Raw genomic sequence first — 59717 nt, 5'->3', positions numbered from 1 at the left:
CAGGGCAGACCCTAGTGTTCTGAGGAGCATGCACTGGCCCCAGCAAGGCAGAGACACCCCTTATTTGGGACTCTGTGGGTACTGCTGGGCTGCTCATTACCAACCGCTTGCAGATTTCAGAACACTCACCAATGAAACCATGGCTGGGCACCACTGCACCTGGTGGTTAAGAAGGTGGGTCTTGTCCCAGACGTGGGTCTAAGTATGAACACGGCCACTTTATGGTGCCTGTGGATCACTATTCTTCACCCTCGGCTTCCTCATCTGTAGGATGGAGACAGTGCCACGTAACCACTGTGATTCCTGAGGCTTAGATGAGACGATGGATTTAAAGCTCTTAGCCCAGGCTTTGGCATTTAGAAAGTACTTACTAAGGGGCAACGGGAACAACCATTTTGGGCGGCTGCTCTGAGATAAGCACTGTGCATGCCACTGGGTTCTGTATGGATTCAAGGATGACAGGTGCATTGGGGGCTCTCCTGTATCCATCTCCCACGTCCCCCAAGCTCCAGCTTCATATGCACAGCTTGTACTGGATTTGGGTGTCTAGTAGCAGCTCAAACTCAGGAATAAATGGAGTTCATGGCCCCTTGGCCCTCCCAAACCTGTGTACCCCTGACTATATTATTCTCCTGGTTAATGACCTTAAAATAATATCCACTTTCATTACCAGGCCTATGACCTTGGTCTCAAAGTGAGATCCACAGACTAGCAGCCTGGGCGTCTCTCCTGGAGCTTGTTAGAAATGCAGACACTCTTGACCCCCTAGAATCAGAAGCTGCATTTTAACAAGATCCCTGACAATTCCCTTGCACAAGGAATTTGATGCACTGAGCCCACCTTCCGCTCTGACTCCTTGGGGGTCACTCTGCTCTGGGCACATGAGGCCGAGCATTATGAAAGCCTAGACCAGCTGCCCCTCATTCTGGGTTCCCTCCTGTGGGTGAAGGGTGGTCTCCGAGTTTGCTAAATGTCTGGCTGCTCTGATGGTTGATTTAGGACCCAAGAGGTGGTCCTGAGCTCAGATCTGGGTGGACACGCCTCCTATTCCAGTTAACTCTTTCCAGGTGATCCTTCAGACTCATGGATGGGACCCCTCTTGTAGACGATCCCTGAGGGCTCCCGAGCCTCTCTGTTTCAGCTCACTTCTGGGCCTCGGTCCACCCTGAACCACGTGTCTGACATGAGTATGGACAGACAGACGCAGATCTGGGCTGTGTTTTGGTGTTCGATGGTGGCTGGAATGGGATTTCTAGGTCACTAGGGGGTCAGCAATGTCACTCCCAGAGGCCACTGGAAAGCAGCTTGAGTACATGAAGAGCTGCCTGGAGGCCCGGGGTCAGTGGGGAGTCAGCATCATTGGTGAGTTTTTTCCCCCTGGAGTAGGGAGTGACCTCCCTTCTGTCCCGGCCCAGGGACTCACTGCCACTGAAAGGGACAGGAGTTACTCACCTCCACAGAGAACAGTGATGAACATTTCTGAGAAGGTTGTACCGGCCAGAGAAACAAAAACCAGCAGGGGGCAGCAGAGCCCTTCTTCTCACCCCTTGCCCACTAGCGAGGACTCGAGTTGGGACTTTGGCCCCTGTGGCAGCTTGTCCCTCCCTCTGTGGCCAGGAGCTCTGAACTGTAGGATCTTACAGGTAGAAGAGACCTTGGAGACTCACGCCCCTTATGGCAGTGGAAGCTTCTGGCAGGGGGAGAGTCTCCCCAGAGAGTTTCCTCCTGAAGCATATGAGGCACGACAGGGAGTGGCCATGCTGACAGACCCAATGAACGGCAGGCTGAGGCTTCCTCCTCCAGGCCCTGTGCCTGCAGGACAGCTCCACAGAGGGGACTGAATGCATTTGATCAAGTTGACAAGCTATCAGAATCCAGGCGTGGCTCGATCTGGTCGCTGTGATGGCTGAGTGCCTTGCCTTGACCCTGGCCATCAGAAGAGGCTGGACATGGTCCTGTGGGCTGGCCTGGCAGCCTCAGCGCTGGCCTGGCTGTAGGCCTAGGAGCACTAGACTTTGCATGCTCTTCTCTCTCATCTCTCTCTCTTTCCAGCCACCTAAGCAGCCTGAAATGCTCTCCCTTCTCCCTACCTCTTCCCAATCATCCATGTTTCCCACTCTGGAAGGCTTGGTCAAGTCCTAGCCCCTCCTTGAAGTGGTCCCAAGCTCCAGCCCTAGAGCCATCTCCCTCACCTCCGAGTGCCTTCCTCCGCTCCAGTGTGCCCACCAGGTTGGCGCTCAGTTCTATGCTCTTTTCTTCTGCAGTTTCCCGTGTGCTGTTGTGGCCCCGACGTGATGCTGTGATTTCAGGGTTAGTGTCTGTATCCACGTGGCCAGTTAAATTCATGAATCATTTCTGGGTCATGATACCCCCTGTATGTGGGAAGCAACGTGCTGAATGGGGTGTGTGTGTGTGTCATACTTTCTGCCTTTAAGAAACTTATATTCTAGAAGGGAAGATAAAATATGGCACAAACCACTGTAGTAGGAATAAGGCAAATGGTAGAAACAAGATGGCATGAGGATTGACAGAAGGAGAGATGGGGAGGGGTCAGGAAGAGCTTCGTGGAGCGAGTAGCCTCTGGGGTAGGTCCTAGAGGGTGAAGAGAGTTTCAGCTGGCGTGACAGGAGAAAGGGAGGAGGGCCTTCGGAGGAGAGAACCGCTTGAGCACAGGCCCTGAGGGCAGAGGGCTCTCCCCTGGAGGCAGAGAGGCTCCTCTGGTGCTGGAGGCCCTCAGAGCAGTGCAGGAGGCTGGCCCAGGGTACCGCCTGCCTCTCTGTCCTCCAAGAGATCACCAGAGCCAGCAAGGGGACATGGCCCAGTGATGGAAGATGGGGCTGGAAGCTGCAGCTGCACCTAGGTTCTCATGGTCCCTACCCCAAGCACATCTCACCCCTGAAGCCAGGTGCCCCAAGTGAGGTTTTGGGGGACCACAGCATCCAATGGCCAGGGCCCTGATGAGAGGATTGAGGGATGGACTTAGCGATGGGAACACACGTTGATATTCTCAACCTGTGTGACTTTATTTTCCCTCACCCCAAAGGATCACAGATAGCAATCAGCACAAGCCGAGGTCCAGGCTCTGAAAGAAACCTGGGCGTTACCAGATAGGAGCATGCCATAACCGAGCTCACACTCCCAGCCAGGGCGGGCCCTCAGACGCCTACGTCTTCCTGCCTGGAGTGCGCAGAGTAACCTGGCCATGTTCTTTGTGGAGAAGGCACTGCCACAGATGGCCACCGCAGCACCCTGTGTGACTCAGCGTCTCCCCAGGCTGGGCTGGCTCCCTCCTGCACACGTGCTGCCCTCTGCCACCTGGAGGAGCAGGGACAGCTCCCAGTCCAGGCCTTGGATCCTCTGAACCAGGCAGGCTCTCCTCACCGCCAGGATCAGGGCCTGCTCGCTCTTCAGGGCCCAGGTTCCCACACTCTTTCTGTCTGGGCCGCCTGCCTCTGCTGGGTTAGGTCTGTCTTCCTGCTCTGCATGAGGGAAGATGCTGGGAACCACCTGAAAAGGACACAAATGGAAAGCGGAGATGTGAGCCCTGAGAGTTCTGAGCTCTCTCTGCCCTGAACCCACCGTGTGACCTGGGCATGACCTTGTCACCCTGGCAGTCTCTAGGCAATGACACTCATCCCAACGCTTGGGAAGATTAGCTCCAGGGATTGACCCCGTGGCTGATTAATGAAGACATTGTGTCCCCTGAGTTCATGTTACCACATTAATGCACAACAACAACTAATTACGTCATTACACAATCGTTGTGTTTAATAGTTTGGAACATTTATTGAATAATTAAATCTTGTGGCATTCTATAGCCCCTCAGCTCATCCTGTTTTTTTCCTTCCTTCATACCAGGGATATTTATATAATGTCTCTTTAAGCAGGAAGTTTTCCTGTTACTTTATCCTCACCAAAATCACTATCTTCTGAGCCCCTCAATACGTCAGATGATACGCCCTGCACCTGGTCACCCTGATGAGGATTTTTAGGCTGCTTAATTTTAAAATGGTTTATGATGAGGATTTTTAGGCTGGTTGCTTTTAAAACTGCAGATGAGAAGCAGGCTCCGAGGACTGGAATTTTGCTTGCCCTTTTGAGACATTTGCATTTGTGAAGGAAGGGGGGATGACCTTGTAGGGACCTGAAATTGGCCACCCCAGGATATGTCTCTTTGGCATCAGGATTGTTTTGGTCTGATTGCTTTCGATAAACTGGCACAGGGAAGGAGGCTCTGGGGAATGGAACTTGCCCTTGTTGGGATACATTTACATTTGTAAGGTAAATCTCTATCTGTAAAAGGTGCCTCCCTCTCTGTACCAGGAAGAAGAGGAGAGATGACCTTGTCCCTAGAAGCTCTTAATGGGGAAGGCAAGAACTTAAGTTGGTTGCTGTCTGGCAATCTCATATAACTGGTTTAGGGTGGTGGCGTCTAACCTTTCTAACCTTTACTTAATCCGATTTGATTCTTGTCTAAAAGTCATGGGATCACCCAATGACCAGACCCCACCTGCACTGATACCATTTTAACTTTTTTTTCATGTTCTTTCCTTTGTCTTGTAAAGAGATGAATCATATACCTATGCCTTAAATTTAGCCCTAACCCTCAACTCAGGGCAGCAGCAGGAGCTCTGACTGCCCATGGGTCCTGTCCCCATGCCAGCGGGGGCGGCAGAAGCAGCAGCAGAAGCTCTGACTGCCCATGGGCCCTGTCCCCATGCTATTCCCCACTATTCTCTAAATAAAAGAGCACTACTGCCAGATCTTGAGAGTCCAAGAAATCTTTCTTTCGACTCCTCGGCTCACCGACCTCGCATCAACCCCACAGTGGCCCTGGCGTCACAGCTGCTTGTCTGGGGGCGGGGAGCTGCTTCCAGAGGAACTGACCCCACAGCTTAGTGTGCCCTCTGTGGAAGGAGTCTGGATGAAGCTCAGCGAATGTATGATGAACACGTTGAGAAGAGAACACAATGGGAGGCTGGCCTCTGCCTTTGGGTTTCACAGGGAGGACCGACCTTGGGGGTTCAAGGATCATGGGGTTCAGGGACCCTTTATGCCTTAGGAAACACTGTTTCTGCAGTCCCCCAGGTAGGGAATTTGTGCATTTCATGGCTGTTACATGGCCCCGCCATACCCGGTTTGCATACAAGATAATTTTTCCTGCAGTCCTTTGAGAGTGACAAATAAAAATGGCAAGTAATAGGATATATTGGAGAATATGAGGAAGCCATTTTGTGTAAACCTAATGTGGCCTGACCTTGTCTTTCCAAAAGGGCCTGACCGAGGCCATTGAGCATGCATTGTATGTCTGCTTTAGATATTCCCTATGGCAAGAGCAAAGGCCCTTGAGATAAAAGTGCAACTTCCCTCCCCCTCCCAACGTTGGCATTTCTTTAAGGATTAAGCATCTTTCCTTAGGCTAGAAACTGATTGCTGGGCTCACCTGTGACCACCCAGCTCAAGACAATAGACTTGCCTCCTGTTATGCCCTCCGAGAGAGCAGACCCACTACCTGCTGTGTCCATTAAGCGCTGTGCTGACAGGGCAATCTTGTGACTATTGTGGGAGGGACATTTCAATCATATGTGAAACAGCCTGTTTGGGGGTATATAACCACTCTGTATACCTCACTTCTTTGGTGCCCTTTCTTCTTTCGGGAAGAAAGGCCCTGGGCCATGGTCTCAGATTTCAGCTCAGAATAAACTCACCCAAATTTTCATTTATAGATTGGTTATGGATTATTTTCATCGACAAGAGCATGGGTGCCTTTATTGTCATTTAGTCTTAAAAGAAAGGTCAGTTGACTAAGAAGAACTGATTTTTCCAGACCTCCCAACATCAAGGCCCAGGCACACAAGATGTTCTCATGGAATTCTCTGAACTCAGGGAGCATCGCAGCTCTCCCCATCACCAGCCCCTTGGGCCCCCTCCCAGGGTCACTGCGGCAGGTGGCTCAGGTCGCTGTGGCAGCTCTCCCTGGTCATGAAGAGGGGATCCTTGGTAACACAGGTGTCCCGGCACAGATGTCTGCTCCAGGAAGCTGGTGAGAGGAGGTGCCCACCCCGCCCTCCACCATCCAGAGTGTTGTCCATTCTGAGCAGCTCAGGAAGGCAGGGATGAGGCTGGGACAAGGGAGGCCCTGGGCTTGGGCAAAAGTCAAGGGGGTGCCAAGAACTCAGGTCAAAAGAAATGGTGTTTTAATGCAGTATTTAAAAAATCAAACCGGCAAAACTAAGGTCTGCAAGTTGGCCGCCTGCTTTAGTAAATAACATTTTACTGAGCTCATGAAGACACAACTGAATGATCACTTCTATCCCTTGCTTATTCCTCTCCAACCTTCCCTATGTCGACACCTTCAGAAGCCTGAGTTAGGACGGGGGACAATCTAGATGAATGATGCATCTCCTGGAAAACTCCTTGTTCCAGAACCATGTGCTACTATTTACGCTGCATCTGAATAGCTATTTTTATTGCTCCCTTTTCATGCCCTTCCTCAATCTTTCCCGGCCATTCTTCTACTAATTGAGTGTGCTTCCCTGTCTCTGGATCCATTTGCCAAACCAAACAAGCAAAGCCGGACTTTGGCTGGTGGGCTTTCTGGTCAGAGCTGGTTGTTCTATGGAAGGGGCTGAGACTCCGTGAGCCCCACACCATGAGCCCCAGCTCTCTGTGGACTCCGCGGGAGCTGAGATGGTGACCTGCTGGGCTTACCGCAAATGTACTGTGTTTCCTTGGGGGCAGGTGGTCTGGCTGGTGCTCTTCTTTCTGGAGCTCTAGGGCTTGAGCAGTGAGCTGGAAGAACTCTTTATTCAGTTCGTCCATGATGTCTTCCACCTGCCATATCTTTCTCTAGAAACAAGGGACGTAGAGTCTTCATTACTTTTACTTTTATTCCAATTTCATTAAAAATCCATTGAGCTCCTCTCCCAGACAGTGGGATCAGCACTGGGTAAGAGTTGAAGTCGGGTCTGCTCTGAAGGAGCTCAGAGCCTAAAGACAAGTAAACCCAGACCTACATTCCAGCATAGTAAAGGCTTTGTAGAGGAATGCACAGGGGCTACAGGAACGAAAAGCAGGACACCTAACCCAGGGAGGTGTGGTAAGGGAGAGCTTTCTGGAAGAGAGGACATCTCAACTGATTTTAGTGATCAATAGGAATTAGCTGGGCGGACGATGGGAGAAAGGCATGCTAGGTAAAGGGAACAGCATGTATGAAAACACAAAGATATGAAAGAGTATAAGAAACATTTCTCCACCTGTCAGTCAGCCCATCCATCTATCCATCCATCCTCCCATCCATCCATCCATCCATCCACTCATATGAGACAGCACAGGGAACATTTGTCCATCTGTTGGTCCATCCATCCATCTATCCATCCATCCATCCATTTACTCATATGAGAGAGCACAGGGAACATTCCTCCATCTGTCAGTCCATCCATCCATTCACTCATATGAGAGCGCACAGGGAAAATTCATCCATCTGTCAGTCTGTCCATCCACTCATCCATCCATCCACTGATAAGTAAGGAAAGATTTATTGAGCACCCAGTATGTGTCAAGCCAATGGTCAGTTCTGGAACTCCATTAGTGAACTTCCATGGGGTTTACAGTCTGTCAAGAATGGTAGACATAAGATAAGGACTTACGAATGATGAGTGTTACTGGAGGGGATGTTCAGCTTGTTGTGGGAAGTAGACAAAGTTCAGTTTGGTGGCAGCATGGAATTTGTTTGGAAAAGTGGAAGGAGATGATGCTGTAGAAATGGAGGTAGGAGCTGGGGATGGCAGGCCATGAGGGGCCTGGCATGCTAGTCTCAGCTATAGTGGCAGAGACTTTTGTTTGCAATTTGTAATTTTTGGGGGGATGTTTTTAATTTTTAAAATTTTAAAATTTGAATTCATAATAGTTTACATCACTGTGAAATTTCAGTTGTACATTATTTCTTGTCCGTCACCACTTAAGTGCTCCCCTTCACCTGCTGTGCCCATCCCCAACCCCCTTCCCCTAGTAAACACTGAACTGTTTTCTTTGTCCATGAGTTTATCTTCCACATACGGGTGAAATCATGTGGTGTTCGTCTTTCTCAGTCTGGCTTATTTCACTTAGCATAATTCCCTCCAGGTCCATCCATGTTGTTGCAAATGGGATGATTTTTGTCTTTTTTTATGGCTGAGTAGTGTTCCATTGTATATATAAACCACATCTTCTTCATCCAGTTATCAGTTGATGGGCGCTTGGATTGCTTCCATGTCTTGGCTATTGTGAATAGTGCTGCAATGAACATGGGGGTGCATATGTTACTTTGGATTGTTGATTTTGAGTTTTTTGGGTAGATACCCAGTAGTGGGATAGCTGGGTCATATGGTATTTCTATTTTTAGTTTTTTGAGGAATCTCCATATTGTTTTCCCTGGTGGCTGCACCAGTTTGCATTCCCACCAGTAGTGTACAAGGGTTTCCTTTTCTCTACAACCTCTCCAACATTCGTTATTTTTAGTCTTAGTGATTACAGCCATTTTACTGTTAGGTGGTATCTTAGTGTAGTTTTGATTTGCATTTCCCTGATGATTAGTGATGTTGAACATCTTTTCATGTGTTTATTAGCCATCTGTGTATCTTCTTTGGAAAAATGTCTATTCATCTCCTCTGCCCATTTTTTTTTATCAGGCTGTTTCAGTTTTTGTTGTTCAGATGTGTGAGTTCCTTATATATTATGGAGATTAACCCCTTATCAGATATATGATTTGCAAATGTTTTCTCCCAGTTGGTGGGTTGTCTCTTTGTTTTGATCCTAGTTTCTTTTGCTTTGCAGAAGCTCTTTAGTCTGATGAACTCCCACTTGTTTATTTTTTCTTTTGTTTCTCTTGTCTGAGAAGACATGGTATTCAAAAAGATGCTTTTAAGTTCGATGTCAAAGAGTGTTCTACCTATATTATCTTCCAGGAGTTTTATGGTTTCAGGACTTATCTTCAAGTCTTTGATCCATTTTGAGTTTATTTTTGTGTATCGTGTGAGATAATGGTCTACCTTCATTCATTGGCATGTGGCTGTCCAGTTTTCCTGACACCATTCACTGAAGAGACTGTCTTTTCTCCATTGGATGTTCTTGGCACCTTTGTCGAAGATTAGCTGTCCATAGATGTGCAGGTTTATTTCTGGGCTTTCAGTTCTGTTCCATTGATTTGTGTGTCTGTTTTCGTACCAGTACCATGCTGTTTTGATCACTATGGCTTTGTAGTACATTTTGAAGTCAGGGATTGTGATGCCTCCAACTTCGTTCTTGTTTTTTTCTTAGCAATTCAGGGTCTTTGGTTGCCCTATATGAATTTTAGGATTCTTTGTTCTATTTCCGTGAAGAATGTCATTGGGATTCTGATTGGGATTGCACTGAATCTGTAGATTACTTTGGGTAGGATGGACATTTTAACTATGTTTATTCTTCCAATCCATGTGCATGGAATCTCTTTCCATCTCTTTATGTCATTATCTATTTCTTTCAATAATGTCTTATAGTTTTCATTGTATAAATCCTTCACCTCCTTGGTTATATTTATTCCTAGGTGCTTTATTCTTTTTGTTGCAATTGTAAAGGGAGTTGTATTCTTGAGTTCTCTTTCCATAAGTTCGTTGTTAGAGTGCAGAAATGCAACTGATGTTTGTAAGTTGATTTTGTACCCCACAAATTTACTGTAGTTGTTAATTATTTCTAATAGTTTCTGATGGATTCATTAGGGTTTTCTATATATAAGATCATGTCATCTGCAAACAGCGAGAGTTTCATTTCTTCATTCCCTATTTGGATTCCTTTTATTCCTTTCTCTTGCCTAATTGCTCTGGCCAAAACCTCCAGTACTCTGTTGAATGAGTGGTGATAGTGGGCATCCTTGTCTTGTCCCTGTTCTCAGAGGGATTGCGTTCAGCTTTTTCCCGTTGAGTATGATGTTGGCTGTGGGTTTGTCATGCCTTTATTATGTTGAGGTAATTTCCTTCTATCATCATTTTGTTAAGAATTTTTTTTTATCATAAATGGCTGTTGTAGCTTGTCAAATGCTTTCTCTCCATCTGTTGAGATGATCATGTGGTTTTTATTCATCATTTTGTGGATGTGATATATCACATTGATCGATTTGCAGATGTTGAACCATCCCTGTGTCCGTAGAATAAATCCCACTTGATCATGATGTATGATCTTTTTGATGTATTGCTGTATTCGGGCTGCCAATATTTTGTTAAGGATTTTTGCTTCTATGTTCATCAGTGATATTGGCCTGTAATTTTCCTTTTTTGTGTTGTCCTTGTCAGGCTTTGGTATCAGAGTGATGTTGGCCTCGTAGAATGTGTTAGGAAGTGTTCCATCTTCCCTGATTTTTTGGAATAACTTGAGAAGGATAGGTATTAAATCCTCTCTGAAAGTTTGGTAGAATTCCCCAGGGAAGCCATCTGGTCCTGGGCTTTTATTCTTTGGGATGCTTTTGATTACTGTTTCAGTCTCTTTACTGTGATTGGTCTATTCAGATTATCTATTTCTTCTTGATTCAGCTTTGGGAAGTTGTACGAGTCTATGAATTTATCCATTTCCTCTAGATTCTCCATTTTGTTAACATATAGTTTTTTGTAGTATTTTCTTATAATCCATTATATTTCTGTGGTATCTGTTGTTATTTCTCCTCTTTCACTTCTAATTTTATTTATCTGAGCTTTCTCTCATTTTTTCTTTGTAAGTGTGGCTAAGGGTTTGTCAATTTTATTTACCCTCTCAAAGAAACAGCTCTTTATTTCATCGATCCTTTCTACTGACTTTTTTGTTTCGATAGCATTTATTTCTGCTCTGATTTTTACTATTTCTCTTCTTCTCTTGAATTTGGGCTTTGTTTGTTCTTCTTTTTCTAATTCACTTAGGTGTAGTTTGAGATTGCTCATTTGGGATTTTTCTTGTTTGTTAAAGTGAGCCTATAGTGTGATGAATTTTCCTCTTAATATGGCTTTTGCTGCATCCCATATGAGTTGGCATGGTATATTTTCATTTGTCTTCAGACATTTTTTGATTTCTCCTTTAATTTCTTCAATTATCCATTGCTTATTCAATAGCATGTTGTTTAGTCTCCACATCTTTGTCCTTATGTCAGCATTTTCCTTGTAATTGATTTCTATCTTTATAGCATTGTGATCAGAAAAGATGCTTGTTATTATTTCAATCTTCTTAAATTTATTGAGGCTTTCCTTATTTCTCAACATATAGTCTATCCTTGAGAATGTTCTGTGCACACTTGAGAAGAATGTGTATTCTGCTGTTTTTGGGTGGAGTGTCCTATATATGTCTATTAAGTCCAACTGGTCTAGCTCTTCATTTAATTCCACCGTTTGCTTGTTGATTTTCTGTCTGGATGATCTATCCATTGATGTCAGTGTAGTGTTGAGATCCCCTACTATTATTGTGTTATTATTAATATCTTCTTTTAGGTTTGTTAATAGTTGCTTTATGTACTTTGGTGCTCCTGTGTTGGGTACATAGATATTTATGTATTATTTCTTCTTGATGGAGTGTCCCTTTGATCATTATATACTGCCCCTCTTTGTCTCTCTTTATCTGTGTTATCTTGAAGTCTGCTTTGTCTGATAGAAGGATGGCAACACCTGCTTTCTTTTGTTTGTCATTAGCTTAAAGTATCATCTTCCATCCCTTCACTCTGAGCCTGTGTTTGTCATCGGAGCTGAGATGTGTTTCCTGGAGGCAGCATATTGTTGGGTCTTGTTCTTTAATCCATCTCGCCACTCTGTGTCTTTTTATTGGAGAATTCAATGCATTTACATTTAAGGAGATTATCAATATACGAGGGCTTAATGCTGTCATATTATCACTTGTTTTCTGGTTCTCCTGCATTTCCTTTGTTTCTCATCCTGCATTTTGGTCTACCACTTGAGTTATATAGTTTTTTATGATGTGTTTCTTTGTTTTCTCCTGATTTATTATTGGTATCTCTGTTCTGCTTTTTTCTTTAGTGGTTACCATGAGATTTGTATGCAAAATCTCGTGGATAAGATTTTCTTTTCTGAGGGCCTCTTGTTTCCTTAGACTAAATTAATTTGGTCTCTCCCCTCATCCCCTCCTAAGTTGTTTTTCTCACATCTTATTCCATCTTGTGTTATGACTTTGTGGTTAAAACAACAAGCTTATCTTTGTTTTTGGTGTTTTCCTTCCCTTTGTCTTTAATGCTATACTTGAGTATTTGCTATCCTGCTCTGATCCTGTCTACCTATTTATCTCCTTACTTTGTGCTTTTTAATCCCTTTCTCCCCCCGCCTTCTTTTTTTCAGGTATGAGGACCTTCTTGAGGATTTCTTGTAGGGGGCGTCTTGTGACTATGAACTCCCTTAGCTTATGTTTCTCTGGGAAAGTTTTTATTTCTCCATCATATCTGAAGGATATTTTTGCTGGATAGAGTATTCATGGCTGAAAGCTTTTGTCCTTCAAAGATTTGAATATGTCACTCCAGTCTCTCCTAGCCTGTATGGTTTCTGCAGAGAAATCTGCTGAAAGCCTGATAGGGGTTCCTTTATAGGTTATTTTCTTCTGCCTTGCTGCCCTTAATATTCTTTGTTGTTCGCTTTTGCCAGTTTCACTACTATATGCCTTGCCATAGGTCTTTTCACATTGACATATTTAGGAGATCAGATAGCTTCTTCCAAATGGATTTCCGTCTCCTTCCCTGGGTTTGGGAAGTTCTCTGCTATCATTTCTTTGAACAAGCTTTCTGCTTATTCTTCTTCTCGAATACCTATAATTCTTATGTTGCATTTCTTATTGAGTCAGATATTTCTCAGAGACTTTCTTCACTTCTTTTCAGTCTTAGTTCTTTCTCCTCCTCTATCTGGAGTATTTCAACATGTCTATCTTCGATTATGCTGATATGCTCCTCTATGGTGTCTGCTAAAGTGTTCAGAGAATCCATATTTTGTTTTATTTCTTTCATTGTGTCTTTCATCTCTAATATTTCTGATTGATTCTTCTTTATAGTTGCAATCTCTTTTGTGAAGTAGCTGCTGAACTTGTTGATTTGTTGCTCTACATTCTCTTTTAACTCATTGAGTTTTTTGATGACAGCTATTTTAAATTCTTTGTCATTTATGTTGTACATTTCTGTGTCCTTGGGACTGATTTCTGGGTACTTATCGTTTTCTCTCTGGTCTGGAGATCTAATGTAATGTTTGATATTGCTAGAGGGTGTAGCTCTGTTTTTTGACATCCTGGTTTTTTGGTAGCAGTTACCACCTATCGCCACTGGGTTGGGGTCAAGATCCACGTATTCTGAGCCCTCTACCTTCAGCCAAGATCCCAGGCTCTGGAGCTGGTGCTGTGTGGGTTGGTGAGGGGTGCCTTCTCCTGCGTGCTCTTGGGATTTTCTTGCTCTGCCCTCACCATCTGCTCTCCTGGGGTGCTGGCTTGATGAGCCTCATGATAGCTTTCACCCCCATAGGGGGCTTCCCTCTAGGCTGCAACAGCCGACCACTGACCTTTGATGTTCCTGTGAACAAACATCCCCTCCCCCATTCCTTCCCTCTTGTAGACCTCCTGCGGTCCTGGATTGCAGTCTTTAGGGAAGGGAGTGAAGTTTTCTCTTACCCCATTCCACCTCCTCTGAGGGGCCCAGCCTCTCCACCCTCTGTTGCATGACTGCGTGGGTCTCTCAGACGTTTTTTGTGTTGTGTCTGCATGTCCTCTCTCAGAGTATGGATGTCCTTTTCATTGTATGTTGGAGGAGAGGTTACTGGGGCAGCTCACTCCACCATGATGCTGACATCACTCCTGGCAGAGACTTCGTTATTAATAGAACTCAATTTGTTGGGAGTGTCTTGTGCCCAACTGAACAACTGCTTATCTCAGAGTCTCTTGTATATAGAGATTACCATATGACTAAGTTTTGGCCAATGAGATGTAAAAGAAAGTTGTTGCAGGGATGGATTCTGGAAATCCTCTTTAGAAAGAGAGCTCATTTAGTTGGCCTGTGTGCCCTTTTACGTTTTGGCCCTTCCAGCAGCCATCTTGTGACCATAAGTGACCATCAAGATGAAAGTCATGTGCTAAGGGTCATGAAGCAGAAAGATAGAAGCAAGGATCCTAGAGTTCATAGGACATTGTGGATGCTGATGGGTTTGCTTTTGAACATATTAAATTGAGCTATCTGTGGGGCATCCCATGAGTTAACACAACGTCTGATAGCAGGGTGAACTCAGCTGTCACAGAAAGCCTACCTTTTGCTCCATACATGAAATGCCAGACAAAATACAAATACAAATTCACAGGGTCTGGCCTAGTGGCACAGTGGTTAAGTTTGCATGCTGCTTTGGCAACTTGGGGTTTGCCTGTTCAGATCCTGGGCACAGACCTACACACTACTTATCAAGCCATGCTGTGGCAGGCATCCCACATATAAAGTAGAGGAGGATGGGCACAGATGTTAGCTCAGGGCCAGTCTTCCGGAAATAAAATAAATAAATAAATGAATAAATAAATAAATAAGTAAATAAAAATACAAATGCAGGACCACATTTGAATGGGAGTGAGGAGATGAAGAGACAAGTCAGAGGTAGGAGGGAGTTGAAGGCATGTGGCATGTGGGTATTCCTCCTTAGAGGCTGAGGCATTAACTCCCCACTTTGGCAGGCCTTGAGGCCACAAGCCCATTTATGGTGGGAACTGGTCCAGCGCTGCCTGCTTCAAGTCTGGACCCAAGAAGTGGCTGTCCCTTCTCTTAACTGGAATAAAAAGCCTGCATCTGGCTGTGCACATAGCCCCGTGGCTGAGCAGGCTTCTTGTTCAGGGCTGAGGTTGGAACAGAACTGATGTGAGAAATTGGAACCATGGGGCTGTGCAGCACCCTGCAGGAGGCCGGAACTCTCTACCCAGGTGGGAGATGTGGAAACTAATCTACAAACAGGACGGAAAGCAAGGAACCCTATAGCATGCGAGTAGAGACAACCACAATTGCTCCACAGGGAGGCCCGCACAGAGGACAGTCCCACTGAAGGTGAAAACACAAACAATGGTGAGAGAGCCAGTAGACACAATGAAAATATACCCAAGAAACTAGAGATAACAGTGAGATCTAAGCATGATTGTCATATAAAGATATAAGCATGACTGTCATATAAACATGTTTAAAGCGTGAAGAAAGACAAAAGAAGGAATAGTGTCCATAAGGCAAGAACAAGAACATTATGGAAATAAAGAGAAATCTAGAAATGAAACAATGTCAAGAGCATAGCAATGTGATTGATGGATCACACATAGGCCTAGCCACAGTGAGTCTGTAGAAACTTGTGAGGGAGTCACCAGGAAAGCAGTGCCGAGAGGCAAACAGATGGGAAACATCAAGGAGAAGTGAAGAAATAGGGAGGTAGAAGTTTCAAGTACTGTCTAGTAGTGTCCATTTACAGGTGGTGCTTTGCAGCATGTGCATGGTTCTCAATGTCTGGAATGAGAGTGGACTCTGAGGCTGCCTGCTGACTGACTGCCAGTCCCCTCAGCGGGGGTGGGGGGGGTGGGGGAGTGGGGTTTGTCACGGCTGTGAGTCCGCTTCTCCCTCACACTCAGCCCCTCACCTGGAAACGCCATGGAAGAGCACGGGGAGCTAAGGGCAAGATGTCCTTCCTCTGCCCCATTTGTGATGCTGAATGAGGTCAGGCAGCATGAAACGGAAGAAACAGCACACGGTTTTGATGTGGATAGGATGGGATTTGAAACTCTCCTGGGCAAAGTTCCTTCCCGTTTCTGAGCTCAACCTTCATGTCTGACCACCGAGTGGGAGAGGAAGGCATGTCTCAAAGGCCACTGAGGATCAGATGGGCTTCTTGGTGACAGCGGTGTGAGCCCGGGGCCTGGCTCAGAGGAGGCTCTCAGGAAAGAACGCCTTTTCTTTCGGCTCTACTTGGGCACTGATGTGGCTCCCTGCGTATTTGGCAGAAAGAAAACTAATCATGGCTTCGTTCGTGGGAATGAGGGATAAAATAGTTAGCGTGCATTTTGGACAGCAGTGGCTCCCCACGTCATGCCGCTCAAGTGTCACGAGCTGTCCCGGGATCTGCTATTTCACCTTCATGAAGTGGGAAAAGGAACAAGTGCTCTTCTCATAGAAAGAGTTCCTCAGTCCGTGCTCACCCGGCTGCACGCGCACGCGGGAGCCACGCCAGCCAGAGCTGGAGGACGTGCTGCACCTTTAGAAGCAGGGTCACTTGTAAGCGAGTGAGCCAAACAGGGATTTCTGAGGCTGCTCTGTTGACAAAAAACTATGTTTCATAGGTTTACTTCCCATTTCTCTTCCCTTTCACACAGATCTGCCCTAGTATCTTTTGATTAAAAAGACAATGAAAAACAAAAATATGCCAGAACAAAAAGTCTCCCAAATTTCATTTTTCTAATTTGAAAGCGAACTCTTATTCAGAGTGGAATATTAGTAAATATAATATGTAAGCATCTGAATGAGTGCATTAATGCATCCTAATCCACTGAGGTAGGCTGTGCTGAGGGCCCTGATCTTTGCCCCTCTCTGTGCCCTCCCACTGGGGGCGCATTTTTCTCACCCCTTGATGCTGGGTTCCACCTTCTGACTTGCTCTGGCCATTAGGATAGGCAGAAGTCACTGTGCCAGGCCTGAGCCTGGGCCTCAAAGCCTTCTGGGATTCTGCCACGGCCATGAGAAGGATGTGTCCAGACTAGCCCACTACAGCGCCCCAGGCAAGCCCAGCTTAGAGCTGGGGCCCTGCCAAACGCACACACCCTGCTGGGATCTGGAACTGTAGCTGCCGGGCGAGCTGGACCGATCAGCTGAGGCTGACACTTACTCTTGTGGACTGCTGAGGTTTTGCGTGGTTGGTCCTGCCGCACAGGCTAACCCATCTGCCAGTCCTCGCTCTCACACTGCAGTCTTTCTCCCTCCCTTGTCTGGGCTCGCTCCGCCTCCAAGGCCCTCTCTTTCTCTGCTGTTCTTTTCTCTCCTTTTAAGATACGCAGATACATATGAAACTCTGCCATATATGCAATTCTCTGTCCTCATCTTTTACTTTAAAGACATTAAAACTTCTCTATACCATCATTTTTAGTAGAAGCATTAATATTTCGTGATAGGGCTCTACCATAATTCAGATAACTCTTATATTATTGGAAGTTTAGGTCAGCTCCATTTATTTTTATATTACAAAAAATTGCAATTAATATGTTTCTTCATGTTTGCTTGCATTTAAAAATTATTTCCATGGGGCCGGCCCCGTGGCCGAGTGGTTAAGTTTGCGTGCTCCGCTTCAGCAACCCAGGGTTTCACGAGTTCAGATCCTGGGTGCAGACATGGCACTGCTCATGAGGCCATGCTGCGGCGGCATCCCAAATAGCACAGCCAGAAGGACCTACAACTAGAATATACAACTATGTCCTGAGGGGGCTTTGGGAAGAAGAAGAAAAAAAAGAAAAAATTGGCAACAGATGTTAGCTCAGATGACAATCTTTGAGAAAAAAAAATTATTTCCCTGAGAGAGCTTCTTAGAACTGGAGATACTGAGTCAAACGGAAGGAATATTTTAGAGGCTTTTGATACAAATTGCCAGATTGCTTTCCAGAAAGGTTTTAACTTTTTGCCCTTCCACCAGCTGCATGGGGGGATGTCCATCTCTTTAATCCTCACAAGCACTGAGGACTCTGTGAAACATTTTAGGTAGATTAAAAAAGGCATCTAGTGTAGTGAACGTTTTTCAGATTCTGTCAACATTTTTCTTATAATTTTACTTCTTTGTATTTCCTTTTCGTGGGACCATTTACATATTTTTCTAATAGAGTAAAAGTATCTATTAATGGTCAATTTTTGACCTAGAGAATCCCGTTTTACATTATTATGTGATCATATCTATTGTTGCTGTCCTTTGGGATTTTTCCCATTGTTGTGAAAATTCTTTTAAACCTGCACAGGCTCCACGCCAGCCCTTGTGAGTATTCTAACAGTCAATGAACACTTGTTGACGGAACGAGTGATTTCTTGACCAGTGGTCTCCAATCCTAATTTCTTTCTCCACAAAATCTCTTCCCAGTCACTTTTCTCAATGTTATACTTGCTTTCTGTCTCCCAGAGTGGCCTACGGTGCGTAGGTAACAAGCAGGTAGGAGATGGGACAGCTGGACTGAGCCAAACCCATGTGGGGTGAGGGGCTGGAGGACGCGGTGGGCCAGGCGCCCCCTGATGTGGAGAGGACTTGGGTCACAGAGCTGGGCTCCTACCTGCAGCTCAGGAAAGGCTCCGTGCCTGTGTCCGGAACCTGGGCTCTCAGTGTCCCCTCCTGTGGCATCACCCTGACGGAGCCGTCCAGGTCTTGGGGCCTGCTGGGGGCTGGAATAAGAGGAGGAGAGGCACCCTTACACATTGCTGTACTCTCCGGAGACACTTTGGGCAACTCAGTTCTACATCTTAATCTTAGTGTCCACACCTTGAAATGAGAGGGAGCTTTTGGGCCTCTGGAATGGCCTCAGTCCATGAGCCAGACCTGGGCTGTGTCACCTCCACGTCCTCATCATCACCGCCCCTCCAGGAACATCCTTCCCCCACACCACTGGCCCCAACCTTGCTGTACAGCCTGTCTTAAACTGTACGACTGTCACAAAGCTTTTCTTGATCCTTGCAGACTTCTTTAAACCTCCAGAACCTTTTACTAGAATTATTTGTTCTTCCTGACGCCTCCAGCCCTGCATCAGAGACAGCGATAAACATCTGCTGAGTGACAGTATCCTCACGCTGTAGCTTGTGGAGCTGGTGGGAAAGGGTTTGCTCAAGATCCACGGCGTTCAGGGCAGAACCAGTCTGGAGTCCAGGTCTCAGGATCCTGAACTTGCCTTTCCTTGCCTGACCCTTCTTTCTGGAGTCCCTGATCCTCCAGGGCCCTCAAGCCCTGGGACTTCAGCAGGAGAGTCTAGATTTCTCTCCCCTGGCCTGCAGGAGACTTTAATTGTTTGTATAAGCTCCCTAGGTGCCTTCAAAAAGAAAATCAATAGAGATGTTTCTGGGAGAAAGGGTTGTCCGAGGCTTTGGTTGAGGGATTAGAGGGGAGGTCAGCGCAAAGAAGCAGTGAGGGTGGGATCTGAGAGCCAGACCTCCTGGGCTGGAACCCCCGCTCCGTCCTTAACTTCACCCCTGAGCCCGTTTCCTCATCTTTTCAATGCAGTTAGCAATGGCGGTGTCTACTTCATGGGGCGGTTGTGAGAGTTAAAATAGAAAGCAGATAAAGTGCTCATCTCAGCAGCAGTAAATACAGCCGGCAGCCGTTGTTGGCAGCCACTGTTACCTCATTGTTGTTAAAAGAGGATGCAGGGGAGAGCAGACTGTGCATCTAAACACATGGATAGAGATGCAGCCAACACAAGCCCCCACTAGCCTCGGGGTCAGCTCGGAGGAAGAACAGAGCCCACACAGCTTCCCCAGAAGAGATGTGCACCAGAGGAGGGAGTGGTACAAGGAGGGGTGGGTCAGCCAGAGTGAATGCAGTCTCACTCCCATGATGGGAACAACCCGAATAAATGACCTGAGTTCTGACAAGTCACTCACGTCAGCGAACCCCTCGGCAGACAAAGTGGTGGTTACCGTGGGCAGGGAGCCCCGGACACTTGTCACTGGAGTTGAGCGGGTTAAGGCTTTAAATCAGTTTCTGGTTATGAATGAAACTAAGATTCTCAGTGCCAGGGAGCTAAGGGCCACCCCTAAGAACACGGCTGCGGGGACCTTGGTGCCACTGTCAGCCCCCACCTTGCACTTTGATGCTCCTCATCCGACGGCTGAGGCCGGGATTTCAGGAGGGTGTCACTCACCAGTTGAGGGTCTTGTTGACAGGAGGGCAGAGGCTGTTCACCCCCCTGAGCGGAGGCCTAGGAAGAATGGACAGTCCTGTAAGTTTTCTTCGGCTCTGGGCCCAGAAGAGCACAGTGATGAATGAGGGCAGCGCTGCTCATCAACACAGCCACGTGCGCTGATCTGAGCTTGCGATTGCATGTCTCAGTGTGGCCCGGCCACAGACGGCCTGACACTCCTGGGGGTCCCAAGTGCCCGCTAAGGGCTTGTGGTTTCCCTTTTTACTGCCTCTAGGCCCTCGAGGACACGTGCCACCACAGATGCTGCCCTATTGTGCTGTGAGTGCACTGTGTGGGTACTCCTTGACAGAGGCCCTCTGCACCCTCCTTCCCTGTGACACTCTGTGCTTCCCTCCCAGGCTCTGTGTGAGCGGCCAGATCAGCTAGCAGGCTGGGAAGATTGTCTCAGACAACCGTCTCGGAGGAGATCCGGAGCTGAAGCCAGGGGTGAACCTATGAGCACAGGTCGCGCTCCTGGGTTTCAGGCCAGAGTGCAGGGCCACCTGCAGGGTGTGAGGCCCGAGTGAATGTGAGTGTGTGGTGTAATGTGTGTATGTGTATGTCATGTGTGAGTGTGTGATGTATGTGCACATGTGAATGTGTGTAGTCTGTAAGAGTGGGAATGTGTGCATGTGTGTGGTCATGTACCTGTGTGTGAGTGCATGTGTTTGCACATGTGGAGTGTGAATATATGGCCTGAGTATGTGGTGCATTGCAAGTGTGAATGTAATTGTGCATGTGTGTGGTTGTGTATAGTGTGTACATGCATGTGAGTGTGTGTGTGTGTGCACGCTTGTGTATGTCTACTGAATCTCCATGGGGTCAGGCTGACAGGGTAGTTGTTCTGTACACACAGGCCCTTGGGGAATCTGTCACCTTTCTGCTGGCCCTGGCTGGTTGCCCACATGCGTGAGAAAGTGCAGATGCCAGGGCCGCAATCATTCTGTCGAGCTTCGACTGAAAGCCCAGTGGAGACATGCTGGGGGTGCCGCCTGGGGAAGGACAAGGAGAAGGACCTCAGACACATCATCCTGTCTGACCACAGATGCCCCGCCTAACACTGACTTCACTCGTCCCTGTTTACGGAGGCTCTTGTGTGGTTGTGTGTGCCTCTCGCCTCTTTATTTTTCTCTCTCATCCCAGACCCCACTTCCATCACTCTCTTTCCTTCAGGCAGTCGCTCCAGTGTGCTACGTGTATGTGGAATGAACCATGACGAACCCTTCATGGTGTTCTGTGTATGAGTGGTTCCATTTTTATACAGGGTCTCTTCCCTTCCTACACATCTCACTCTGTTTCTTAGTTTTTTTAAGCACAGACATGTTTACAGATCTACCCATCTTTTAGTTATGCTTCTCATCTGCTACCTGTGACTGCTCTATGCTTCTAAGTGCTGTGTTCTGCTTGCATGTCTCCTAGGCCACCCACGACACCCCGGCCTGGGCAGCGCCGTGGCTCGGCACGGTCTCCCCTGGCTGCGCAGTGACACTTCCTGGAACACCCACCCAGAGAGAGTTTTCTGGGTTGTAGGATAATTTTGCCAAAGTGTTGATTAACTGCTTTTTTCTTTTTAATTTGCCAAAACTTCATCACATAACTTTTTTGGAAAAAAGTGCCCCCCACAAAGAAAAAGTTGAAATCGTTGGCTTTAGTTAGCAGTAGCTGGGAATGGAGTAGGCTTCACTCAGCCCTCCACACCCAGCTCCCTCTGCGCCCATGGAGAGGGTCTTCAGGACACAGAGGTTTACAGCTTAGTCTCAGGTGAATTTCAGAGGAAAGCAGCTTTCTTTGTCCTTCTCTTACTCATGATCACTTGGCCACATGTCCCAGCCTAGAAGTGTATGGCCGAGAAATTTAGGAAGGGGGAATGGTTTGGAGAGAAGATCAAGGAAGGTTCTTGGCATCATGGCTTGGTCTCCAGGGTTCCACAGGCCACACACAAACATGCACACCACACACACAAACATACCACATACATGCACACATAGGCACGTGCACACACCACACTCACACACATGCACACATGCACATTCATCACATACACACAAACCAGGGAGGGCCTCTGGCATCTGTCTGACCTGTTCCCAGACTCTTCTTCCCTGGGGCTGGGATCTGGAAGGCTGAGGAGGACAGATGGCCCCCTTATTCCAGGACTGCACTCATGCAAAAAGTGACACACGTGCCTGGACCTCAGCCCCAAACACCCCTGTGTGGAGAGTGATCTACACTGAGGAACAAGGGATGAGACCCCAGCCCGGGCTGGCCAGCCTGCCTCCCCAAAAGGGCCAGGGAGCTGTGTGGGAAGGACTGTTCCCGGGCTCCGGGAACTGGAGCCTGGTGGTGAGTGACGGGCCCTTGGGCTAGTGAGCTGAGTTCCTTTATGCCCTTTAGCTAGGGGCATATGGGCGCGTCAGGGATGGAGCAGAGATCAGGACTGGCTCCGTCACTCTCTGTGTGACTTTGGGTGGGAACTTTAGCCTCATTAGGTCGTAGTGCCCTCCTTTATAAAATGGAGATGATGACAATATCACACAGAGGTTTCCCGTGACAACTGAGTGGGTTAAATGAGGTAACGGTTGCCCAGAGTTTACAACAGCGCGGGGCTGCAGAGGACAGCGCCCTCCGAATCTGGGGTCTCAGAGCCCCCAAGAGCCCCAGGGCGCTGTGCACAGAACCGAGGGGCAGGCTCTCCTACCATTAGCCTTCCTCCCAGACAGTGGCTTCCAAACTTCTGAACCAAACCCACTAAGACTTCATCGCTCCTACCTTCCTGTGTGTGTGTGTAAACAGCAAGGAGAGCTGCGGGAAGCAAGACTAGCTTTATACATGTGTTACTTCCAACAGTTTCAATTTTATTCCTTTCTAGTTTATTTTTTTAATGCTAGTTGCAACCCACTGGTTTCTAAGAAGCCAACAATCTGCTGTCTGACAAGCTGCTCCAGGAGACGGAAGATCAGCTGTTTTTATGCTGAGGTGTGGATTCAAACATGGATGACCTGCGGCAACGACCTTGGATTTTCCTGCCTTGAGGTTAGGCCTTCACGGATCACGCTATGGGGCTGGGGAGTCCTTGCTGAGCGCACGGCTGTTTGTTCCTAGAAGGGAACAGTCTCCTCCAGCGCCCACAGATCCTGGCCAGGGAGGCACGAACGCTCCCCCTGTCTCAGAGCACAGGAGGGGCTTGCAGAGTCTCCGGCAGTGTGCAGCCGCTGCCAGTGGGAGCTGAGGGTGGGACTGGCTGGTCAGAGTTGCTGGGTGAGGGGACCACAGAGCCCTAAGTCCTGGACTTCCCTGCCTGCGGGGACTATGACACGGCCTTGCACACAGCAGCTGCGGACGCCCTTCCCTCCCCAGGCTGGCCCCTGCTGGGCACTCACAGGGTGGGAGAGGGGCCAGAAGCAAAGGGGGGTGACGGACTCAGACCACTTACAACATGAAGGCAGGGTCACCCTCCATGGCAGTCGGAGCTGTGCTTTGTTCAGTGGCCCAAACATGTGGACGTGAGGGCCATTTAGGGGTAGCTGGGGGACTGCACACCCACAGCTGTCGTCCGCCAGAACTGCCCAGGGTGATGCCTGGTTTTGGGCTCTGTAATCTCTGAGTTTGGCTGAAGCCAGAGAGCATGCAGACGGCCAGGGATGTCCCTCCACACCATCCCCGTCCTGCCACACTCTGGGAGCCTCAGTGGGCACTGAACACATGCTTCCCTGCAGTGAAGCTCAACCCCCACGTCCTGCAGGAAGAAGCCTCGACAACCTGGAAAAGCTCTAGAGTCACCTGGGGGCAGGAGCATTTCAGAGAATCAGCTGTTGTGGGAGGGGCCTTCCATGGGGTTCACAAAAGAGCAAATGAACGTTCAGAATATTCGCTTACAGACCTGTGGGGCTGCCGGGCTGCCAGGGCAAGTGGATTCCAGCTTCCCATTTATATACTTTCTGCACTAATGGAACTGTAAGGGGTGTGTATGACTTTTGCCATTTAGAAAAACAAAGCTAAAGTATAAACTAGGGAGACTGCCAAGAGCCTTTGGGCCCCTGTCACCCTGGCGCCCTGCACAAGGCCAGCCCTAGAGCACGGCGGTGGGCATGGCAGCAGGAGAGCTGGGCCAGACCTCACTCTGACATGAGGCATCGGAGTCTCCCCTCCCTTGCAAATCACGCCCCTCCCTGGGCCCAGAACAGTCTTCTGTGATCAGGGTCGATGCTGTCAGTTACTGCACAGGAGTGCTGAACACCAGGCGAGATGGTAAATGTGAGATGCACAGTCAGGCGCTCTACAAAGTTAGAGTTAATATTGTGACTTTCCAGCTAGTGTCACAGCCCCACCCCGAGGCCCTGCCTCTCACCTAGAGGATGCTGCCAGCGCACCCTTGGAGAAGCCGCAGTGTGACCACTGCACCATTCCTCTCTCTGCCCAGTGTCTGTCCTGGCAGTGGCTTTGGCTCCCATCTCCAGGTCTCCACCTCTGCCCATATCTTGCCGCTCGGTCATGCTGAGGCCCTGCAGAAAGTCCTGGAAGAACCAGGGCTGCATTATGAGTGTCCTTCTTGGCTCAGGCAATTTCCAGATGGGGCTGAGTGGCTGTTCCCCAGGGCAGTGGGGATGATAGTGGCTTGGTTGTCTGGGAATTGGGGCTGAACTTGAGCCCCTGGAGTTGCTGGCTGGCGCCCCTGTAGAAGGCCAGTGCATCGCTCCTGTGCTTGCTCAGCTGGGCCACCAAGTGCAGGCTCTGGTCCTCAAGCTTGTCATAGAGTGTGCGGACGCTGAAGTCCTCTAGGGTGTTCACAGGGTGTGGCTCCCCTGCAGGAAGAGGCCTTGGAGTGAGACTGAGATGAACAGGAGCCAGGAGCAGGGCACTGGGCCCAGGGGTGCAGGCGCAGCCACTTCCCTCCTCCCCTCAGAGCTCTGCAGCAGGATCAGGGGCCGAGGAGGGCAGAGATGCTGGGAGGAGCGTCGGCTCTGGTGAAGAAAGGCGGAGGTCAGTTTTGACGGGAGCATGGGGAGGAGAGAGGACCTCAGGGGCAGCAGAGAGCCCCTTCTGTGGTGTGGGTGTGACTGACAAGGACCTGCAGCCTGTCTGTCTGGGCCTGGCGTCACCCCAGAGCTCTGCTGAGGGTGGATCTCCCTGTCCTGGACGACCTGCCAACCACCCGGGGAGCTGTTTGCTGGGTCCTCCAGGCTGTGTCTGACTGCGTGACCTCCACCCCTTCCGTCCACCTGAACTCATCTCACTGTCCCCACATTCCCACAACTGTCCTGTGCTCCCCTGTCTCATCCCAGCTGGCCCCCTGCTCTGTGAACTCTTCTCCAGCCGGGCTGAAGAGCTTCTCCTCGGAGTCCCACAGTGCCCTGCGCACGCTCCGCAGACGGCAGATGCTCACCACGTGCTTCTCTGGCTAAGGGGCCTCCTCTGGCCTTCAGGCTGCGGTGTGTGACCCAGGCCACCTCCAGGAGAGCGAATCAGGGCCCCTCCATGGAGGCCGCTGCCTGCTCAAGTCTCTGGGCCCGAGTGGGCTTCTCTCTCATCCCCAGGAATGTCCCTCCGCGAAGAGCCTTAACCCTTTGACCTCCTTCTCCCTCAAACGCCCTCTGCTCTGCTACAAGGACATGTCTGGGGGACGGAGGCCCCTGTGCAGCTGCCTCTCCCCTGTGGAGTGTGGAGCTTGGTCTTGAAGGCAGAAGAAGGAACGTGGGGTGAGGCCCCATGCTGGCCTGGGGCTCAGCTGGGTGGCACCTGCAGGAACGTGGATGTGAACCTGAGTGAGCGTCCGCTGCCAGTCCCTAGGCCGCCCTGTCCCAGGCCTGGGGGTGCATGTGGGGAGAAGGGGAAGTCCCATCCATGCCGGCGATGCGACGGGGCCGCTCTCACTCTGAGAGCAACACCCGCCCGGCCTGGATGGAGCCTGCTTTCCATCCTCTCTCTCTGTGGCCAGCTTAGGACCTGTCCCCTGAGCTACCAGCTGGTCAGGTGGGACGAGGGTGGGAGTGCAGATCTTCAGAAGACAGGACTGGGTCCTCCCACTCCATCGAGATGCCCCTCTCCATCTGCCCTGTCATACGCCCCACAGCAAAGGGGCACTTCACCCTCCCCTCAGGGACCAGTCCTCCGACCAAAGGAACCCTGTCCTGGCACCCCAGGTCAGACCCGCTGGGCCCCCTCCTCCCATGGGAGCTCTCAGCAGTGAGCCGCGGCCCTGTGCTGGGCCTGAATAGAGGCTGCATTTAACGGTTACAGTGCCAGGGGCAGTCTCTGGCTCTAGCAGCCCTCACTATGTCCACACTGTCCACACTCAGCACAGCCCACCCTGTAGATCACCCACGAGGGCGCCATGGGGTGAGAGGGGCTGACTTGTCCTGGCTTGTTAGTTCTTGGTGTCGGCCCTGTCCAGAACAGTCGCCAGCAGAGGGATGACCAGCCTCTAAGCCCCATGCAAAGGCATAGTCAGGACAGCACAGAGCCAGCCCAGCCCTGGACAGTGTGTATGTGTTCTGGCACGATTGTGCATGCTTCTGTGCATGTGTATGATGTATATGCACGTGTGGGCGTGTATATGCATGTGTGTGGCATGTGCATGTGTGTGCATGTGTGTGTGTAAGGGGGTGTGTGGCATGGGGAGGCCTGTGTTCAGGTTCACACAGCTAGCAAGACTCCAGTACTGGTCTGATCCCATGATCGTGCTTGTAACCACTCATTTCTCTGCGCCCCCTCCCTGGCCCTTGCACGTTCAGCCCACTTCCTGTGGTCCCTGCAACTCTGCAGTTAAGAACCAGCGGAGTTGACCTTCAAGCTGTGTGAACCCAGGTCAGTGAGGACTTAGGGCCTCTGTCCTATTGTCTGATGCTGTCCCAAGCAGGTGAAGGGCCCACTTCCATGGAGCCTCCCTCCATGCCCCTCTGCACGTACTCCCTGCTCACAGTCGGGGCTGGGGGCCGGGGCCACAGGGGGAGGGTTGGGTCCCCGAGGTCCTCCTGAGCACCAAGGCAACACCCAGTTCTCCAGGTGTGAAGAGGAACTGACAGGCACGGGTGAGTGATTGTGTAAAGGGAGCCTGGAGAACGGTCCTTGCTTCTGCCCCTGCGGTGAGCTAGGGCAAGGTAGCCACCAGCTGGAGAATTGCCCTGGGGCCCCAGGAACTCCTGACCAGCACAGGGAGGACCAGAGAGCTCTCGCCTCAAACCCAGTGGCACCCTCTCTCCAGCGCTTGCCACCTGGGGACCTTGGGCAAGTCACTCATGTCTCCCTGAGCCTCATTCTCTCTGTCTATAACATGGGGACAGGACAACACCTGAAAACACTCACTTCTAGGCTCTGTCGTGAGGATCAAAGGACAGCATGAAGTGTCCTGCAAACTGTCAGTGCTGCACAAACATGAGATGCTCCCCAGAGTGTGTGGCTGGGGTGCAGGGGGTGTGGAGGGCAGGCTGAGTGGGGACGGGGAGAGGGACGACTCACTGCACACCGGCGTGGTACCTGTGTCCCGGGGAACGGCTCCCTGCCTGCAGCTGGCTCCTTCCCCAGAGCCCTGAGGACCGAGGTCTTCACGGACGGTAAGGCTGGAAGGAAGCCCCAGCCTCAGTGCACAGACACACACGGCTGGCGCAGGGCTCTCTTGGACCCGGGGAGCCGGTGACAAACGCCACAGGCCAGCTCAGGAGGGCATTCCTTCCTGAGTCCACAGGGCAGTGCTAGGCTCAGGCGTGTAGGCAGGGCCAGAGTGGGCAGTGGCCGTCCCTAGGCTGGGGCAGGGCTGGGAAATGTGTGAGGAGCAGAAAGGGACTCACCTGTCCCGGAGACGCACGCAGTCAGCAGGCACGTGAGGCTCCCTGAGGCCCCTCTCCCGGAGTCTCCAAGCTCTGACGGGGCAGGTCTGGGCCAGTGGGGGGCTCAGCACAAGGCCCAGGCCTGTCAGCAGCGCAGTTGCCAAGCCAACAGCCAGCAGCACCCCTGAAAGTTGCGGGGAGAGCGGAAGGGCCACATGATGACCACTCAGAACCTCCCCAGGCTGCTCGGGCCCGCCCCCCCCCCCCCCCCCCACCGCCCCAGAGCAGCGTTTCGCATTTGCCCCTTGGCCCTGGTCTCTCGGTCTTGCTGCCTTCAGGCTTTAACTCCTCATAGCTCCCTGTAGATCAACCTCATTCCTGCCTCTGGGGCTTTGTGATGTCAGGTGTCCTCCTGGGAATGCTCCTCTCCCCACACCCCACCATGTAAGACCCCTCCCAGGACATTGCTGCTGGCCTTCCTGGCACGTCCCAGCACTGCCCTGTGCTTCGTGTGGCTTGCTGGCTGCCCTGTGCCCAGGTGGCTTAGGACCTGGCCCCTGCAGGGCAGTGTTCTCTGTCCCACCTGGGTGGGGGCCATGAATGCCCCATGCTCTGGGCTCAGCTGGAGAGCTCAGTGCAGACTGCTGACTCATGAAGACAAGAAGGAAACAAGATGAGAAAACCCAGAGAGGAGGTTAGAGGAGGCACCCCTGCGATCCTGGTACTCTACGGTGCGACTCACTCACCGCTTGTGGGGACTCACTCCCCAGGGAAGCTCCCAGGACTGAGGTGGAGGGGAAGGGAGGGTGAGAAAGGAGACCCTAGTGGAGGAAATTCAGTTTTCTTTGTCTGGCGAATGAAGCCCCAGTTCAAGGGCAAGCTTGTCCTTGTGCACACCTGAAGTCTTTGGGGCTGTACCCAGAGTCACAGATGGGGCTGGGGGTTCTGCTGTGCCACACTCCTGGCACCAACCCCAGGTCCTGGCTACTCTGGTCTGGGGTCAGTACCTGTGATCACTGCCCAGTCTGGGCCCAGAGTTGGCAGCCTGTGCCTGACGATGCCATGCCTGGAGAGCTGGTACGGGGAGCAGGGCTGCACAGAGGACAGGCCAGGGCCACAGGCTATCCCCTTCTCTTTCACCGACACCACCACAATGCTCTCGGGAAGTGCATTGTCTCGAAACACGTATGTGCCCGGATCTAAGAACTGGTGGACAAACCTGGGGGTGAAGGGCCAGAATACAGAGAGTCAGCCTCGGTGGGCTGCTCTCAGCAGGCTGAGTCTGGGTGACGTTGAGCCGTGGCAGGGCCTCCCCCACAACACACATGAATAATGTGGTCCAGGGAAGCTCCCTGTGACCCCGCCCCCCCCCCCCCCCCCCACCCCAACGTGTGCCCTCAGGAGGCCTCGCCTGCCTGTGGTCTCTTCTGGCCTCATCTCCCACATGGTCAGCAGCCTCCCCTCCTCTCCTGAGTCTTCCTATTGGCCATGGAGGAGGAGGCTGTGACCAAGTGCGTGGCCCCATGGCCCCTCGAGTCCCCCAGCAGCCCAGCTGCATTACCTGGAGAAGTTGACCTGAGTCTCTCGCACTAGGTGGCCGAGCCTCCTGAAGGCCCCGAAGTCCCAGTGGGGGTTGCTGTTGAACCGGTGCTGCTTCTGGTACACGCGGTAGTGACTGGCTGGGCGATCTGGGGAGCGAGCCGGGGCTGGGCTGGGTCCCAGAGGCCTCCCCAGCCCCAGCCTGGGGCAGCCCACATCCGGAGAGCTCAGCATCCTGTGCTCACAAGAGTGAGTGCTGAGACACAGTTCCCCTCTCATGTACGTAACGTGCCCTTAGTAATCATGCTGCCAGGCATCACTCTTCTTCCCTCTGCCCACAGAGAGGGCACACTCTGAGCAGGGGGCACCAGGCCTGACGCCCCTCTGTGGGTGAGGCCAGCCTGATGCCCTGGGACTCTCAGAGCAGGGACGTGTTCAACTGTGTACCCCTGGAAGGCAGCACAGTATGGGCATGCAGCAGGTACTCAATACATGCTATGGGATGGCTGAGAGAATGAGCAGCTAAGGAGGTGGATGGGGCTGCCATACAGGCAGGCGCCACCTGGTTGTTCCTGCTGCACAAGGAGGCCTTACCTGTGTGCAGGTGTCAGTTCTTCTTCCTGAGCCCCCCAGCCCCGCATGATGGGGCTCTGATCTTACCTCCCTCACAGGGGGGAGAAGGGGGAACGCAACTGTGTTCACTGGCAGAGGTAAATATCAAGGTGAAGAGAGGGTGGAGGTTGCCCCAGTTCCCAGCGGTTTGTGGAAGAGCTGGGCCTAGAAACCAGGGCACACATGTCCAGTGTGGAGCTCGCTTTCCAGGGTGTGTTCCCCTCTTTGATACTCATTGCCTTGGCACGCGTCTCGGGGAGGTACATCAGTGGTTACGTGACACGTGGAACGAAACACTTCATTGACTTCTACCTGGGCCAAGTGGCCATTCTGTGTAAATCTGAAAAGCACGGACTGTGCCACACACCCAGCGATCTGGCCAAAAGCAAGGATGCTGCCTACATTCCAAATGCCAGAGACTGAAGCCTCATCCTCCCCAAAGGGAGGACCTCGATCTGGAGCCTTCAGTGTGTTGTTCCGTACAGGGCATTCTCTGTACTAATCTGTCATGGTTATAAGACAGCCACACAGGTTACATTTATATTTAGTTTCTATTCCATACCTCTCTGCCCCATGTTTTTTCTCCTCAAAATCCATTCCCCCCAAGGCACAGAAGTCTGACACCTCCACGGGCTGCAGGAGTCTCAGAATGCTGGAGCTGAAACATCTGCTCAAGATATGGAATGAAGGCCCCCAGGGAAGTGACCGAACAGGCTGAGAGCAGGGGACAGCACCGGCCTGTGCCCCGCTACTTTGAAGGCACGGTATGTACGTGATGTCACCGGGCAGACGGACAGGGAGGGATGAGGGAGCCAGAGCGGGAGGGCGGGGCCGAGGGGCAGACTCACTGTCAGGGTGAATCTGAAGCTGGAAAAGAATCACGTCCTCTTCTATCAAGCAGATCACTGGGTTTGGAATGTGGGGAGGGATGCTGGGGGCCTGGGGAACAGGGTATGCCGGGCCTGCAGTCCAGCGACGCCTTTGCAGCCGGGAGCTGGACACAGGTGGTCCTGGAAGAGTTTGCAGGGGGAAAGCTGAAGGACCTAGCCTGTCTGGGGAGGCACACACACCGCCTGTTGGTCCCACCCTGTCTCAATTCCCTTTTAAGAGCAGTTCCAGCCCTTCCGGGGCCCTTGCCTCCCCAAAGACTGTCTTCCTACCTGGCCTTCTGTGTCCCTGCCAGACCCTGGCCTCCTGAACCCTGGGACAGAGCTGAGAGATTTCTAGGGGCTGCAGTTGCGCCTCGCAGTGCGGCCGCCTTCCCCTTCCAGGAGGAAAGCAGCCACGCCCTCACTCCACCCACTTTCTCTGGGAGAGCCTGGGCTTGGTACCCCGTGCTTACCAAGGAGGGAGCCAGGCATGGCCATGCTGGAGATGACAAGGGCGAAGATGCCGTGGGGGCCACACTGGACCAGATGGACCCTGGCGCTCCCTTGGAAGGATGGGTCTGGGCCCAGAGCGCTGGCTACTTCCTGAGAACACGCATCACAGCATCATACGCCCGGGGAGAGGAGGAGGGGCAACGAGGCTCCCAGAGGTGGGGGCGCAGAGACCAGACTGAGCCTTTGGGCACAGCCCCTGGTGAGGGGGCTCAGCGATGTCCACTGTCAGCCTCCGTCCTCACTGAAACTTGCCCGGGTGGCCACCTGTGCCTGGGTCCCTCCCCATCTTCAGAAAACACCCCTGACTTAACTCAGTCCCTGTACTGAGCCACTGTTTGCCCCTTGTTTCTATCTGCCTGCAAATGTCCTACTTATGGAACAACTTAGAAACATGTCCCTATCACCCCAAATCTGCTGTCCATTCCCATGCCAGATGATCCTCCCTACCTTTCAGTGACAAGCAGACAGAGCCACCCAGAACCTTCTGGCAGACAAATATCCAGGGCTGGCCCTACTTGTGTCCAGGCCCTGGTCCTCTGCCCCTCCCACCTCGATGAAGCATCGGGGACCTGAAGACAGCCACGGCCAACAGTATGGTGGGCAAGAGACGGACCTGCCCTGTGGCCAGAGGTCCAGGCTGGGACCAGAGGCGCAGGCTTGGCTCTGGCAGGGTTTACACCAATTCTCTGACCATGGTGAGTGGTTTCACATCGCTGGGCCTCACTTCACACTTCTGTAAAGTGAAGCTGATGTTTTCTCAGATCCCTCTGGCATTCAGACTGAATGGTTGACATTGACCTAAGAAATATCTCCTTCTGCCCTTCCCTCCAGCTTGCAGAATGGAAATTCACGTGGATAGCAACAGATGAGGCAGGGAAGACTGGTTATCAGATGGACTTTCTCTTCCACCACCTGGTGTCTTTAGACTTGGTGCCTGGTTTTTCTGCAGTCACAGGTGCCCAGGTGGCTCTCTCTCTTGTCCCCATTGGGCAGAGGCTGCCCTTCTATCCCAGCCCTTCCCTAGCTGGGCTCACCCTCTGGATGCTGTCTCCGGCCTCGCCCTTCACACTCAGGATCAGCTCTCTGTTGGAGCCCCAGGCCAGGGAGAGCTGGGGGGCCCTGGCCAGACACCGGGCATCACAGAGCTCTTCTGCTGAGACGTACTGCCAACACCGGCAGCTGTGGAGAGGAGAGGGTGAGAGGCCTGCCCGGTGGGTGTGGAGCAGCTGTCTGCTCCCTGATGCCCCTCAGCCCTGCAGGCCCGTCCAGAAGGACACGAGCCGTCTATGCTTCCTAAGCAGTGACTGCACTTTTAATGGAGGTCCACGAAGGACTTGTGACACTGTGCTCTCGCCCTGCCTCTGCACGAGCTGGGCGTCTCCCAGAATGCGAGCAGTGCCTGGACAGAGGCACCGCTGAGGCAAGAGTGAGGCGAGAGAGCTCCTCAGCCTGGAGGACTCCTATTTATTCAGCAGACCTCCCGGCACAGTGCTCCCCTGCCCCGTGCCTCCCCTGCCTGGGGGCAACTCCGTCCAGTCCACAGGTCAGCTGGAGGACTAGAACTCAGGAGAAAACCAGGGTCCCCCTTGGCTTGACGTCTAGTCAGGGTCAGCTCCCAGCAGCTGGCTGAGGAGCCCGGGGTGCAGACCTCGCTCTTCCTTGCTGCCAGCACCTCTCCAGCCCTGTGCTGCTTGCCCCGGCTGGTGTTGCCTGGCCCCTCACCCCCCTGCCCCTGTCGGGGAGTGCTGACATGGGAGCTTCTGGAAGGAGCTTGCACTCAGCTCAATGTCCCATCAGGGCTGAGTCCTGCCAACACCCTTCTGGACTGGCCCTCTGGGGACGGTCAGGACCTGTCTGGAGGTGGTAGATTCATTCTGTTCTCTGTGGCTTTTTGTCACTCACATGCCCAGTTCATCGCTGAGCTCCCCACCCAAGGGGTGACAGGAGGAGGAGCAGTTGTGCTGCTGAGGGGACACACACTGGCGGGTGGCAGCCAGGCGAACGTCTCCAGGCGATCAGCGCTCTGCCACCTGTGGGAGGAGAGTCCCGGCTCTGGCACCCTGTAGGCCTGGGTGGGGGCGCCCTCCGCGTCAGAGACCATTCCAGAGACGGGAGCAGGGCTGTGAGGAACCAGGCTCCGCTGAGAGGTCATTAGTAAACACGCTAAGACTAGGGCTAGCTGGAGGGTAGAGGGGAACCACGAAGTGATAGAAGATAAGTTTGCTGCCTTGGGGGGATTCGGGAGGTCTGGCTGGGGAGGCTGGACAGCTAAGATTACATCCTAAGAAGTGAGGATCAGCAGTGACGGTGGTGGCTGGTCAGGGAAGGCTTCCTGGAAGAGGTGAGGGTGAGCCTAGGTCTGAAGCGGGATTGTTAGAGCAGGACACTACAGGGGGGGATGGCCAGAGTGTGTCAGGGAACAGGCCCGGTGACTGGCTGGGCTGGTACGGAGGGCCTGCCGGAGGAAGCAGCTTTGGGTGAGGCTGGAGAGGTGGCTGGGTGTTGGTTCCCGTGTTACCCTGGGCCCACATTATCTGCCTGCCTCCTGAAAGTGTGGAACCGTGGGAGGAAGACAGGGCAGCCACAGCCCCTTCGCTGGGGGTCACGTCAGGAAAGACACAGGCCCACCTGGACAACCCAATTATTTATGCCAGTGGTAGCTAGACTTTCAACCATGCCCCCAAGAATAAAAAATTATTGTAAAATATATTACTATAATATATACTGTACTGTATATAAAATATATATTAAAATACTTGTGAAAAACTGAAGAGAAGGAAGATCACTGTGAACAGTTTTGATGTCTCCTTCTTGAGCACACCCATTTTGGGATGGACTTGGTGAGGCCAGAGCCTTCCCTGTTCTCTGACCAGGTAGTAGGGGCGACAGGTGAGGGAGTTTGCCTGTTAAAATCAGAGATGAGTCCTGGATGATAGCCATGAAAGAAGCCATTCCTCTGGTTGAGGATCTGATCTATACGACCCAGGCCGCGTGTCAGAGTCGTACCCCACCTCTAACTGGCTGTGTTACGCCTCTCTGTGTTTCACCCTCTTCATGTGGAAAGGAGGCAGAGGTGGGCATTCAGGGGCCAGAGGTGGGCCAGGTAGTAGCCTCAGGCTCGATGCAGGCAAGGCCATTCCAAGGCTGTGGGCTAGGAGGCAGCTCTGAGCGGGGTGGAGCCAGTCAGTTGTCCCGGCTGCTCAGTCCTGAGGCAAGGGGGCCTGTGCCCGAGGGAAGGTAGAGAGATGCAGAGGGTGGGGAGGATTTGGCGTTCTTGTCTGCGAAGGAGGGAGGGAGGGAGCCCATCTCCTTTTGTTCTTGTAGGGGCCCTGGCCTTGCCCTGAGTAAGGATGCGGGGAGCCAGCACTAGCTGGTGATGTGAAGGACAGGTGCCCAGACTGCTCTAGGGAGCCAGCTCCTTGTCCAAGCTGAGTATCCTCGGCTGAGCTCAGACTTGAGCAAGGCTTGAGAGCCAGGTTGACTAGAGGTTTTCAAACTTTAGTGAACATCAGAATCATTTGGAGGGTTTGTGAAAATCCAGATTGCTGGGTCCCACCCCTAGAATTTCTGAATTCAGTGGGTGTGGGGTAGGGCTCGAGGATTTGTGTTTCTTAACAAATTTCCAGGTGATGCTGACATTGCTGGTGCAAAGACCACACTCTGAGAACCACTAGGCTAGAAGTAGGCAGGATGCAGAGCCATTTGTGCAACGGGAGAAGGGCATGCACAGGGAGGGAGTGCTGGAAAGGTAGGGCCAGATGACGGGAAGCCAGCAGCGCTGGGGCCACAGCCAGGGGCTGGTAACTATCTCTATCCGGTGGAGAGCAAGTGCGTGACTCAACCTGTTGACTGTTCTCCTGTCAAGGGGCAGGATCTTCGAAGGGCAAGGCAGAGCTGCCTGACGAGGGATACAGATGGCAGAGGAGAAAGGTGGTGGGAGAGCACCTCGTTCCTCCTCAGGGTTTTGGAGGAGCTCCTACTGGCCCTGGGTGGCATAGGCCAGCCTTGGGGTCCTGACTGTCATCTTGTTCTCTGTGGCTCAAATGTGGGATTGGGAGTGACTGATAATGGGAGATCTGGATTCAAAGGGGAAATGCCTGAACGGGCCAGAGCTGTCTGAGATGGAGCCTGGGGGAGGGGCTGTGTGTCAGGGGGCAGCACAGGGGGCTCTCTGTGCCACAGGGCTGGTTGGGTGGAGAGCCCTCCCGAGATGCTGCTGACTTTTAAAAAGAAATCAGATCCAGAGCTTCCAGAGCTGGCCATGAAGGGAGGGCCTCCAAATCTTGCTGCCACCAAGGCTGCACGCCTGGTCAGGGGCCGCTGTGGTCGTCAGCTAGCCTGCCACCCATGCGGGGTGTGGCCCTTCCTGATGCCTGCAGTGCCTTGTTTCGCCGTGTTCCAGGGACGGACACGGGAATGCTCACACTGTGCAAGGGCGACTGTGCAGGGTGCTCACCCTACAACCCACAGAGCGGCCCTGTCAGCTCCCACAGAAGGCTCCTCAGTCCAGCATAGAGGGGGTGGAACGACTGAGTTACTCTCCTCAGACCCTTTATAATGCTGAGGTGCTGAGGCTCCATGATAAGCAGAAACACGGGTCTTATCATGACGTGAGCTCTCTGAGGTCTTCTCATTTGTGCAGGAGGCAATCCACCCGGACAAAGGACTGAACTCCAAGCAGACAGCCAGTGAAGGTGCCCGGCTTGCAGGGCAGCACCTGGATGCTCCCTCCCGTCACTCCCCTCAAGTCTTCCTCTCCTTGATGCTGCAGGGCATTACCTGGGGCTGGCAGTCCTCAGCACCATCACTCTCGTCGCTCTGCAGGCCCCTCTCGTCGGAGGACTCATGTCGTGCCTGGCAGATGCAGGAGCCGTCTGACTTCTGGAAGACCCTGTTCAGGCCCCAACATGTGCAGTGGGAGGCACCTGGGGACAGAGAAGCCCTGTCGTCTGTCACAGGCACCTGGCAGTGAGCCAGAACCTGAGTGAACCCTCCGTCCCTGTCCACAGGGCGCCTGTGGTCCAGGGGGCAAGCAGACGCCCACTGTCCCCAAAGTTGGGGCTGAGACGGTCTTTGTGAGGATTGGGTGGGATCTTCTAAATCAGTCATTCTCAACCCTGACTTGCACTGCATTCATCTGAGAAGCTTTTAAAAAACATTGCTGTTCAGATGCCCTTCAGGCCAATTAAGCAAAGATCTCTGAGGTGAGGCCAGGGCATCTCCTTTCTGACAGTCCCTTGAGCACTGCAATGTGCGGCTGGGGCTGAGCACTGCTGACGCCGTGGAAAGCACTTGACGTCCTGTGGAAGGCGTTGTTCCTTCCACGATCACGCAAAGCCACGTGGGGTCGGTCCCGAAGGACTGGCACAGGCCTCTGTCTCTGGACAAGAGGAGAGATCCGCAGAGCCTGAAGGCCGCTCAAGAGGCCTGAAGGATGGATGGGATTAGAAGGGCAGAGCTGGGAGCACAGGAATTCTCAGCAGGGAAGGTGACAGGTGAGGAGGTTCGGGGTTTATTCAGGAGGCAAAAGCAGTCCAGGCGAATTTGTGATTCAGGAGGGGCAGTGGGAGGAAGGGTAGAGAGCAGGTCCGTGTAGTGGCCTGGGGTTCCCTGCGCCAGGGCCAACCGGCCTGTGTGCCTCTGTGGAGACTGGCATCTGCTCAGGAATGAAAACACTCATTTCAGGTTCAGCCCTTGCCAGATTGCTGAGGATGACCACTCACACACAGGACACAGCAGCCCACAGACCCTCGGCAGAACTTGTTGAGTAAATGGATTGAAAGTTGACATTTTTTTGCTAACATGGTTGCATTCTTCCCCAGAAGAATTTAGGGACCGTTACCAAGAGAGAATTATTTCTACTGTAGAGAAGGAAGGGAGTTACTCAGTACTGAAGTGACACAGGGAGTATTCTCCCACCAGACAGGCTCTACACAGTTAAGCCCTCTCTACTGTCCTGAACTCTGGAATGTTCTTTAGCCCGTCTGGACCAGCTCCTTGCTGAGACTCTGTGCCCCCGGAGTCTTCTGCGTCTTCTCACGGTCCAGAGCGCTGGGCTTCAAACCTCGCTTCGTGCAGCCCGGTGCTTCAACAGAGGCGCCTGGGGACCTTCTTAGGGGAGGAGTGACCTCACGGCAGCGGTTACGAGACCTCACCCTCAGTTCACTCGGAGCCACTCTACTCTGACATGTTTCATATTAATTCCCTAAATAAGAATTCTTTTGAAAGAGTGTTTTCTTGCTAAAGAATACTTTGAACAGAAGTCTGAACTCTTGGTCTGGCAATCATGACTACAGAACTGACCATGGATCTATATTAAAAGTACCATTTTTAAAATATCTTTTCCCCATTGTCTTAGCCCAACAAGATTTTACTTCCCCTCAAGTTCCTGTTTAAATACAACCTTTTCCATAAAGTTTACCTGAGCCTGCCATGCAGAAGCAATTTCTTCCTATTTTGAACTGTCCGGACTTTTTTCACTTCTTTTCTTGTGGCATTTGACACGTCTGCCAATTTGTTATATATTTTTTTCTTTCCTCCTATCTTAGTATCTTCCACAGTGTTTTTGTGTCACTTACAACAATAATTTGAAGTTAGTGTTTGTGAGATAACCTTCAAGATAAATTAACTAGAAAAAACCTCTCCACCTATCACAAAAGGGAAAGAGGCAGTTGACAAAGTGCGCATGCTTACAGACCCGGGCAGCGGCAGAATAGCTCACAGTGGCCCCCCCTTACCCACAGTTCTGCTTTCTGTGGTTTCAGCTACCCGTGGTGAGCCGTGGTCCGGAAGCAGACGATCCTCCTCCTGACGTATTGTCAGAAGGTCAGTAGCAGCCTAACTACATCACAATGCCTGTGTCGTTCGCCTCTCTTCACCTCCTCACGCAGGCACTGGATCATCTCACATCATCGCAAGAGGAAGAAGGGTGAGCGTGCACAACAAGACATTTGGAAAGAGAGAGACCAGATTCACAGAACTTTTATTACACTTTATTGTTATAATTGCTCTTATTTTATTATTACTTATTGTTGTGAATCTCTTCCTATGCCTAATTTATAAATTAAACTTTATCATAGGTATGTATGTATAGGAAAAACATAATATATATAGGGTTTGGTACTATCCATGGTTTCAGGCATCTACTGGGGGTCTTGAAATGTGTCCCCCATGCATAAGGGAGGACCACTGTATTTCAGGCCAATATTCCTATGAGGCACAATTAGAAAAGCCAGAAAAAATATAGAAAATATATGACTGAAGGAATGAAAAACTTAATTGAGGATTTAAGGAAAAAAAATTCTGGAGAGAAAGGAAATCTAGAGGGATGAGCCCCACATTTGGCCCCACATTTCCCCTAAAGGCATTTGCCACTTCAGTTGAGAGGCTGAGAAGATGAGCGCAGCCTCAGGATGTCTCATCAGGCTAAGGGGACAAAAGTTGGGCCCACCAAGAATGGCAGTCTCTGGTAAATGTCTCAGCTTTCAGTTGGGACCACTGAAGGGCTACACCCTAATAAGCATTGACTGCAAGAACGCCAACTCTCTGAAACCTGGAGCCAAGCACTAATTTTCTAAATCCCTGATGAATTGAGGTGATCTGTTCCTACTGTAACTGCCTTCCAGAATGAAAGTAATCCCTCTCGGGGGAAAGATAATAGCATCCAGAATCTCAATTTTCATTGATAATGTTTATCATTCAATAAAAAATAACCAGGCACGCAAAATAACAAGAAATGTTAAGAAATTAAGAGAAAAACTCCCAGATGATAGATACAGGGTCTCAAAGATCCAATTATTGGAGTTATCAGATGTGACCTGTACTTTAAACTGTGATTAGTATGGTTGATAAATCAAATGACAAGATGGAGAATTTCAACAGAGAATAGCGAACCATAAAAGAATATGTAGAAATTCTAGAACTGAAAAGTTCAGTGGAAAAAAAAAATATCAAGAGATACATTTAATAGGAAATTATATGGAGCCAAAGAGAAAATTAACAAAATGAAATATAGGTCTGAAAAACCTATCCAGATTGAATCTCAGAAAGAGAAAATAAAAGATAAAAAATGCAGAAAACAGTGCAAGAGACACGTGCATGTTAAAAAGAGATAACATACGTGTAGGAGGAGATCCAAAATGAAAGAGAAAGAGAATAGGGCAGAATATTTTAAAATATAATGGCTGATAATTTCACAAAATTTATGAAAGACATCAAACCACAGATTCAAGAAGTGCTAAAGAACCACAAATAGGATAAATATAAATAAAAACTACAGGAAGAAAACCTTAGTTATATTACTAAAACCCAAAGACAAAGAGAAAAATCTTAAAAGCACCAGAGAAAAAGGATGTTTACCTCCAAAAAGCAAATATAAGACTTTTATATATAAGACTTCTCAACAGAAATAATGGAAGGCAGAGGCAATGACAGCCTATCTTTGAAATGCTGAAAGAAAATAACTGTCAAGCTAGAATTCTCTACCTAGCTAAAATTATCTTCAAGACTAAAGCTGGAAAAAGACATTTTTAGACAAAACATTAGAAGATGAAATTTTAAAGACCTAATAGCATTTGCAATAACATCAAAATATATCGACTATCTAGTAATAAATCTAATGAGATATACACAAGGGGTCTACTCAGGAAATAAAACAAAAATCATTATTTAGAAAAATTAAAGAGGACATAAATAAAAGGAAAGTTAAGCCACGTTTACAGATTAGAAGACTCCATGCAATAAAGCTGATTAGGATGGGGCAATGCTTTTAGAAGGATAGGATGAAAGACAGTAGAACAGAATAGAGATCCCCAAACAGATCCACATGTAGATGGGATGTTTAATTAATGACAAACATGAGTGATCTTTCAACAAAGGTGCCATGCCAATTGGACATCTATTTGAGAAAAATGAATCTTGACCCTTAACTCATACCCCACACAATAAATCAACAAAATCTTTAGGCAATAAAAAGTGAGAATATATTAACTGGAGTGGGAATTTTTCTTGTAGATGGTAAGAAGCCTAATCAGAACACAAGCCTGAGGAGGATGTTGGCTTATTTCAGCATTCGACCCACAGGTGATCAAGGGGCTGAACTGTGTTATGGACTGAATTGTGTTACCCCCTAAAAGTTTGTGTTGAAGTCCTAACCCCCAGTATCTTAGAATGTGACTGTATTTGGAGATAGGTCCTTTAAAGAGGTGATTAACTTAAAATGAGGCCTTTAGGGTGGGCCCTAACTCAATCTGACTGGTGTACCTATAAGAAGAGAAAAATTGGACACAGAAGAGACCCAGCGATGCTTGCACACAGTGGAAAGACCATGTAAGGACACAGCAAGAGGACGGCCATCTGTAAGCTAGGAGAGAGGTCTCAAAAGAAACCAAACCTGCTGACACCTTTATCTTGGACTTCTAGCCTCCAGAACTGTGAGAAAATAAATCTCTATTGGTTAAGGCACCTAGACTATGGTATTCTGTTATGGCAGCCCAAGGGTTCTATGTCACAGAGAATGGCTGCAACAATTTTATCCTGAAAACATTTTAAGTAGTGCTACCTAAAGGTCATCTCACCACAAAAATTACAATCATGTGCTCAAAGAAGATGTTACTTTAATTCCAGGTGATCATTCCAAAATAAGCTAGTTAAAAATATACTTCTCAACCACTAAAGCAATTGGCCATACTAGGTTGTTATGTACAAGTCAGTGACATGTAATTTAGATGACACAACGATTGGGACCCACTTCACCCAGGCTCTGATCTCCAGGTAATGGGGGTCACAGGATTCAGGGGGTTGCTCACCTAAGAGATAGAATGCCTTATCCAGAAGACAAGAAAGGATGGCAGGATCTCTGACAACCTCCAATCACACCATTTGAAGGTGGTATGGCACGGTGATCAAGAGCAGGAATTTGGGAGTCAGCTAGACTGGCTTCAAATCCTGGTTCTGCCACTAAATGTTGGAATGTGGGCCAGTTATTGAAACTCTCTGTGGCTCAGTTTAGTATTTGTAAACCAGGAATGATAGTGATTGTGCCGTTTCATGGAATTAATACAAGAACGCCATGAGTTGATGCTTGGACAGCACTTAGAGCAGTGCCTGCCTGTGGTAAGTGCTCTTATTATAACCACGGGCCCTCGAGAACCAGTCCAACTGACCCCGTCTTATCAACAGAGTAATTAAGAGTTATCTTTCAGGAACTGAGACTCCTCGTCCAGTTCAGGCCAGTTGAGACCACCAATCCATCAACTGGACCTGCACAAATGCTTGATAAGTGACCTTTTTGACGTCAAGGAGCTAAAAACTCCACCCTCAGATCATGGTAATGCCGCCATTTTGTGAACATGTGTCCTGGGAAGAGCCATGAAGCTTGACTACACTTGTGCAGATCATCATTACCTCACCTCCAATCATCAATCTCCACACTTCAGACCACCCTGCCCTTCATCCCATAAATTGTGCCCCAAGCCCTGGATCAGGGAGACAGATCTGAGAGCATGCCCCTGCCCCCTTGCAGATTGGTCTAGCAATAAAGTTGTTTTCTTTTCCCAAAAGCTGATGCTGTATTAATTGGCTTTTTAAATGTGCATTGGGTAACAGTTTTGGTGACCATGAAGAGACAAGGTCCTGTGAGTGCCTGCCTGAAGCTCTGGAACCCCAAGTGGGCTGCGGGGTCTTTTCATCGACCCTAAGTGGCTGCCTGGAAAATTGTGTCTAGTGGCTTGGGTGATCAGATTACCTTTTCCCACTGTGGCGCTCCAGGCCACAAGGCATTTTTTTTTTTAAATTTTGGGAGAAGAAATAGCTTCTGGATCAAGACGTCTCTGGGCTCTGGGTGAGTAACTTTAAGAAAGTGATTGTCCTTTACCTGTCTCTCTGGTTCGATTCCCTAAAAATATAAGTTTGACTTTTATTCTGGGGACTCCTGGTGGGCTGAGTCCTGAACCCTGGGCCTAAACCACCCAAGGTAATTAGTGGCAGGATAAGAGGTTCAGCCATGAAGTTGCTTCTGGTTCTGAGTAGCTCCTGGAAATCCAGTTCTGAGTAGCTCCTGGAAATCTGGTCCTGAGTAGCTCCTGGAAATCTGGTCCTGAGTAGCTCCTGGCAATCCGGTTCTGAGTAGCTCCTGGAAATCCGGTTTTGAGTAACTCCTGGAAATCCAGTTCTGAGTAGCTCCTGGCAAACTAGCATTCTGGTCTCTGTCATATGTAGAACTGTATTGTGTGTTAATGTTTGTCTAAATTGACTTGGCTGTTTTGGGGACTGAGTTTCTCAGTGGTTTTAACAAACTCTCTTTAGAAATTACCTTCTTGGTTGTGGCCACCTTGCAAAGAGCCCCCTAAAGTAGAAATAACTGTAAACAGCTGGTAAAATAATCTGGGATCATTTCAAATTTCAGTGGACACTTTGGGCTCCTTTTGAGCTTTCAAACCAAGAAATGAAGAAATCTTTAATCTTTAAAGAGTCCAGTGTTCCATCTTCTGGCATATTTGCTTAAAGCCTAGAGGTTCCAGAAGCTGTAAATATTTACAAAAACTGCTGAATCTTACTAAGCTCGTTTAGTGTCTTGAGGGCTTGGCTTAATAATTGTCAGATTGGAGGTCCCCAAAATGTGATTGGACAAAAATGCAGTTTCACCCCATTTTGTGGTCAGAGATGGTTGGACACAAATGTGGGTTGCACTCCCTTCTGTAGCTGAGGGTCCTACCAAACTGCCACCAGCCTCAGGGGAACTCCACTGGCCAGTAGAAGGAACATTCCAACTAGATGAGGTCATTTAAAAGTGCACTTAAAAGCAAAGACTTCAAAATTCCAAAGTAACCTTATTGAAAGTTTTGTTCCAAAAAGGAAAAATAAGCTATATGACTTACCTAAAAGAAAAGCATATTAGGTCATGGCTTTACAGACACCATGTAACCAGAGTTAATGAGACTCTGAGAGATTTTCTGGGAATGTGCTGTTCAATACTTACAAGTAATTACTCCTTGTCCCAGCTGAAATCTGACAAGATATTTGAAAGGATTTAGCAACTTACAACCAGAAATTCAACCAAACTGGAAGGTGATATTCAGAGCCTGACAGGAATTTCTTTTTGGCCTTCTTCCCTAAGTTAAAATAAAACTAAGCACCCAGGGAGAAAGAAGCAAATTAGGGATGATGTAGTAGTGTAGGTAGATCAACCTATAATTTTATTTCAGTTACAATCCAATTTCTGAGAAATTAAGAGCAACTTTCCTGGGCCAGTCTGGTGCTGCAGTAGTTAAGTTTGCACACTCTGCTTTGGTGGCCTGGGGTTTACAGTTTCAGATCCTGGGCATGAACCTACACTACTCATCAAGCCACACTGTGGCAGCATCCCAAATCAAATATAAGAAGATTGGCAACAGATGTTAGCTGAGGGCCAATCTTCCTCACCAAAAAAAAAAAAGAACTGTCCTTAAAAAAAAAATCCTTGCAAAACTTGAAATGCAGCTCTGGAGGCAGTTCAGCTTCCACCCATTTCCTTTATCTAAAAAGGCTTATAGCCTCTCTGGGAACTGTTATCTAGTCCATCATTAATTCATAAGACTGAAGAAAAAAAAAGGAAAAAAGGAAAGAAGAACTACCTATAGAGCACCCTTGCTCAACATCTAGCATCTGGGGTGTCTTCTCCACAAATGTTAGTAGAAAAAGCTTAAAACAAAATTTGGATTCCATTATTCTTTCATAACTACATGATTCATGACAGTAATTAGGCTTATTTGCTATGTGCCTGATTCGTAGCAGTAATTTTAAAAACAATATCTATGGAGTCTCTGTGTATGTGCGTGTCTATATATCTCACATGTGTGTGATATCTTACCTCTGGATAGTATAATTTCTAAAAAGCTCAATTGAGTTGGCTTAATGTAAGCGCTTATATAAATTATTTCTATATGTAATAGAAACTAACTCAAATGTCTTTCAAGTTCACATGATATAAGTTAATCTTTGGTAAATGAAAGCATATTTAAGTTTATCGGTTTGATTGAAGTAGGCATGTCCTTAGAGTCATCAACCTTGGATATGATATAGACATGCAGCCTTCATTAGTTAAATAAGCTCAAGTCATCACTGACAAAATTTGTTATCAAAAAATAATAACTTAGAATGATAGCTGATTTCATTGAATGTCTCATGAAATTTTTGTAGGGAGTCTAAATAATTACTGGGAACAAGTAAACTAAACAGATGTAAGTAGAAGTTTTTAGGTGAGCTTTTTAACAATAATTATGTGTTATGGCATGTATTTAAAATAACTTCCAAAATCTCTTTAATAACTTGAAACTTTGAAGTTTTGTTAGGTGAAATTAACTGATAAAAAATGCATTGACTATCTAGGTCATTTTCAAATAAGGTAAAAATTATTGCTAAATATATCTAGGTTTATCTACTTTTGGCTTCTTATTACAGAGAAACTAAAAGATATTTGGACCTATTAGTAACCATGTCTTGTAATTTATTAAAAGATTGTCCTATGAAGAAGCATGTTTCTAAAAATTATAAAAAGTATTTATAAATTTGCCAAGCCACAGAATGCACAGAATGTAAGAGACAGTTTATAATTGCTTACTTCTTAGTTTTCACTAAAAATCAAGGTACATAAGGATTAAGAATTTTAATTAATATATGTGATTAAAACTACTAAAAATTAATAAGGAAAATATCTTTGTATTCAAGGAAAATAAGATGTATGTTTTCAGTAAAGAAGGTATAAAGAATGGAAATATATTTTATTTCTTATTTTAAGAAACATAAATTTGTCCTCAAGTACTAGGAGGGAAGAAAGGAGGCATGGGACAAGTTCTGAATGTAAAAAGAACATTATAGAAAGTTTGTAGAAGAGGAACCCTGAGGAAAGAGTTTTGTACATGGTCAAGTTGGCTAAGATTAAGGTGAATTAACTTAAGTAAATAAATTTTAATATCAAAAGTAAGCTGGTGCAAAATTAGAATTTGATTTTCTCTCTCTTAAAAGCATAATTTTCTTGAACTTTTAGTCTGCTCTTTTTTTTTCTAAAGATTGGCACCTGAGCTAACAAGTGTTGCCAATCTTTTCTTTTCCTGTTTAATCTCCCCAAATCCCCCTGGTACACAGTTGTATATCTTAGTTGCATGTCCTTCTAGTTGTGTCATGTGGGACGCTGCCTCAACGTGCCATGTCCATGCCCAGGATCCAAACCAGTGAAATCCCAGGCCCCTGCAGCAGAGTGTGTGGACTTAACTGCTCAGCCACGGGGTCGGCCCCTAGTCTGCTCTTGAAAAAGAGATTATAAAAGGTTTTTCTTTATTTTTGAGTAAGTCTACCTAAAAAATAGAAATTCTATGCTTTGTCAAAATAATTTCTTATGTTCCAAAAGGCTGAAATCTCTCTATTAAGACAACTTATGGTTTTTTTTTTAAAAAGCTAGTTAACTCTATATTTGCCTTTAACATCTTCTGTGTCACTTTGGTTAAATGGATGACTAAGCATTGTGTCACAGTGAGTGTTGTTGCCTATTTGACCAAGTGTTTTAAAACCTTTTGATATTTTTGACTTCCCTCAAATTCAAATTTTGAGAATTTCCAGTGGGCCCCCAGGACTTCTCAAAGAATTCTTTTTCTCTTTATAGAGAGGGAGATATTAAACTAATTAGGCTTATTTGATATGTTAAATTACATGAGAAGCATTGTTAAATAAGTGATGATAAGCCTTCTTAGGTTATATTTTGTGGGTGAATGTCTTTAATATAAATGTTTTTTTAAAAATTATACAACATTCCTAAAATTCTAATCTGTCCTGGTTGTCAGCCATAATTCTAGTTATTATCTTAAAGTGTCGTATGTCACAGAAATAATCAAGTTTCTTTGTCAATTGCCCTTTTTGAGTCTTTCATCATTTGCAGACAGTTGTTTTACTCTGATATTTTTACAGATGTATTTCATATTCAGAGAGATTGATGGAAAGGACTCTGACATTTGCTCTAGAATGCAGGTTTCTGATAAACTTTCAGATTATAAAACTGAGCTGGGTAAGAAACTACAGAACTATAATGAGGAAATTGATGGCCTCATAAAACTACTAACAGAAGATCAACATCAAGAATTGATTACATGCAGCTAAATGAACCAATAAGGAGGATTATAATTTTTATGACTTTTTGTTTGATATTGCTGATTTTTAATGTTTTGTTTTTCCATATTTAGGAAATCTTTTTCTTGTTTCTCTTAAGCCAGCTATGACTTATAGCAATGTGGTAAAATTACACCTTTGTAAGCAAAATTGAAACATCTACTTTTTCTCCCTACCTAATCTCTCTAGAATTTGGAAACTCTTGATGAGTGAGTATTCTTATTTTCATGGCAATATAGTTATTTGCATAAATTCAATAAGAATCTGTTCTCCTTAAAGCAGGACACAATTGGAAACATTGGTTATAGTACTAAGGCTTTGACTGGGATGTCATATTTGAGAGAAACATTCATAGACTCAGATATGACCAGACAGCTTTGAGGAAGAAAGATTGACTTTATGGACTAAAGCTGCTTGGAAATATTGACCTGGTACCTCACTTACAGGACTCCCAGTCACCTTACCAGGTGAGTAAATATGGTCACTTTCCTGGCACGTGCAAGGAACTTCAGGATATTTTGGGGAACCTCAAGAGAAGAGAGGAATTCACCCACATCTAAAGGTATTGCAGGTGGAGTCTGAAGACAAGTCCTTGGGTAGGTTTTCCTGGCTTCAAGGACCTTTAAAGTTCAGTCTGAGATTCCTTATGAAAAGTTCCAGCAAAGCAGATTTAAAAGCTATAGTAACCAAAACAGCATGGTACTGGCAACAGACACACAGACCAATGGAGCAGAATCAAGAGCCCAGAAATAAACCCACACCTATATGGACAGCTAATATTCGACAAGAGAGCCAAGAGCATATGATGGAGAAAGGAAAGTCTCTTCAACAAATGGTGTTGGGAAAACTGGACAGCCATATGCAAACGAATGAAAGTAGACTGTTATCTTACACCATACACAAAAATCATCTCAAAATGGATTAAAGACTTGAATGTAAGACCTGAAACTATTAAACTTCTAGAAGAACACATAGGTAGTACACAATTTGACATCAGTCTTAGTAGCATATTTTCAAGTACCATGTCTGACCGGGCATGGGAAACAATAGAAAAAACAAACTGGACTACATCAAACTAAAATGCTTCTGCACAGCAAAGGAAACCATCAACAAAATGAAAAGACAACCTAACAATCAGGAGAAGATATTTGCAAGCCATATATCTTATAAGGGGTTAATATCCAGAATATACAAAGAACTCATACATCTCAACAACAAAAAAACCAGCAGCCCAATTTAAAAAACAGGCAAAAGATCTGAACAGACATTTCTCCAAAGAAGATATACAGATGGCCAACAGGCACATGAAAATATGTTCAACATCATTAACTATCAGGGAAATGCAAATCAAAACTACAATGAGATATCACCTCACTCCCGTCAGAATGGCTATAATTAACAAGACAGGAAACAATCGGTGTTGGAGAGGACGTGGAGAGAAGGGAACCCTCGTGCACTGCTGATTGGAGTGCAAACTGGTGCAACTACTGTAGAAAACAGTATGTAGATTCCTCAAAAAGTTAAGACTAGATCTACCATATGATCCAGCTACTCCACTGCTGGGTGTTTTTCCAAAGAACATGAAAACGCAAAGATACACACACCCCTATGTTCATCGTAGCATTATTCACAACAGCCAAGACTTGGAAGCAACCTAGATGCCCATCAAGGTTCAAATGGATAAAGAAGATGTGGTATATATACACAATGGAATACTATTCAGCCATAAGAAATCATGAAATCCTGCCATTTCTGACAACATGGATGATCTTTGAGGGTATTATGTTAAGTGAAATAAGTCAGAGGGAAAAAAGTCAAATACCGTACGATTCATTCATAAGTGGAAGATAAAAACAACAACAAACAAACATGTAGAGATAGAGATTGGATTTTTGGTTACCAGAGGGGAAGGGGGGAGGGAGGAGGGTGAAAAGTGTGATTAGGTACATGGTCATGGTGATGGACGGCAATTAGTCTTTGGGTGGTGAACATGTTCTAATCTACACAGAAATTAAAACATATAATGATGTACACCTGACATTTATATAATGTTATAAACCAATGTTACCACAATAAAAATAAATACATAAAACAGTCCATATGATCAATTGCTATCTTGCTGTACTTATGTAAATAATTGGGCCAAATTCATTGAAGCTAGCTTATTTTGCAAACCAATTAGTCTGAATTTGGCTATCTTTGGTAAACATGAGGATGCTTTTAGAGAGAAAAATTGTATTTCAATAGGAACTACAGTACATATTTGTGGATATTAGATTCTAGTTCTGTTAATTGTCTTTGAGGTGTTGTTTTCTATCTATACATTTGACTGGATCCTGAATTCGTCCAGACTGCTGAAATATCTGGCTACAAATCTCCAAACTAACGTTTTCAATTTTTTCTATCATTTTCAATTGGAATCACTGAAACTGAAACCATCTTTTTCCTGTAGCCCTGCAAACTGAAGCTGGACAACTTGATATAAACTTAAGAGGGGCATAGGTGATGTCAGTATTGTGGTGGAGTGAGCTTTCCCAGTAATCTCACTCCTCCAACATACAATGAAAAAGACATTCATACTCCAACAGAGGACATCCAAACACAACACAAAAAAATGTCTGAGAGACCCACACAGCCATACGATGGAGGGCGGAGAGACTGGAGCCCACTTCAGAGGAGGATGGAATGGGGTAGGAGAAAACTTCAGTCCCTCCCCTAAAGACTGCAATTTGGGACCATGGGAGGCCTCCAAGAGGGAAGGAATAGGGGAGGGGATGTAAGTTCGTGGGAACATCAAAGATGTTCGAGGACCCTCACAGCCTAAGGGAAAGCCCCTACCGAGGTGAAAGCAAATGCAGGGAGTGACCCCATCAAGCCAACACCCCAGGAGAGCAGAGGGTGAGGGCAGAGCAAGAAACATAGAAAGCACGCAGGAGAAAGTGCCCCTCCTCCCACCCGACCAGAGCCAGCTCCAGTGCCTGGGATGTTGGTGGATTGTAGAGGGTTCAGAATACATGGCTCTTGCCCCACACCAAGTGGTGACAGGTGGTAACTGCAACCAAATAATACCAGGATGCCAAAAAGTGGAGCCACCCCTCCTAACAATATCAAACACTATATTAGACCTCCAGACAAGGGAGAAAATGACAAGTACCAAGAAATCTGTCCTGAGGATGTAGAAATATGTAATCTAAACAACAAAGAATTCAAAATAGATATCATCAAAACACTCAATGAGTTAAAAGAGAATGTAGAGAAATAAGTCAACGAGTTCAGCAGCGACTTCACAAAAGAGATTGAAACTATAAAGAAGAATCAATCAGAAATATTAGAGATGAAATACACAATAGAAGAAATAAAACAAAATATGGATTCCCTGAACACTCAAGCAGACATCATAGAGTAGTATATCAGCATAATCGAAGATAGACATGTTGAAATGCTCCAGATAGAGGAGGAGAGAGAAGTAAGCCTGAAAAGAAATGAAGAAAGTCTCCGAGAAATACCCTACTCAAGAAACGCAACATAAGAATTATAGGTATTCCAGAAGGAGAAGAGAAGGAGAATGGAACAGAAAGCTTGTTCAAAGAAATAATAGCAGAGAACTTCCCAAACCTAGGGAAAGAGACATAAATTCATTTGGAAGAAGCTATCTGATATCCTAAATATATCAACATCAAAAGACCTATGTCAAGGCATACAGTAGAGAAACTGGCAAAAGTGAATGACAAAGAAAGAATATTAAGGGCAGCAAGGCAGAAGAAAATAACTTACAAAGGAACCCCTATCAGGTTTTCAGCAGATTTCTCTGCAGAAATATTACAGGCTAGGAGAGATTGGAATGACATATTCAAATCTTTGAAGGACAAAAACTTTCAGCCAAGAATACTCTATCCAGCAAAAATATCCTTCAGATACGATGGAGAAATAAAAACTTTCCCAGACAAACATAAGCTAAGGGAGTTCATAGCCATAAGATCCCCCCTATAAGAAATCCTCAAGAAGACCCTCATACCTGAAAAAAGAAAGGGAGAAAGGGGTTAGAAATCATGGTGTAAGGAGATAAACAGATAGACAGAATCAGAAAAAGTTAGCAAATACTCCAGTACAGCATTAAAGACAAAGGGAAGGAAAACACAAGAAACAAAGATAATCTTGTTGTTTTAACCACAAAGTCATAACAGAAGATGGAATAAGATGTGAGAAAAACAACTCAGGAGGGGAAGAGGAAAGAGATTGAATTGGTTTTGTTTAAGGAAATAAGAGGCCCTCAGAAAAGGGACTATCTTATCCATGAGATTTTGCATACAAACCTCATGGTAACCACTAAACAAAAAAGCAGAACAGACACACAAATAATAAATAAGGAGAAAACAAAGAGAAACAAATCATAAAAAAGTACATAATTCAACTGGTAGACCAAAATACACAGGATGAGAAACAAAGGAAATGCAGGAGAACCAGAAAACAAATGGTAACATGGCAGCATTAAGCCCTCATGTATCGATAATCACCCTAAATGCAGAAGGATTGAATTCTCCAATAAAAAGACACAGAATGGTGAGATGGATTAAAGAACAAGACCCAACAATATGCTGCCTCCAAGAAACACATCTCAACTCTGATGACAAACACAGGCTCAGAGTGAAGAGATGGAATAGGATACTCCAAGCTAATGGCAAACAAAAGAAAGCAGGTGTTGCCATCCTTATATCAGAAAAAGTAGACCTCAAGATGAGACAGGTAAAGAGAGACAAAGAGGGGCAGTATATAATTATTGATGTGACACTCCATCAAGAAGAAATAACATGTAAATATCTATGTACCCAACACAGGAGCACCAAAATACACAAAGCAACTATTAACAGACCTAAAAGAAGATATTAATAATAACACAATAATAGTAGGGGACCTCAGCACTACACTGACATCAATGGATAGATCATCTAGATAGAAAATCAACAAGGAAACATTGGAATTAAATGAAAAGCTGGACCAGGTGGACTTAGACATATATAGAACATTCCACCCAAAAACAGCATAATACACATTCTTCTCAAGTGCACAGAGAACATTCTCAAGGATAGACTATATGTTGGGAAACAAGGCAAGCCTCAATAAATTTAAGAAGATTGAAATAATAACAAGCATCTTTTCTAATCACACTGCTATGAAGCTAGAAATGATTTACAAGAAAAAAGCTGAGAAAGGGACAAAGATGTGGAGACTAAACAACATGCTATTGAATAAGCAATGGACCATTGAAGAAACTAAAGGAGAAAACAAAAAATATCTGGAGACAAATGAAAATGAAATCCTACCATACCAACTCATATGAGATGCAGCAAAAGCCGTATTAAGAGGGAAATTGATAGCAATACAGGCTCACCTTAACAAACAAGAAAAATCCCAAATAAGCAACCTCAAATTACACCTAAGTGAATTAGAAAAAGAAAAATCAACAAAGTCCAAAGTCAGCAGAAGGAGAGAAATAACAAAAATCAGAGCAGAAATAAATGCTATTGAAACAAAAAAGAGCAGTAAAAAGGATCAGTGAAACAAAGAGCTGTTTCTTTGGGAAGATAAATAAAATTGACATACTCCTAGCCGGACTTACAAAGAAAAAAAGAGAGAAAGCTCAGATAAATAAAATTAGAAATGAAAAGGAGAAATAACAACAGATACCACAGAAATACAACAGATTATAAGAAAATACTATGAAAAACTATATGTGAACAAAATGGAGAATCTAGAGGAAATGGATAAATTTTTAGACTTGTACAACCTCACAAAGCTGAAACAAGAAGAAAAAGACAATCTGAATAGACCAACCAATCACAAGTAAAGAGATTGAGACAGTAATCAAAAGCATCCCAAAGAATTAAAGTCCATGACCAGATGGCTTCTCTGGGGAATTCTACCAAACTTTCAGAGAGGATTTAATACCTATCATTCTCAAGCTATTCCAAAAAATTAAGGAAGATGGAATGCTTCCTAACACATTCTACAAGACCAACATTACTCTGAAATCAAAGCCTGACAAGGACAAGAAAAAAGGAAAATTACAGGCCAATATCACTGATGAATGTAGATGCAAAAATCCTCAACAAAATATTGGCAACCAGAATACAGCAATACATCAAAAAGATCATACATCATGATCAAGTGGGAATTATTCCAGGGACACAAGGATGGTTCAACATCTGCAAATCGATCAATGTGATACACCACATTAACAAAATGATGACTAAAAACCACGTGATCATCTCAATAAATGCAGAGAAAGCATTTGACAAGATCCAACAGCCATTTGTGATAAAAAAAAAACTCTTAACAAAATGGGGATATAAGGAAATTACCTCAACATAATAAAGGCCATATAGGACAAACCCACAGCCAACATCATGCTCAATGGGGAAAAACTGAATGTCATCCCTCGAGAGCAGGAACGAGACAAGGATGCCCTCTATCACCACTCTTATTTAACATAGTTCTGGAGGTCCTGGCCAGAGCAATCAGGCAAGAAAAAGGAATAAAAGGAATCCAAACAGGGAGTGAAGAAATGAAATTCTCGCTGTTTGCAGATGACATGATCTTATATATAGAAAACCCTAAGGAATCCATCAGAAACTATTAGAAATAGTTAACAACTACAGTAAATTTTCGGGGTACAAAATCAGCTTACAAAAATCAGTTGCATTTCTACTCTCTAATAACGAACTTACTGAAAGAGAACTCAAGAATACAACTCCATTTACAATTGCAACAAAAAGAATAAAGTACCAGGAATAAATTTAACTAAAGAGGTGAAGGACTTATACAATGAAAGGTATAAGACATTATTGAAAGAAATAGATAATGACAAAGAGATGGAAAGAGATTCCATGCACATGGATTGGAAGAATAAACATAGTTAAAATGTCCATCCTACCCAAAGTAACCTACAGATTCAATGCAATCCCAGTCAGAATCCCAATGACATTCTTCACGGAAATAGAACAAAGAATCCTAAAATTCATATGGGGCAACCAAAGATCCCAAACTGCTAAGAGAAAAAAGAATGAAGTTGGAGGCATCACAATCCCTGACTTCAAAATGTACTACAAAGCCGTTGTAAACAAAACAGCATGGTACTGCTACAACAACAGGCACACAGATCAATGGAAGAGAATTGAAAGTGCAGAAATAAAACTGCACATTTGCAGACAGTTAATCTTTGACAAAGATGCCAAGAACATACAATGGAGAAAAGACAGTCTCTTCAATAAATGGTGTCGGGAAAACTGGAGAGCCACATGCAAAAGAATGAAAGTAGACCATTATCTCATGCAATACACAAAAACAAACTCAAAATGGATCAAAGAGTTGAAGATAAGTCCTGAAACTATAAAACTCCTGGAAGATAATATAGGTAGTACACTCTTTGACATCGAACTCAACAGCATCTTTTTGAATACCATGTGTTCTCAGACAAGGAAAACAAAAGAAAAAATAAACAAGTGAGAGTTCATCAGACTAAAGAGCTTCTGCAAGGCAAAAGAAACTAGGATCAAAACAAAGAGACAACCCACCAATTGGGAGAAAATATTTGGAAATCATGTATCTGATAAGAGGTTAATCTCCATAACATATAGGGAACTCACACAACTGAACAACAAAAAATGAAACAGTCCAATAAAAAAAAATGGGCAGAGGAGATGAATAGACATTTTTCCAAAGAAGATATGCAGATGGCCAATAAACACATGAAAAGATGTTCAACATCACTAATCATCAGGGAAATGCAAATCAAAACTACACTAAGACACCACCTTACACCTGTTAAAATGGCTATAATCACTAAGACTAAAAATAACCAATGTTGGAGAGGCTGTAGAGAGAAGGTAACCCTCATCCACTGCTGATGGGAATACAAACTGGTGCAGCCACCAGGGAAAACAGTATGGAGATTCCTCAAAAAACTAAGAATAGAAATACCATTCGACCCAGTTATCCCACAACTGGGTATCTACCCAAACAACTTAAGATCAATAATCCAAAGTAACATATGCACCCCTATGTTCATTGCAGCACTATTCACAAGAGCAGAGACATGGAAGCTATCCAAGTGCCCATTGACTGATGATTGGATACAGAAGATGTGGTATATATACACAATGGAATACTACTCAGCCATCAAAAGGACAAAATCATCCCATTTGCAACAACATGGATGGTCCTGGAGGGATTTATGCTAAGCGAAAGAAGCCAGTCAGAGAAAGACGAACACCAGATGATTTCACTAATATGTGGAATATAAACAAATACATCAACAAAGAAAACAGTTCAGTGGTTACCAGGGGAAAGGGGGTGGGGAGTGGGCACAGGGGGTGAAGGGGACCACTTATGTGGTGACAGACAAGAAATAATGTACAACTGAAATCTCACATTGATGTAAACTATTATGAATTCAATTAAAATAAAATAAAAATTAAAAAAAAACTTAGGAGAGATTCATGTCTTGTGCTATGTAAGCCACTCAGAAAGACACCTGAACACATGATGGCATCATCAGAGGCATTTCAAGCTGCAAAAGATGCTTCAACTTTGACATCTAGAAATCTTTTTTACTGGCTTCCCCTGGGTTCAGACACTGTTTATAATTTGCTCCAACCATTAAGCTTATTTTTCTTTTTGTTTCTCTAGGAATGCTTCTTATTAAATACCTGGTTGTTTGCTTACACAATATAGGCCCAACCTTGGGATCCCATGTGCATCACCGCCTTACTAAGAGACTGGTTCAATGAGATGGAACAACCTATGCCCCTTATCAGCAGGAAGAAGCTAGAGCAGTTGTCACCCTATATCCCTCAAGATTGAGGAATGAACAACAAAAAGCTGGAGATTTATAACTACCGGCCCTTTAGGACCAGTTCAACCGACCTTGTCTTATCAGCAGAGTAATTAAGAGTTGTCTTTCAGGAACTGAGAGTCCCCCCTTGTCCAGTTCGGGCCAGTTGAGGCCACCAATCCATCAACTGGGCCTGCATGAATGCTTGATAAGTGACCTTTTTGACGTCAAGGAGCTAAAAACTTTACCCTCAGATCATGGTAATGCCGCCATTTTCTGAACACGTGTCCTATGAAGAGCCAGATCATCAATTACCTCACTTCTCCTCACCTCCAATCATCTATTCCCACTTCAGATCACCCTGCTCTTCATCCCATAAATTGTGCCCCAAGCCCTAGATCGAAGAGACAGAGCTAGGGCATATGCCCCTGTCTCCTTGTAGATTGATCTAGCAATAAAACTGTTTTCTTTTCCCAAAAGCTGATGCTGTAATAATTGGGTTTTTAAAGTGCATCAACAAGAGAAACCCAGTTTTGTGTGGTAACATCATTACTGTTCCAGATAAAGTCTGCCAGCACCGTCTGTGGAGATCAGGGGTCAACCCTCAGTAGGGGGCAGGATCGGAGGGAGTCCCCAGTGAGGTTAAATGTGATATGGTTGACTTTTAAATTTCCCACTGTGGGATTATCTGGTTACTTCTCCTGCTTGCACAGTGGACCATGTGCAAATGGTTCACACAGCAAAAACCATGTGAAGACCACTTGTTGAAATGAGAGGAGGGGAAGGGGATCAGCAAGAAGCCATTGGCCTAAGCTGAAAGCTGTGCTTACAGCTCCACACCTGATCCTGCCTTTCCAAGACAGGCACAGGCTTGGGGAAACCGGGCCAGGCTGATGCTGCCATTAAGAGCCTTCAGCAGCCTCGGAACCATGCAGAGTCTCAGAACAGAGCCCCAGATCCCCGACTAGCCAGGTCATCTAGAGCAAGCTCCTCAACCTCTCTAAGCTGGTTTCCTCACACTCACTCACTTGCTTGTTGAAGTCATTGCACAGACATTTCATCCCCACACACAGCACACACTGGAGCCATGGAGTCACAGGATGTCCATTCTCTCACCTATTGCAGCTTTAGGAAAACAGCTATGCTCAAAGATAAGATGGCTTTCTGAAACCTGGCACTGTTGACCCTCAAAGCTGCAGTGATAGGAGAATTGGTGTGTTTAGAGCCAGTGTCTGCCGACAAGGGCAATTAGCCAGTGGGGTGGTGGGTGTCAGTGAGACTCACCGGGTGGGGAGAAAGCAGAGCTCCCGCAGGGGAGGCAGCCAGTCTGACCAGGCCTGGCGCTGAAGGTGCCTGCGGGGCATGGCAGGCACTCTCCCGCTGCCCCCTCCTGGCTGCTGTTTCTAAAGGTTCCTGATGGGCAGGGCCTGGGGTTGTGGGTCCCAGCAGGACAGTAGTGCCCCACGGGGCAGGGCTGGCTGTGGTAACTCTCTGTCCCTGGAGGGAAATGGAGGGGAAATTCTGCGTCATGAACTCTGGCTGAGGTGGGGGTGGATGAGAAACAGCAGAGTCCAGGGGAAGAACAAGTTGCTGGAGGGTGTGAGGGTTCGGGGAGACAGCAAAGCCAACACAGGGAGACTCTAGGATGGGGAGGATAGTGGAGGCTCTGTACCCTATGGTGTCCACCCCCCCAACAGTCCCCTTGGGCTCCCGGCTGCCTCGGAACATGTTTCTGCCTCTCTCGGCAGACGCGAGGGCATAGCGGGCAGTGCTGACACACTGGGCAGTGGGGTCCTATTTTGGGGAGCACCTGGGCTGCCGGCTCCACCATGCTAATCTGCACAGAGCTGTGCACCCTCTGTAATTCAGAGGCTGTTTAAACCGAACATCACACAGACCATGGCACCTGCTGCTCTGAATCCTCCTTCGCATGTGTTCTCCTCACTTCTTGGGTCTTTACCAGCTGAGAAACACTACAGGCCCCTTCCCCTGCACACTCCCAGGGCCCATGGGGTACCCCCTGTCTGCCACCTCCATCCTCCTCACTGGGGTATGCTCACTTCTGACTTGAGGCCTGGGCCCCCCTGTCTTGCTGTTACCCGGTTTCCGAACTCACCCTGGTGGCAGCTGAATCGGGCTGGGCAGGGCTGGCAGGGCAGGGCGTCCACGGCCCGGTTGCGGTAGGTGCCAGCTTCACAGAGGCGGCAGCAAGACTCCTTGGAGATCCTGAGACCGCTCCCATTCAGGGCCTCGGAGCCCCCAGGGCATGCAAGTGGATGGGTGCTGCCCGGTGGGCAGTAATAGGGAAACTCGCAACTGCACAGAGACATGGACCCCCAGACCTCAGCTTCATGCTGATGGGGTCTGTGTGTGCTATTGTTCTCATCTCACTAGCAGGGCCAACATTCTCCAATCTGGGTCTTAAGCTGGCAGGGGAAAGGGATACCCTGATATTAGCCCAGACAGGGGGCCCTGGGGTGGCCTTGCATCTGATGGAGCCTAAGCAGGTCAAGCTGCCTTCTCAGAGGAGGCTGAGCCACGCCCAGGCGGCCAGGCCATTGGGCAGTGTCCAGGCCTGTGCTCCCTGCCTACTTCACCCTGGAGAAATCCCTGTGTGTGTGGAAGGGACCTGACTGGCTTGGGATCACAGTCAGGAGTGCTGGGAGAGTCAGTCCTGGACAGAGGATTGGGGTTGCCAGACGACGTGTGTGATGCCCAGTCATATTTGAATTTCAGATCAACAATGAGTAATGAACAATGGGTAAACAATGAGCATAAATACATCCCAGATATTGCATAAGTCATACTCATACTGCACACTGATTTGTTGTTTACCTGAAATTTCAATGTAACTGGGTTTCCTGTGTTTCTATTTGCCAGATCTGGCCACCTCACACAGGACGGCCCTGGAAACTTATGAAGGGCATCTCAGCGCAATCCACTTCCTCACCCTCCCTTGCCCGGGGCAGAGGCAGGGGCTGCGGCATGGGAAAGTCCCACTGGGAAGCGCCTGCAAAGGGTTATCAGTACTTGTCTCTGGGCCCTGCTGTTTGGCCTGCGTCCTGTGGAGGCTGAGGGAGTTGACTGCTATCTGGAGAGCCCAGAGGCTGAGACATGGAGGGAGCCTCAGACTCACACAGACAGGGGAGGGTACTCACAGCTGCCCGGGGCCAGAGTAGGTGGAGGAGCCGGCAGGGCAGGCATAGCCCCCAGGGCAGAGAGGGGGGACTCCAGTCTGGGGCCCACAGTAGGAGCCAGCCCTGCATGAGACCTCAGCCACAGCACCTTAGGGAGACAGGAACAGACCAAGACACCCTGGTCTTGGGGAGATCTAGGTGGCACAGACCCAACCAAGCAAGCAGCAAGCAGAGACTTGCTAAGGCAAGCAGGTGATGTGCTCTGCTTGATAAGGGCCTCCTATGTGAGACCTGGCTTAAGCTTCAGGGGTGTGGGTGGGGGCTGGGAAGTGAGGGGAGGGCCAGCAGTCTTACCTGCAGGACATTCAGATCCAGCTCTGCAGGCGATTGGAAACACAGTTGCCTGGCCCCTCAGCTGAGCCTCGGGGCAGTAGTAGCCAGGGGGACAGAGCTCACAGTCTTCCCATAAGGATGCCCCTGGCTCTGTCCGAAAGGTTCCAGGTGGGCAGAGAAAGGCACCCTGATCACCTGGACACCAGTGGCCTGGAGGACAGGGATGGCCTTCGAAGGAAGAGAGACCTGGGGGCAAAAGCAGCAGGCAAAGAAGGGATGCCCCACAGCGCCTCCCAGTGACCTCCCATCTCTCCTTCCTAGAGGGCTCTGCATCTGGCCTGGAGAGAGCCTCTCACCTGGGGATGAGCAGTGGTACCCGGCAGGGCAGGGGAGGCATTCTGCCTGACTCTGGCCTCCTTCTGCTGCCAGGTATGTGTGCTCAGGGCAGGCCTGGGGGGTTCCTGGGTGGGTCTCACTCCCTCCAGGGCAGTAGTGGCCTGCAGGGCAGGGGTGGGTGGCCGGGTCCCCTGGAGAGCAAGGGCTGTGCTCACTTTCCATCCTCCCCTTCCTGCCCAAAGGGCCTCCCCGTGCCCTTGGCAGGACCAGCGCACTCCAGGCTGTGGCACAGGTGCCTCACCGGCTTTGCACCAGCGCCCCGGGGGGCAAGGCCTACAGTCCTCTTGCTGCTTGGCTCCGGGGGCAGCTGCCACGGTAAGTGGGCACAAGGTGGGTCCTCCACTGCCCTCTGGGCAGTAAAAACCTGAAGCACATGGGGTTGAGTTGGGTCCTGTGGAAAGCAGGGAGGCTGCTCCACCATGGCAGGTGGGGGACTGCACCAGGACTGTGGGGAGCACGTGTCCAGGGGTGGCCTGGGGGATTCTACGGGCCCAGGAGTTGAGAGGCCTGGAGGCCAGTCCTGACTCCACTTGCTGTTGCATTGGTCAAATCAGTAACCATCTGAACTGCATCAGGTGCATATTCATACTGCATTTTACATACATATGACGTATGTAATTACACACATGTGTGTACGCACATACATATTAGACGCACAATACTGAGGGTCAACTATTTTTAGAGTCTGCTTTTGACCAAAAAACTTCCTTTGCCA

The 59717-nt window shown here is 47.7% G+C and overlaps 3 protein-coding genes across 10 annotated transcripts; all 3 read right to left on the bottom strand.

The window, feature by feature from the left end:
- Window positions 1–3001: 3001 nt before the first annotated feature.
- Window positions 3002–20917, bottom strand: LOC138918734 (uncharacterized). 2 transcript variants are annotated; one of them, XR_011428440.1, is made up of 5 exons: window positions 20755–20913; window positions 19840–19896; window positions 18262–18370; window positions 6712–6849; window positions 3002–3507 (listed from the first exon to the last, which is right to left on the bottom strand). XR_011428440.1 is itself a non-coding variant. In XM_070241721.1 (5 exons), exons 1-5 carry the CDS (start codon window positions 20854–20856, stop codon window positions 3259–3261), a joined length of 717 nt encoding a protein of 238 aa, XP_070097822.1. In that variant the 5' UTR covers window positions 20857–20917; the 3' UTR covers window positions 3002–3258. The 2 variants fall into 2 exon arrangements, 1 of the variants encoding a protein (XP_070097822.1); XM_070241721.1 differs by having other exon boundaries at window positions 19778–19896; window positions 20755–20917.
- A 1792-nt stretch (window positions 20918–22709) lies between these two features.
- LOC111768855 (uncharacterized) lies at window positions 22710–30763 on the bottom strand. 3 transcript variants are annotated; one of them, XR_002801440.2, is made up of 6 exons: window positions 29200–30763; window positions 28646–28857; window positions 27660–27822; window positions 27349–27431; window positions 25259–25611; window positions 22710–24836 (listed from the first exon to the last, which is right to left on the bottom strand). XR_002801440.2 is itself a non-coding variant. In XM_023622609.2 (5 exons), the coding sequence occupies exons 1-5, from the start codon at window positions 29454–29456 to the stop codon at window positions 24775–24777; spliced, it is 777 nt and encodes a 258-aa protein (XP_023478377.1). In that variant the 5' UTR covers window positions 29457–30763; the 3' UTR covers window positions 22710–24774. The 3 variants fall into 3 exon arrangements, 2 of the variants coding, with proteins under 2 accessions (XP_023478377.1, XP_023478376.1); XM_023622609.2 differs by lacking the exon at window positions 25259–25611; XM_023622608.2 differs by lacking the exon at window positions 25259–25611 and having other exon boundaries at window positions 22710–24677.
- Window positions 30764–30820: 57 nt separating this feature from the next.
- Window positions 30821–59218, bottom strand: LOC138918733 (platelet endothelial aggregation receptor 1-like). 5 transcript variants are annotated; one of them, XR_011428439.1, is made up of 8 exons: window positions 58963–59195; window positions 58628–58852; window positions 58295–58421; window positions 57253–57452; window positions 56421–56633; window positions 35951–36096; window positions 33074–33201; window positions 30821–32350 (listed from the first exon to the last, which is right to left on the bottom strand). XR_011428439.1 is itself a non-coding variant. In XM_070241718.1 (7 exons), the coding sequence occupies exons 1-7, from the start codon at window positions 59162–59164 to the stop codon at window positions 33187–33189; spliced, it is 1128 nt and encodes a 375-aa protein (XP_070097819.1). In that variant the 5' UTR covers window positions 59165–59195; the 3' UTR covers window positions 30821–33186. The 5 variants fall into 5 exon arrangements, 4 of the variants coding, with proteins under 4 accessions (XP_070097819.1, XP_070097820.1, XP_070097818.1 ...); XM_070241718.1 differs by having other exon boundaries at window positions 30821–33201; XM_070241719.1 differs by lacking the exons at window positions 30821–32350; window positions 33074–33201 and having other exon boundaries at window positions 35448–36096; window positions 57253–57419; window positions 58963–59218.
- Between the last annotated feature and the right edge of the window lie 499 nt (window positions 59219–59717).

The sequence above is a fragment of the Equus caballus genome, chromosome 18 (assembly GCF_041296265.1).
Source record: "Equus caballus isolate H_3958 breed thoroughbred chromosome 18, TB-T2T, whole genome shotgun sequence".
Taxonomy (NCBI): domain Eukaryota; kingdom Metazoa; phylum Chordata; class Mammalia; order Perissodactyla; family Equidae; genus Equus; species Equus caballus.
The sequence above is the reverse complement of the archived record's forward strand: the minus strand, read 5'-3'. Positions and strand labels throughout refer to the sequence as shown.

Bases quoted from the DNA above. Each gene is read 5' to 3' on its own strand.
- LOC138918733 (XM_070241717.1), bottom strand. From the start codon at position 59,164: ATGGAAAGTGAGCACAGCCCTTGCTCTCCAGGGGACCCGGCCACCCAC. The intron at 58,853-58,962 runs GTGAGAGGCTCT...TTTTGCCCCCAG, and splicing joins GTACCACTGCTCATCCCCAG to GTCTCTCTTCCTTCGAAGGC. The intron at 57,453-58,294 runs GTGAGTACCCTC...GTCTCTGTGCAG, and splicing joins TACTCTGGCCCCGGGCAGCT to TTGCGAGTTTCCCTATTACT.
- LOC138918734 (XM_070241721.1), bottom strand. From the start codon at position 20,856: ATGTCTCCACTGGGCTTTCAGTCGAAGCTCGACAGAATGATTGCGGCC. The intron at 19,897-20,754 runs GTGACAGATTCC...CATTCTTCCTAG, and splicing joins CAGCCAGGGCCAGCAGAAAG to GCCTCCGCTCAGGGGGGTGA. The intron at 3,508-6,711 runs GTAAGCCCAGCA...TGTCCTTTTCAG, and splicing joins GGAAACACAGTACATTTGCG to GTGGTTCCCAGCATCTTCCC.
- LOC111768855 (XM_023622608.2), bottom strand. From the start codon at position 29,456: ATGAGAGGGGAACTGTGTCTCAGCACTCACTCTTGTGAGCACAGGATG. The intron at 28,858-29,199 runs GTAATGCAGCTG...CTTCACCCCCAG, and splicing joins ACTCAGGTCAACTTCTCCAG to GTTTGTCCACCAGTTCTTAG. The intron at 27,823-28,645 runs GTACTGACCCCA...CGCAACTTTCAG, and splicing joins AGACTGGGCAGTGATCACAG to GGGTGCTGCTGGCTGTTGGC.